General features: G+C 44.9%; 4 protein-coding genes and 1 pseudogene across 4 annotated transcripts; 2 read left to right on the top strand and 3 right to left on the bottom strand.

Annotated features, from left to right (window-relative positions):
* Nucleotides 1-12,033: 12,033 nt before the first annotated feature.
* On the top strand, nt 12,034-15,818 carry LOC136381053 (interferon lambda-1-like). Its single transcript, XM_066349390.1, has 5 exons — nt 12,034-12,082; nt 14,911-15,026; nt 15,306-15,449; nt 15,552-15,632; nt 15,720-15,818. The coding sequence occupies exons 1-5, from the start codon at nt 12,034-12,036 to the stop codon at nt 15,816-15,818; spliced, it is 489 nt and encodes a 162-aa protein (XP_066205487.1).
* Nucleotides 15,819-35,493: 19,675 nt separating this feature from the next.
* Nucleotides 35,494-36,988, top strand: LOC136380947 (syncollin-like). Its single transcript, XM_066349234.1, has 2 exons — nt 35,494-35,911; nt 36,823-36,988. Exons 1-2 carry the CDS (start codon nt 35,517-35,519, stop codon nt 36,830-36,832), a joined length of 405 nt encoding a protein of 134 aa, XP_066205331.1. The 5' UTR covers nt 35,494-35,516; the 3' UTR covers nt 36,833-36,988.
* Nucleotides 36,989-37,122: 134 nt separating this feature from the next.
* On the bottom strand, nt 37,123-40,632 carry LOC136380946 (F-box only protein 50-like). The gene is made up of 6 exons (XM_066349233.1): nt 40,237-40,632; nt 39,390-39,452; nt 39,252-39,303; nt 38,518-38,613; nt 37,798-37,936; nt 37,123-37,675 (listed from the first exon to the last, which is right to left on the bottom strand). Exons 1-6 carry the CDS (start codon nt 40,541-40,543, stop codon nt 37,535-37,537), a joined length of 798 nt encoding a protein of 265 aa, XP_066205330.1. The 5' UTR covers nt 40,544-40,632; the 3' UTR covers nt 37,123-37,534.
* Nucleotides 40,633-56,730: 16,098 nt separating this feature from the next.
* On the bottom strand, nt 56,731-58,186 carry LOC136381054 (interferon lambda-3-like; annotated as a pseudogene).
* Nucleotides 58,187-64,789: 6,603 nt separating this feature from the next.
* On the bottom strand, nt 64,790-65,677 carry LOC136381056 (interferon lambda-4-like). Its single transcript, XM_066349392.1, has 3 exons — nt 65,406-65,677; nt 65,063-65,232; nt 64,790-64,917 (listed from the first exon to the last, which is right to left on the bottom strand). Exons 1-3 carry the CDS (start codon nt 65,675-65,677, stop codon nt 64,790-64,792), a joined length of 570 nt encoding a protein of 189 aa, XP_066205489.1.
* Between the last annotated feature and the right edge of the window lie 5,096 nt (nt 65,678-70,773).

Raw genomic sequence — 70,773 nt, forward strand, 5'->3', positions numbered from 1 at the left:
ATGGTGAAGCCATGGGAACAGTCTACCTCCAAGCTCAGTTGAGCTGTTGGCAGAATTCCATTCCTTGCACCCCTAACACTGGTGTACCTGATTCTTGCTGGCAGTAAGGGTATATTCTTAGTTCTTGCCAGCCTCTCTCTGGTCCTTGCACATGGACCCCACATCTCAGAGCCAGCAGCAGTGTGTCCAATCCTTCTCTTGCCTGGAATCCCTTTGACTTCACTTTCTGCCACATTTCTGTCTCCTTCCAGCTGGAGGAAGTTCTTCGCTTTAGGGACTCATGTGTTTAGATTGGGCCTCTGGGATAACCCAGGACAATCTCTCTAGTTTAACACCTATTAATCTTTGTGACATGTGCAAAGTCCCTTTGCCATGTCGCATAAAGTATTCACAGGTTCTGGGGGTTGGGTTGGGCACTTTGGGGCTATTATTGTTCCCACCACAGTATGTGTATGATTGTGTATGTGCATGGTCGTTGTGAGGGTGTGTGAGTGAATCACTTATGCATTCTGTTATAGGTAAAACAACATGAAATGGCCCTGGCCAGTTGGCTCAGGGGTAGAGTGTTAGTCTGGTGTGAGGGAGTCCTGGGTTCGATTCCTGGCCAGGGCACACCAGAGAAGCGCCCACCTGCTTCTCCACCCTTCCCTCTCCTTTCTTTCTATCTCTCTCTTCCCCTTTTGCAGCCAAGGCTCCATTGGAGTGAAGTTGACCCGGGTACTGAACATGGTTCCATGGCCTCCACCTCAGACGCTAGAATGGCTCCAGTTGCAATGGAGCAACACCCCAGATGGGCAGACTATCGCCCCCTGGTGGGCATGCTGGGTGGATCCCGGTTGGGCATATGTGGGAGTCTGTCTTTCTGCCTCCTTGCTTCTCACTTCAGAAAAATAAAAATAAAACAGCAAAATGGTGGGATCTTGATAACATTATAAGGAGTGAAATAAGTAAATCAGAAAAAAACAAGAACTACATGATTCCATACATTGGTGGAACATAAAAATGAGACTAAGAGACATGGACAAGAGTGTGGTGGTTACCAGGGGTGGGGGGAGGGAGGACAGGGGGAGAGTTAGGGGGAGGGGGAGGGGCACAGAGAACTAGATAGAGGGTGGCGAAGGACAATCTGACTTTGGGCGAGGGGTATGCAACATAATTTAATGACAAAATAACCTAGACATGTTTTCTTTGAATATATGTACCCTGATTTATTAATGTCATCCCATTACCATTAATAAAAATTTATTTAAAAAAAAAAAAAAAAACCCACAAAATAAAATAACATGAAATGAATATGCCTTAGTAAAAGCATTTATTATTTTTATGATGAGAAATCTAGACAGTAGGGCCCATTTAAAATGTGTTGTTTAATGTGATCCACAGGCCATATGTAGCTGAGCACTAGAAATGTAGCTAATGCAAGCTTAGCTGTGCTCTAAATGTAAAACATACCCTAGAATTTGAAAAAAAATTTATTAAAAATTAATTTCTGATGATGTCTGCCAAGTTTTCCACTGTAAAATTACTATTTCCCTCTTTGTAATAAATATGTGGAGAGACTTTGAGACTGTGCCAATGCCTGTTACTTCCCAAACTTTAACCTACTTATTTACCATCCATTGATGGTGTTTCCTGACTCTTTTTCTTTTTTTGTGTGACAGAGACTGACAGACAGACAGACAGAGAGACAGATAGGGACAGACAGAAAGAAGGGAGAGAGATGAGAAGCATGAATTCTTTGTTGCGGCTCCTTAGCTGTTCATTGATTGTATTCTCACATGTGCCTTGACTAGGGAGCTACAGCAGATCAAGTGACCCCTTGCTCAGGCCAGTGACCTTGAGCTTAAGCCAGCAACCTTGGGCTTCAAGCCAGTGACCTTTGGGCTCAAGCCAGTGACCCTGTGTTGAACTGGTGACCTCACGCTCAAGCCAGATTAACCCACACTCAAGCTGGCAACCTCAGGGTTTCCAGCCTAGGTCCTCTGTGCCCCAGTCTAACACTTTATCCACTGTGTCACCACCAGGTCAGGCTGCCTGATGCCTAATATTATGTCACTTATCAAATACTTTCATTATTCTTTTTACATTTATTCATTGGCATTCTACTCTTAGGAAGACTTTGCTCCCTTCCTCATTTATGTATTTACCAATTGATTTATAACAGCATAGACTGCAGAATTCTTTTTTTCAGTGGATTATAATTCTTTGTTATAATTTTTGTTGATGCTCAAATTGCCCCAGATTAGGTCAGTGGGAATCCTTTCAAGAAGGCCCCTATGCCCTTCTGATGTGTCCCCATCATTCTTTGAGCACCTCCTTGCTTTTTGAATAAGTGGTTCCAGGCTCATTTGTGCTTTCCCTGCCTCAACTCTGTAACCAGCCATTTCTGCAAGAACTTCTGGTTCCTTTTAGTGGAGAACAGTATTAAGAAACCAAGATCTGGGTGCTAGGTGGGCTGATGGCTAGAGATATTGTTGTTTCTACACCCTCTTAACAAAGCTATAAAGCAGATGGATGTATGTATAGAATTTTTATTTACTGTAAAAAGTAAATATCATTAATAATTTTATGTTGAATATATATTAAAATAATATTTTTATATATTAGGTAAATAAAGTTTATGTCAAAATAGTTTCAGATATAGTTTTTAACTTGTTAAATGTGGCTACTAGAGGATTTAACTATATGTAACTCACATAATATTTGGATTTAAACAATACTGGTTTTGAGATCATGATGTCATAGTGGATCCAGGCTCTCTATGTCTGGATGATCTTCCAACCTCAGTGTGTTAGTACTGTCTCCCCTCATGATTATAATATGGCTGCCACAGCTCCAGCCATCATATAATCATATAATCATCCACAAAGCAGGAGTGGTAGAGACTCCAGTGTTAGCTGTCTCTATATTTATTCTCCTCTTCTTTCTAATCCTTAAATTGTAAGTGAATTCAAGAGTGCTCCACTAAAAACACCATTTCCCAACCATCCCTGCACCTATAGCACTAAGTTCTGCTCAATGCACATGAATGAAGGTGATCTGAGCTCAATGTACATGAATGAAGGTGATCTGAGTCTTACTTAGCTTTAAAGGACATGGCAACATCATTCTTGCTGAATGACCGCAGTAAGAGTAGCCAGCTCATTTTGTCTTCATTTTTCTAGGCTATTTTTAGTGGCTATAGAATCTTGTGTTGACAGTTTTCTTTTTCCTTTCAGTACATTGAGTATTCAAGGGTAATTTTTATATAGACTTAGGTCCTCTCTGTCTGAGGCTCCCTCTATGTTGGGCTTTCTGCTCTCAATTTCTAACTGCTCTGGCAGGCCCCAACCCTGGTGTCTAATACCTCGAGTAAATGACTGTTTTTGTGCCTGAATTCAAGCTGTCCATTGCCACATGAATGGAGGTCTGTCCCCAGAGGAAAAAACATGTAAACTTGGTCTTACACCATGTGTTTTGTTCTTGAAAAATTTGAATCCTCTCTAGTTTCTGCCTGCTTCTAATTGCTCTCCAGTGCCTCCAAATAGTGGGTTTGCAAAAATCATTTGCCTAGAGTTGGTAATTGTTATCCATGGAGAGGTTAGCCAGCACCCTCTCACCTGTCCCTGTCTGACCTTTCTCCCTTTCCTGTTCACCCTCAAGTGAGTGATTCTCACTAGAAGTCTCTCCTGGGCTTGTAGTCAGTGTCAGCTTGGACTTGATCGGTCTGAAGCCTTGAGTGGGCTGGATGTCAGTGATGGCTCACTCACATGGCTGGCTGTAGGCTGGGAGCCCAGCTGGGGCTGTTGATCTGAGCACCTACAGGTAGCTTCTCTCCTTGTTTCTTGGTCTCTTGGCAGAACACAGTGCGTGTAGTACAATCAGATCTTAATGGGATTTTTCTGTGCTCCCAATGGAAAGGACACTTCTTGGGAACTGGAGCCTCCAAATCTACATAGCCTCAACTTTTTCTGGTAGAAAGGACTGAATTCTGAGGTGGAGAAAGGTGGTGTCAGTGGGAGTGATGGTAAGTAATACCATTTTGGCGTTCATCCCTTGGTTCTCAGACTCATTTTTCCACCTATCAGGGACCCAACACCATATACTTGGTTGCCTTAAGGTGTATACTGCATGCTCAGTAATATATTCTGTCCTTGAAGAGTTTCAATCCCAAACTGTGGCCTAAGCTGCATTTTTTTAAAAAAAATATTTTATTTATTGACATTAGGGAGAGGAGAGAGAGAGACAGGGGTGGCATGGGAGCAGGAAGCATCAACTCATAGTTGCTTCTTGTATGTGCCTTGAGCGGGCAAGTCCAGGGTTTTGAACTGGTGACCCCAGCATTCCAGGTAGATGCCTTATCCACTGTACCACGACCACTCAGGCTTAAGCTGCATTTTAAAGAGGCCATCTCACTGTTCTATTGGGTCAGAGCTTCTGGTTTGGGGTTTTGTAATGGAACCAGTGGACTCCATGTTTGTATGCTTACTGCTGCACTTCCTTTGCTATGGAGTCACTTGATCCATGGTGCTGTTACACAGAATCCTTTGTTGGTGGATTAAAGTTTTGAAATCCCTCAGCAGTTCTAGCCAGTCTTGAGGTCAAAAGAGACGAAGCCATGGCTGGATTATCTGAGTCAAGATGAATCCCTGCCCCATCCAGAGTGGAAGGGATTCAGTGTAGGCAACTTGCCATCAAGCAGCATACTGGTCTCCTCAGGGAATGGTGTTTCTAGCTGCAGGCTTGACACTCAGCAGTGGCAATAGCCAGATTAGCTTTGGTGAATGGAAGCTTATGCTGTTGGCCCCACACAAGGCCTTCATCCAGCCACCTGGCTGCTCCATTCATGTGCTCATGGTTCCAGAGCTGAAGAGAGGCTGATGACAGAGGCTGGCTGATGTCAACTGGACAAGTCATTATTTCTCCTTGGTTGATTAGTGTCACTTTAGCAGTTGATGCTCTCTGGTGGCCACTAACATGCAAAAAAACCAAAACTTTATACTATGTGTCCACTCATATATGTCCATAATATACCTCTATCTAAAATGTCCTCATCTGTAATCATCTCATATTTTTCAGGTTAACTTCAGGCTGCTGATCAAGCATCAGGGCCATTTGCCACTGCTCATAAATTTGTATATTGTCACTTCTGGATACTTCTCTTTCCACAGAGTGTAGGATCAACTTTATTACCTGGAGCTCTGCCAATTGGGACAATTTCCTCTCACCACCACCTTTCGGGATCACCCCTGAATTGGGCTTTAGTGAAACAAAAGTCTGCTTTCTTCTTATACCCACATACTGAACCAACCCGTCCAGGAGCCAAGCTAACCTATTTCTTTCATCATCTGCCCTTGCCATGGGGACATAGGGATAGGCACTGATGTAACAGTGATGATGACATGAAAGTGTATGCTTTCTCTCCTGACCATGACGTCGAAGCATGCCAGACACTGCTTTATGAATGATGTATGTTTTGCTATAGATGCCCCGAGCTTGAACCTTCGTGGGCTGCATCATGATTTTCCTAGTGAGGATTGTGTCAACTCCACAGGGGTTATTGCCTTACTGCAGAAACCTCCAGTCCCATAGGGTCTGTGGGATCATCTGCTTCAAGTGACAGAGCTGCTCGCACCTCAGCCTGGACCTGCTGCAGAGTGCTTTTTAGTTCTGCGCTCCAGTCAAAGCTGACACCTTTCCATGTGTAGTTTGGAACATTATTCCCAAGTGTGGAATATGCTGTCTGCTGACTCCAAAGATGCCTAACAAGCCTTGTGCCTTTTTCTTCATGGTGTGAGCTTCATGAGTTGCAGTACGTTTCTTTTGGAGGGAGTGTCCTGACATGGCCCAGACTATTAAATCCCTAAAAACTTCACTCAAGAAGCAGGTGCCGGCCCTGGCCGGTTGGCTCAGTGGTAGAGCGTCGGCCTGGCATGTGGGAGTCCCGGATTCGATTCCCAGCCAGGGCACACAGGAGAAGCGCCCATCTGCTTCTCCACCCCTTCCCCTCTCCTTCCTCTTTGTCTCTCTCTTCCCCTCCCGCAGCCAAGGCTCCATTGGAGCTAAGTTGGCCTGGGTGCTGAGGATGGCTCCATGGCCTCTGCCTCAGGCTCTGGTTGCAACAGAGCAATGCCCCAGATGGGCAAAGCATCGCCCCCTGGTGGGCATGCCGGGTGGATCCCGGTCGGGTGCATGCGGGAGTCTGTCTGACTGCCTCCCTATTTCCAACTTCAGAAAAATACAAAAAAAAAAAAAAAGAAGAAGCAGGTGCCTAAGTCTTTGAAACATTTCTCTCCTACATTCTGAAGCATGTCTTTCAATGTACTTGTCACTTTTTCAATCTGATTAGCATATTGATATTGAAAAGTAGCCTAGTGTAAAAAGTCTAGATGTTTCAGGTCCTGTAGTTAATATTAATGACAGAGGGCAGACTGTTAACATATCCCAGGGCCGATTCTAAATGTGTCTCTTGGCCATCCTGGGTAAATATGAACTGCTTCTGGCTGTCCTTTCTGGTGAGAATGGGAAGATTGAATCCTTGAGATCAATGGCCACATACCATGCAGTGAGGCTGTGTGAATCCTTTCTGGCTCAGACACCATGTCCAGCCCAGCAGCTGCAATCTGGGCTACTCCTTGGTTAAGTCTGCACAACCACTGTCATCCACCATGATCCACATGGTGTTTGAAGGGGCTGAACAGGTGAACTAAATGAGGACATGACAGGGACCATCACTCCTACACTAATCTCTGCTATAGTCTCTGGGAGATAATGATTTTTTTAAATCATGATGGCTTGGATGGGAAGGTACCAGTTTAAGAGGCTTCTATTTGGCCTTTCCTCATTATGAAAGCTGTGTGAGCCAGACCTGAGTCAAGACTCCATTTATCATGTGTCTCCTGAACAGAAAGGCCAGGATGACCCTCTGGGTCTCCAGCATCAATATTAATCCAGGCCTTGTGTTCAAAAGGTGTATATTTTCACCTTTCACCAATGTGCTGTCCTTTACCCGAGGACATTGCCAACACGATGTCCCTGAACATGGGCTTCAGTCCATCGTTATATAGCATTTCTATACAGATATAATAGATAAAAAGTTTTTCTTTCATAGGACTGTCATAACAAAGTACCACCAACTGGGTGCTTTACAACAACAGAAGTTTATTGTCTCACAGTTTCAGGGGCCAGAAGTCCAAAATCAAGGTATCAGCAGGGCCATGCAGATTTCCTTCTGAAACCTGTAGGAAGACTCCTTCTTTGCCTTTTCTAACTCCTGGTGTTGGTCTGCAACCTCAGCTTCCTTGGACGCATCACTCCAGTCTCTGCATCAGTTGTCGTATGGCCAGCTTTCCTTGTGCATTTCTCCCTTTATGTGTCTTCTTCCTCTTTTATAAGCATGCCAGTCTATTGGATTAGGGCCACCCTAATGGCCTGACCTTAACCAGTTATATTTACTATGATCTTATTTCCAAATAAGGTCATGTTCTGAGTATTGGGGGTTAGGGCTTCACTGTATCTTTTTGGGGGGGACACAATCAATCTTTAATATATAAATAGCCTCAAGAGTATAGATAATAGGAAAATGTAGTAAAATAAATAGGAAGTGATTTATTACTTTTGTTTTAATATATCTTTAAATTGTGAGTTTCTATAACTTAATCTTTTTTTTTTCTTTTGTATTTTTCTGAAGCTAGAAACCGGGAGAGACAGTCAGACAGACTCCCGCATGCGCCCGACCGGGATCCACCTGGCACGCCCACCAGGGGCGATGCTCTGCCCACCAGGGGGCGATGCTCTGCCCCTCCAGGGCGTCACTCTGCCCGACCAGAGCCACTCTAGTGCCTGGGGCAGAGGCCAAGGAGCCATCCCCAGCGCCCGGGCCATCTTTGCTCCAATGGAGCCTTGGCTGCGGGAGGGGAAGAGAGAGACAGAGAGGAAGGAAGGGGGGGGGTGGAGAAGCAAATGGGCGCTTCTCCTATGTGCCCTGGCCGGGAATCGAACCCGGGTCCCCTGCACGCCAGGCCGACGCTCTACCACTGAGCCAACCAGCCAGGGCCTATAACTTAATTTTTAATGGCTTTGTTTTACAATCGACTTACAAAATCCTTGACAATTTAACAATTGGCTCTTGCACATTGGTACAAGCCAGCTACAGCACACCACAGGTCACGGGTCCCTCTGGGGAAAGACTGGGGAAATCACTGATGAACACACTTTCTGTGGTATTGAAGGGTCATTCTTCATAGGGACCTGGCCTTCTCCTGTAGTTTGGGATCTAAAAACTGACTCAGGTCTGAAAACAGAGAAGGAACCAAGATTTTTCATTAGGGCATGTGCCCTCAGGCTCTGGATCATTCATGTAGGAAACAATGTGATGTGAAGATAAGTAGGGAGAGATTTGGAGATAGAGTGACGCAGCCATAAGCCACAGAATGCCATCAGCCACCAGAGACTGGAGGAGACAAGGATCAGAAACTAGAAGTGTGGCCCTGCTGACACCTTGATTTCTGCTTTTTAAGCCATAAAGTTAGTATTAATTTGCTATAGCAGCCACAGGAAACTAACCCAGTTGTCTTGTAAACACTTGTCTCATTTGAAGTCTTTGCGTGATCTTCAAATGTCTCTGCATCTGTTCAGATCTCTCCAATGCAAGTCTCCTGGTCCCACATTGGCACAGGGGACTTGCAGAGCTGGGTATTCAACCTTTCCTGAAACCCCGTACTCTTGGAAGATCTCCTGAGTATGTTCTTTTACTTTATCTACTTCCAGTGTGGACTCTGGCCCTCAAATTCTGCTTTGAATTGGTGATTAATCACTTGGGCCTGTTACCTAACTGGTGGTGGCACAGTGGATAGAGTGTCAACCCAGGATGCTGAGGTCCCCACTTTGAAACTCCAAGGTTGTTGGTTAGAACGTGGACTTGTGGGTTTGAAGGTGGGGCAGCCGGCTTGAGCATAGGATTGTTGACCTGATCCCAAAGTCGCTGATTTGAGCACAGGGTCACTGGCTCAGCTTGAGCCTGCTGGGCAAGGCACATATGAGAAGCAATCAATGAACAACTAAAGTGAAGCAACTACAAGTTGATGCTTATTATCTCTTTCCTCTCCCCCTTACTTCTTGTTTCTCTCTGTCTAAAATAAACAAACAAACAAAGAAACCACCTGAGCCTATTATCTCTCTTCAATGAAACAGCAACAGCCATTTAATTCCATGGTTCTTGTTTATATATTATATTTCCCTTATGTTGCTTCAGCATCATGGGCACTGCAGTAGTCCAGGCCTCCTGTCTCACTCAGTCCATGCACCACAGTACAAATTTTAACCACCGCACCACTAAATATGGCAGTGTTTCACCTGTCACCAGGGATAGGATCCTCATTGCCAGCCAACAAGAAAATGATCCCATACCAAAAGCCCATTGCAGAGTCAGCTTGCTGGGACAACTTGTAATACAAATGGCCTTAGATTAGATTTGCCAGAAACACTATGAGACAGAATTGAAGGCAGAAGGTTTACTGGGAAGGGGTCTCAGGAGATGTTCTCGTAAGAGCATGACAAAGGTAGGATCGTGGGGGCAATATAGTTGCAACACAGATGTTAGCCTATCTATAATGAGCTCAGCAGTGGGGATGGCTCTTCAGAGGAACCCATGCTTTGAAATTTCTACGTTAGCCAACCATTGGCCAAGGGCAGTGCCCTGGGAGTGGGATGAATTTTGAGGCGAAGCAGTTCCCTGTTGACTACAGCACTTTCTCCGTGAGGGGTGGAGCCTGGAGCAATCAGCAGCCTGCATTCCCAGCAGCTGCAGCATGTGTGTGCGGGTCCTGGACAGGAGGTCTGAGTGGCACATCACCATGTCCACTATAGAGCTTAAGCTTCAGGGTCTTGCCTTTGTGAGGTCTGAGATGGAGCCTTATCAATGTCTTCACATGGTCCTACATTTTTGTAAAATAAGCAAAATAAATATTTTTTGCCAGACTAGTGGTGCTCCAGTGGATAGAGAGTTGACCCAGGATGCTGAGATCCCAGGTTCAAAACTCCGAGGTTGCCAGCTTGAGCACAAGCTCATCTGGCTTGAGTATAGTCTTGCCAGCTTGAGCGCGAGGTCACCAGGTTGAGCATGGGATCGTCCACATGACCCATGGTCACTGGTTTGAGCCCAAAGGTTGCTGGCTTGAAACCCAGGTTTGCTGGCTTGAACAAAAGGTCAATGGCTCAGCTTGAGCCCCCAGTCAAGGCACATATGAGAAACACTCAACGAACAACTAAAGTGCCGCAACTACAAGTTGATGGTTCTCATTTCTCTCTCCCTTCCTGTCTTTCTCTGCCCCACCTCTTGCTAAAAAATAAAAAAATTAAAATTTTTTTGGTGACAGAGACAGAGAGAGAGACAGATAGGGACAGACAGACAGGAAGGGAGAGAGATGAGAAGCATCAATTTTTCATGCAGCACCTTAGTTGTTCATTGACTGCTTTCTCATATGTGCCTTGATGGGGGGTGCTACAGCAGAGCAAATAACCCCTTGTTCAAGCCAGTGACCTTGGGCTCAAGCCAACGACCTTAGGGCTCAAGCTAGTGACCATGGGATCATGTCTATGATCCCATGCTCAAGCTAGTGACCCCATGCTCAAGCTGGTGAGCCCGCACTCAAGCCAAATGAGCCTGTGCTCAAGCCAGCGACCTCGGGGTCTCGAACCTGGGTCTTCTATATCCTAGTCTGACACTCTATCCACTGCGCCACTGCCTGATCAGGCAAAAAAAATTTTTTTATCCTGTTGCTTAAAATGAGCCCCTAAATTGTATAAGCTTCAAGGCCCACTAACTCTGGATCTGCCCCTAAAAGTGAGAACAACTCAAACCAGTCAACCTATGCTGAGTAGTGTTTACTACATCAAGGCTAAGCTGTTATATCAAAGAGACCTTCAAAATCAGTGGATTAACAAACACAGAAGTATAATTCTCTATCTCCTCACAGTCCTAAGGGAGGTCCACTTGGCAGGATAACTCTATTTAGACATCCAGGGACCCACTTTTTTGCTCCATAATCGCCTAGGGCAGGTGTTCTTAACTACTTTCATACATTGGACCACATGGCAACCTGGCAAATCTTTTCAGAATAAAAGAAAATATATAGGACTAAGCAATCCTATTTTTATTGTAAGACAGTTACCAAAATATGTTTTAAAACTGTGATATAGTAATTTATGTGCTTCTGCATTAATGTGTTAAAGAAAAAGTAACTCATGGCAGCTTTAATAGCTATTGTAACTTAAAGTAGAAATGAATCTAAATAATATTTTAAGATGCCTGCTAGAAAATAACCCAATATGAAAACATCTGTGACTTCTTTTGGTAACAAAGTCATAAGTTCTGCTAACACTATTGAGGTTTGTTGCCTGCATTTGTAGCAGACATGTGGTGGACTGAATAGTGGCCCCCCAAAGTTGTCCCTAATTCCTGGAACCTGTGGCCTTAAGTGGTAAAAGACTTTATAAATGTGACTAAGGGTCTTGAGATGGGAAGGTTATCCTGGGTTGTCCAGGTGGGTCCAATGTAATCACATGTGTCCTCCTAAGAGGGAGGCAGGACGGTCAGAGCTAGTGGTGGCAGGTGACACCAGAAAGCAAGAGATGGGAGATTGGAGCGATGTGAGGAAGGAAACACGAATCTCAGAATGCAGATGACTTCTAGGAGCTGAAAGGGAAGTGGATTTTCCTTTAAAATTTCCAAAAGAAACCAGCCCTGCCTACACCTTTATTTTAGACTTCTGAGCTCCAAAACTGTGGGAGTATGAATTGTGGAATGTTTTTGTTTTGTTCTTTTTGTTAGGTAATTTTTAATTTCTATTTATTTAAAAAAATGATTGATTGATTTTAGAGAGAGAGGAAGGGGAAAAGAGAGAGAGAGAGAGAGAGGAACATCGAACTGTTCCTGTATGTGCCCTGACCAGGGATCAAACTGGCAACCTCTGTGCTTCAGGATGACCCTATAACCAACTGAGCTATCCAGCCAGAGCTGATGTTTTCTTTATAGTTGTGAAAAAAACTCAGAAAATGTACCACCTTAATCATTTCAAAGTGTACAGTTTAGTAGACTTATACGGTAAGTATATTCTATTGTTGTGTACCCAGTCTCCAGAACATTTTCACCTTGTAACTGAAACTCAGTACCCCTTAAACAAAATTCCCCACTCCCCTCCCTCAGCCCCTGGCAACCACCATTCTACTTTCTGTCTCTATGAATTTCCTACTCTAAGTACCTCAGGTAAGTGGCATCAGACAGTTTTTATCTTTTTGTGAAAGACTTATTTCACTTAGCATAGTGTCCTGAGGTTCATTTATGTTGTAGCATGTGTCAGAATTTCCTTCCTTTTTTAAAGGTAAATAATAGTCGATTGTATGGATATACAGAATCATATCTTGTTTATCTAGTCATCAGATGATAGAAAATGTGTTGGTTTTTTTTACTCTTTTTTGCGACAGAGACAGAGAGAGGGACAGCCAGACAGGAAGGGAGAGAGATGAGAAGCATCAATTCTTCGTTGCAGCACTTTAGTTGTTCATTGATTGCTTTCTCATATGTGCCTTGACTGGGGGGCTACAGCAGATTGAGTGACCCCTTGCTCAAGCCAGTGACCTTGGGCTCAAACCAGATGAGTCTGTGCTCAAGCTGGCGATCTCAGGGTTTCAAACCTGGGTCCTCCGCGTCCCAGTGCGATGCTCTATCCACTGTGCCACTGCCTAGTCAGGCAAAAATTTGTGTTGTTTTAAGTCACTAAGTTTGTGGTAATTTGTTACAGCAGCCATAAGAATCTAATACAGAAAGGAAATGTTAAATTTCAGATAGAAGTTAATGAAAATAAAGACTTTTTCTGCTCTTCCAATTTCAAAGGCCTGCTCTGCATTTTTTATTTTTTATTTTTTTAGTGTGTATGTGTGTACACGCAAGTGAGAAAGAGAGAAAGAAGAAGGGAGGGAGGGAGAGACAGGAAGGGATAGAGACAAGAAGCATCAACTCGTAGTTATAGCACTTTTGTTGTTCATTGATTGTTTCTCATACATGTCTTGACCAGGGTGATCCAGCTGAGCCAGTGACCCTATGTTCAAGTCTGTGCTCAAGCTGGTGACTTTGTGCTCAAGCCGGATAAGCCTGCACTCTAGCCAGTGACCTCAGGGTTTCAAATTTGAGACCATAGTGTCCCAGGTCAACGCACTATTCACTGCGCCACCACCGGTCAGGGAACCTGCCACCAATTCTTATGTCAGGTTAGCACCCCTTCCCTAGATGCTGCCCTTGTCTGTGCTGTGCAGTCTGGCTCTCAGAGGTGTCCAGGTTCCAGCTCACTGAAAGGGGAAAGAGAACAGGACCACCTGCCCTGGGTTTGAAAGCCTGGATTTGGGTGAGGATGCAGTCACGTGGCCACACCCAATGTAGAGGGTGCAGGAAATGTCTTGCATTTGGTGGCCCAAACCAGCCTCTACCTCTAGTTCTGAGGAAAGAAGAACGAGAGGAGTTTAGTGGACACGGCAAAGTCAGCAATCAGGTCCTCTCAAGGGACTCTCCAAATGGGAGGAGTCAGGTGACAGAGAGCACAGCCAAGTTTTCTTAATAAACCCAATACCTGTGAGGCAGAAGGTGCCAGGTTAGGCCTGGGTGCCAGGCAAAGTTGTCTTCCCAAGGCATGCATCTGTTGTGTAAACTTGGCAAGTTTCTTGACCTCTCTCAGCAGCAGCTTTCTCATTTTTAAGGTGGGAGAAAGCACAGCATCTACTTGAGAGGTGTGGTGAAAATTCACCACTCTCGTGTGTGGAAGCCCCACAGACAGGGAGGTGCCGACGAGAGCGCCTCCTCCTTGTACTTACTTTCTACTGGCTGCTTCACTGCCTTGGGTGTGTTTCCCAAAATGTCTTCATGGTTCCCTCCCTCCTATAGGTCTTCAATCAAATGTCACCTTTTCCAACTGTGCACACCTGACTCCGTCTCCGGCTTAATTTTTCTCCAAGGCACTTCTTAATACCCAATATCATTTATATGTATATTTAGTTTATTATTTTGTTATTGTTTGACCCTCCCACCCCCAGTGCAAAGTCAGCTCCATGAAGGGCAGGGAGGTTTTTGTGTTTTGTTCCCTGTTGGATCCTCAGCGCCTAGAACAGTGCTGACCTATATTAGCACTCAATAAATACATTCTTGAATGAACAATTGACTGAACAAACAAATAAAAGGATGGATTGGTCCAATCAATTGGTTGAAGACCTCAGCTCTACCTGAAATTCTGAACAGACCCTTTCATTCACATCTCGTATTCATGGCAGGTGGGGAGGGGTAAGGAGATCTGCTCTTTTCTTTATTCTTTGCTGTCTCAGCCTGACAAACTTCCTCTTCCCACCACAGTCACCCTTCCCCTGGGTGGCCTCCCCTGCCCTAAGCAGCGCCCCTCTGGGAGCTCCTCACCACCCCTTCACATTTTGGCAACCCCCAGAAAGATCAGCTCTCCCCTGCCATGCCCCCATCTCACCTGGGCACCTATTCTCGTGGGGCGGGATCTGCCTAGCCCTAAGGATCGTCCCACTCAAGAAAGCACCTTCCCTCCTCAGTTTCCCCTTCCTAGACTCCCCTGGTTCTGCCCTGTTTCTGGCTTCCCAGCCTGGGTCTGCTGCTGGCTCTGTGCCAACCTTAGCACTGGACCACCTGTCTGTCCAGGCTAAATGTTGCAGTGTGGAGCTAGGACAAGAATTATATCCCAGACAGAGTCGAGGACAGAGCATCGGGGAGACTGAAGTCAGAGATCCAGACAAGACGGCGCGGAGCTCCCATGGATGGTGAAAGGGGCTCATAAGCCAGGAATAAAGCCAGGTAAGGGGCTTTACAAGGGTGGAGGACACCTCCCTGAGTCTCCTACCACCATCCAGCTGTGGTCTGACCTCCAGCCCTCCAGCTGTGGCTGACCTCTGCCCTTGCCCTCCAGGAAGAGTTGCTCTCACTGAAGAACTGGAGCTGCAGCTCCCGCCCATTCCCCAGGACCCGGGACCTGAGGCAGCTGCAGGTGAGTTGGGAGAGTCAGGTCCCGCCCTGACCTCACCTGGCTGCTTCTCTGGCTTCTTCGGTGGCCCCTTCACTTTCCCCTCTCACTCGTCCCTGTCTGTCTGTCCTCCCCCTCAGTCCCACTGGCCTCTTCCCCTCTCCTACCCACACTGGCTGCGCCCTCTCACCTGTTCCTTGACCTTTCACCTTCACCTGCTCCTTCCTCAGTCCTCCTCACCTGTCCTCCCCCCCCCATCTCTCTCACATGCAGCCCTTACCTGCCTCTGTCTCCCCTCCTCAGGTGTGGGAGCGCCCTGTGGCCTTGGAGGCTGAGCTGTCCCTGACACTGAAGGTCCTGGGGACCGTGGCTAACTTAACCCCGGGGGACATCTTGGACCAGCCCCTTCACACTCTGTGCCACATCCACGCCAAGCTTCAGGCCTGTGTGAGTACCCTGGGCTCCCAGGTCATGTTTGTGGTCTCTGACCACCATATTGTCCCCTTTGTCCCAGGTCCTGCCTCACACACCACCCTCCTCTGCCCACAGGTCCCAGCTCAGTCCACAGCAGGCTCCGGGCCGCAGGGCCACCTCCGCCACTGGCTGCACCGCCTCCATGAGGCCCAGAAGGTGAGTGACCAGGAGGAGAAACTAATGTTTAGTAGCAGCTGGGAGTTCAGACATGAGAACCACTGACCTGTTCCTCATTTCTCACAGGAGTCCTGTAGCTGTCTTAAAGCCTCTGTCACATTCAACCTCTTCTGCCTCCTCACCCATGACCTAAAATCTGTCACCAGTGGAGACCTGTGTCTCTAACCCCTGAGACCCACCTGCAACCTGTCCCAGCATATTAGATTTTATTTATACACAAATTATGTCCTCTAGATTATTACTTCCTAACCCCTATTTATTTATGAAGCTCTCCAAAGCTGTCTATTCTTGCACTTTCCATACAATGTGTGAAAATAAACAATCTGTCTGTGACATTGACCTTTTTCATATGTGATGATACAAATGGCTGCATGACCACATATTTGACTTTGGCTCTCTGAGTATGTGTGTATGAGTGTGGGAGGGGAAGAGAAGGAGTGAGAAGGCCACAGGGAGGGTGGAAGGGAGAGAGGGAGAGAATAAGAAGAAATGAATGAGGACTGAAAGGACCACTAAGGATGTCTCTAGCCACAAGTAATGGAAGATTTCATTGCAAATGACTTAAATATATATAACAAGTGAGAGTTACGCCAAGTAATAAGATAACAATAAGCCTCTACAGGAGGCTATGGCAGGGTCAGGTCAGTGGAACAATAGCTTTATCATGAACCTAAGCCTTGATTCAGTGGATATGTGTCAGATGTGTATTTGTGGTTCATTGACCTAAACCTCCCATGGCTCTATACCTACTCATTTTCAGGGTGGAGATCTGCTGGGAGGAATGTCACAAAGAGAGTTGTCACCAAAATGTCATTTAAGTTCCACTGTGGGCATTGTTCTACGCAGACAATTGTGTCATCTACAGTTTTATTTCTTCTTTTATAATCTATATGCCTTTTATTTCCTTTTCTTGCCTTATTGCACCGATTAGAACTGTGGACCTATGTTGAATAAGAATGGTGAGAGTGAATAGCTTTGTCTTTCTTCTGATCTTCAGAGAAAAGCATTAATTTTCATCATTTAGTGTAATGTTAATTGTAGGGTTTTTTGTTGATGATTTTTAAGAAAGCAATTTGAGGAACTTCTCCATTCTTATTTTTCTAAGCATTTTTTTCTTTCTTTCTTTTTTTAGTCATGAATGGGCAAATGCTTTTCCTGCATTGATTGTTATAATTGTGTGATTTTATTTTAGGCTGTTTGGGTGAATTGTATAATTAGTTTTCAAATATTAAATCAGCCTTGCACCCTTGGAATAAACCTCATTTAATCATGACGTATAATTCTTTTTTTTTTTTTTATATATATAATTTTATTTTTTTTAATGGGGTGACATCAATAAATCAGGATACATATATTCAAAGATAACAAGTCCAGGTTATCTTGTCGTTCAATTATGTTGCATACCCACCACCCAAAGTCAGATTGTCCTCTGTCACCTTCTATCTTGTTTTCTTTGTGCCCCTCCCCACCCCCTATCCCTCTCCCATTCCCCCCTCCCCCCCCCGTAACCACCACATTCTTATAAATGTCTCTTAGTTTCACTATTATGTCCCACCTACGTATGGAATAATACAGTTCCTGTTTTTTTCTGATTTACTTATTTCGCTTCGTATCATGTTATCAAGATCCCACCATTTTGCTGTAAATGTTCCGATGTCATCATTTCTTATGGCTGAGTAGTATTCCATAGTGTATATGTGCCACATCTTCTTTATCCAGTCATCTATTGATGGGCTTTTTGGTTGTTTCCATGTCCTGGCCACTGTGAACAATGCTGCAATAAACATGGGGCTGCATGTGTCTTTATGACGTATAATTCTTTTGATCTATTGCTGAATTCTATGTGTTAATATTTTGTTAAGGATATTTGTGTCTGTATTCATTGCTTATTTTTGTCTGAGATAATAAATTTACCTCAATTTTAAGCCAGTAGAGCTAGGGCTTCCTGTTACTTGCAGCCAAAAAAACACTCCTAATGACACACATGGAAATGAAGACAAGTTTCCCTTAAAATTGAAAAATTCAGCCCTGGCTGTTTTGCTCAGTGGATAAAGCATTGACCTGGCATACAGACATCCCTGGCTTGATCCCTGGTCAGGCACACATAAGAAGCCACTATCTGCTTCTTTCCCCCTCTCTCTGCCCCTTCTCTCCCTCTTCCTCTCTCGCAGCCAGTGGCTCAATTTGTTTGAGCGCCAGCCTGGGCACTGAAGATAGCTTGGCTAGTTTGAGCATCAGCCTCATGTGCTGAGGATAGCTCAGCTGATTCCAGCATCGGCCTCAGACTGGGTTGCCGGAGGGATCCCAGTTGGTACGCATGTAAGAGTCTCTATCTTCCCTCTTCTCGCTTAAAAAAGATTTTTGAAAAATTATGGCTGCATAGAGTTATTCTGTCTCCACCATCACCTGGGGCTGGGATTGGTTTGAAGCTGCAAGGTGTCCAAGTAGTCAGTATCCATAGAGGGGGATGGGAAGATGGATAATCCAGGCTGCATTTCAGGGAACCAGGCACGTCTGCCTACTTCCATCTCTGTGACATCACTATTTCTTCAAACTTCTATTTCTTGAAAGTTTTGCTACATGTTTTTCAAATCATTTCTGCTTCTTCATATCTATTTCTCCATCACATCTTCTCTGTCTCCAAAGAAATGACTTTGCCCTCTCCCTCACAGAAGCTGCCAGCTAGAAATTCCTCACCATTCACACTGCTCTCCTGCCTACCCCGCCCTGCCCTTGCTTCTCTGCCACCATGGATGAGCTGTCTCTCTTCCTAATATGGGCCAGTGCCTGGTCATGTCTCTCTTGGCATTCCTCCATAAATTACCTCTCCCTTAATCTCTGTTTTTCAAAACTTGCTTTCTACAAGTACTTGCCTGTCAGCAGTCTCCCCTTTTATAAAATCTTTCCCTCTCTCTCTCTCTCTCTTTAACAAGAGAGACAGAGGGAGAGAGACAGAGAGAGGGACAGATAGAGACAGGCAGGAAGGGAGAGAGATGAGAAGCATCAAATCTTTGTTGCAGCACCTTAGTTATTTATTGATTGCTTTCTCATATGTGCCTTGACCAGGGGGCTACAGCAGAACAACTGACCCCTTGATTAAGCCAGTGATGTTGGGCTCAAGCTGGCAAACATGGTGTCATGTCTATGATCCCACGCTCAAGCCAGCGACCCCATGCTCAAGTTGGTGAGCCTGTGCTCAAGCCCACAACCTTGGAGTTTTGAACCTGGGTCCTCTGCATCCCAGTCCGATGCTCTATTTGCTGTGTAACTGCCTGGTCAGGCATAAAATCTCTTTCTTAATCTCTCCTACTATTCCTTCACCTCACTTTTCCACTGGCTCTACTTCCTTACCCATTCTGGTCTCCATAACCCTGGCAGCTAGCTTCTGCTCCTAAAGCTCCAGTCAACATCAACAATCTCTTCGTAGCTAAATCTTGTGACAGCTTCTGCAGTTTTTACCCTAGAAGACTTCTCAACAGCATTGAACCCATTCCTCACCAGCTCCTCTTGTAACTGTCTTTCATGTTGATTTTGTGACATCACATTCTTCTTGTCTTTCTTCAACTTCTTGTTTCTTCTTCTCAATTACATTTTCCATTTTTTTCTTCTTCCCATCTCTTAAGTACTGGAACTTCTCAGGTTCTTATCCTGGACTCTTGTCTCTCTTTCCTCTTTACACTCTCTCTGGTCATCTCAGATATCCCTGTGGGTAACTTGGAGCTGGAGACCAGCCACCTTCTCACTGATTGCCCCTGTATCAGTCCACTTAGGCTGGATTTTACTATAGTAACAAATGACTCTTAATTTTCAGTGGTTTATAACAACAAAGGTTTATTGCTCAATCATGCAATGACCATCTTGGGTAAGCTGAGTCTCAGATTCTCATGAGTCCAAGATGAAGGTCCAGCCCTTGGATATTTCTAGTCTTAGAATAGAGCTAAAAGCACACAGTGGACCATGCACTGGTTCTTAGAGCCTCTGCTCAAGACTTATATGCACCACTTGACCTCTGCTCCCATTTCATTGGCCCAAACAAATAACATAGCCAAGCCTGAGGTCAAAAGAGCAAAAATTTGGATCCCTCACATTGGAAGGGATGACTATATTTAGAATAATAAGGTAGTTTAACACATCCTAAATTCATATCTTTAGCTCCAATTTTAAGGACAAGAACAAATTAATTTGATTATTGTCCATAGAAACCAGCTCAAATTCAGATCCAAACTGGACCACCTAATAAGCCAATAGCAACAAAGACTCAAGATTTCTTTGCCATCTTCTGAATAATGATCTGTACAAAGGGACTGGCTAGTGAAAACCCCTATCTCTAAAAATGAGCTAGTCTGCAGTGCTGTGAAGGTGGCAACAGTGGGCTGCTCTCCATGGTTCTGAATACCACTGTTTGATGGAGCGCGTTGGTTTCTTCCATTCCTGGGACTTTGGTGAATGACTGTTCATTTCAGCACTTGTAGATTGTTTTAAAAAATAAAATGTTGTCACATCACATATGGATATAATCACATATGTGTGTAAAACAAATAGAACTATTATTCTGCTGTCTATGAAATACAAATATGTTTATCAGGGATTCTTTTCTTTTGTTTAAATAATGGAAAATCCCAACTCTACTGGCTTAAACAATCAGGAATTTACAATCTCAAGAAGAAGCCAGAGGGAGAGATAAATAAAAGTTTGCTAATTTAGGAAGTCACATTAATGCTATCAATAACCCTGATTCTTCCCATCTCTCATCCTGGCCATCCTCAGCATTTCAGTCTCCTTCTCCAGTTAGATTTCCTCATGGTCATGGTGGCTACCAGAGTTCTAGACATTATCCTCTTTTTCACTGAGGAAACTCTTTCCTAGAGACCCTTAGCAAACTTGTCTTCATGCCCACACTAATATCTTATTGAGAATTAAAGCCTCTCTAGTGCTCCTCATCTCCCTTACTCTGCTCTTTCCCCTGTAGCACATATTACCTTCTACATACTATAAATTTGCTTATTATGTTGTTGTTTGTTACCTGTCTCTCAGGGGTCCCCAAACTTTTTACACAGGGGGCCAGTTCACTGTTCCTCAGACCATTGGAGGGCCACCACATACAGTGCTCCTCTCACTGACCACCAGTGAAAGAGGTGCCCCTTTTGGAAGTGCAGCAGGGGGCCGGATAAATGGCCTCAGGGGGCTGCATGTGTCCCGCGGGCCATAGTTTGGGGACGCCTGCTCTAAGCTCTACCAGGGCAGTGATTCTAGTCTGTTTCATTCACCTCTGTGTTTTTCAACACCCAAAATAGTGTCTAGTACATAGTATATGTTCAATCAATATTTTTTGAAAGAATGAATGACCATCACATTGACCAGCATGTGTCACCTGTCTCAGCCTAAAAGATTCATTGACAAGGGACATGAAACAACTATGATTAGGTGACCAAAGATGGTCCACTTCATGGAATCAGGTGAAGACCCACTTCCTCTATGGGCTCAGGCCACAGCAAAGAGGATAAATTGTTTAAAAATCAAAACTGGGATGTAAAAAGGGACAAATATAAGGTGACAGAAAATGATTTGACTTTGGGTGAGAATATACAACATAATCAACAGTTCAAGTGCTATAGAAATGTTCACCTGAAACCTATGTACTTGTATTGATCAATTTCACCTCATTAAAGTTAATTTTCTAAATAAAATTTAAAAAATCAAAACTAAAGTTAGTCTGACCTATGGTAGTACAGTGGATAAAGTGTTGACCTGGAATTCTGAGGTTGCCAGTTTGAAACCCTGGGCTTGCCAGGTCAAGGCACATATGAGAAGCAACTATGAATTGATTATTCCTATTCCTCTTCTCCTTCTTTCTCTCTTTCTCTCCTCTTTCTAAAATCAATAAATACAATCTTTTTTAAAACTGAAGTTCTTTCGGGCCTCCATAATCTATTATAGTCCTCCAATACCTTTTTCATATTGTCTCTTCTCACTTTGAATCTTCAACTCTGCTTTTCTCCTCCTCATTCTCACAGATGGCTTTGCTTCTTATACTGAAAACATAGAAGCAATATAAGAGAAACCCCATGTGCCCCCATTACCACATCTGCTTACCCACCAGCATCTGATCCTAGATATTCTGTTGTCCTCATTTTAAGTCCAATTTTTCTGTTTGGAGCCTGGGTTTAACCCCTTTCTCACTCACCAGCACCCTCCACAATTCACCCCTTTATCCTGCATCATAAGTTTGCCTCTGTGTATTCCTATAATTCCTATTAAAGAAATTTTAATTCATTCCCACATCCTTTCCAGCTTCTACCCCATTTCTCTGCCTCCCTGTGTTAGGGTTCTCCAGAGAAACGAAACCAACAGGAGATATATCTATATCTGTATATCTCTATATATTTACCTATCTATCCTCTATCTATATGAGAGAGAGAGAGAGAGAGAGAGAGAGAGAGAGAGAAATTATGAGGAATTGGCTTACACAATTATGCAGGCTAAGTCCCAAGACCTTCAATCAGCAAGCTGGAGACCAGGAGAGCCGATGTGTAGTTCTAGTCCAAGTTCAAAGGCCTAAGAACCTGGGGGAAATATGGTATAAGTTTCAGTCCAAAATCTGAGAACTCAAGACCCAAGAAGCCAATCTTTCAGTTCAAGTGGAAAGGCCATAAAAGACTGATGGCCCAGTTCAAAGACATCAGGTAGGTGGAGTTCCCCATTATTCAGCCTTATTCTTCTTTTAAGGTCTTCTAGGTAATGCTGAATCTGACCATTTTTCACTCTGCCACTGCCCCCACCCTGGTCCTGTTTACCATCTCCTGCCTAGACCATGGCAGCAGCCTCCTCCCAGGACTCCCGCACTCCTAGCCCCAACCCCCCAGTCTGTTCCCCACATACAACTGGAAGGACCCTGTGAACATCTGAGTCAGGTCAAGTCCCTCCCCTGTCAGGACCTATCCTGACACCATCACACTCAGAGTCAAGGACAACAGTTCTTATATAAGGCCCTACATGACCTCCCCCTGTGACCACTCTGACTCCATGTCTTCCCCTCTCGTCCTACCTCTCCACTCTAACCACACACTCCTTGCCATTTCTCAAATATTCCTTTGCACTTGCTGTTCTCTCTGCCTGTAATGCTCTGTCTCCAGAATCACTGTAGCGCCCTCCTTCCTCTCCTCAGATCTTCGCTCAAACGTTTCTTCTTGAACCCCACTACTCCTGGCTGCTCCATTCATAATTGCTCTTACCCTACTCCGTCCTCCTTGACTGCCTCACTTCCCTTTATAGCATATACTGCTATGTGGTATTTAATCATTTTATTTATTCTATTTTGTTTATTGCCTGTCTTTCCAATTGGAATGTAATCTCTAAAAGGGCAATTTTTTTTAGAGAATTATTTTTTAAATATTTTTAATTTATTTTTTAAAGAGTGAGAAGCAGCAACTTATAGGTGGTTCACTTTAGTTGTTCGTTGATTGCTTTTCCTATGTGCCTTGAGAGGGGGTGGAGCTCAAGTCAGTGACCTGGGATTCAAGTCAGGGAACTTTGGGCTCAAGGCAGAGACCTTGGGATCATGTAGATGATCCTGCATTCAAGCTCTTGGGCCCTTGTTCAAGCCAATGAACACACATTCAAGCCCATAACTTCGGGATTTCAAACCTGGGGCCTCAGTGTTCCAGGTCTATGATCTACCCACTGTGCCACTATAAGAGAGGGATATAAGGGAAATGTTTGCTTTTTAAAAAATCTATTATGTAAAGTTTGCATTTGTCGCTCCTTAACACACATACACAATGTTAAGTGGTAGAACATGGCACTTCTGGGACAAAGCTTTAAAGGCCAGTGCAGGTTTTGCTTGCTTTTTTCCGTGGCAAGGAACTGACAGTGGTCTGATTATTGGCTGCTTTGTACAACCTGAGTGAGAACAAGGACAAGCAAAGCCCCAGACTGACCTGTGATGCACATAGTATGAGAAAGAAATAAACCTTTGCAGGTTTATTGGTTACTGCAGCAAAACCTCTCTGGGCTATTTGTTACTGTGACAAAACACAGTTTGTTTTAACTGGCAGTTTCATTGTCACTGTCCCATTTGTATCTATGAAAAGTACTGTATTTCCCCATGTATAAGACGTACTTTTTAAAAAAATTTGACGTCCTCGGTTCCTGAGATTAGCATTAGAGAGGAGAGCACAGAAAGGCCACATGGAGGAAAGGAGAGGTAGCCAAGATGGAGGAATGCTGAAGAAGCCAATTTGTACAGAGTTTGTGCAGAGAGAAGGAGATGGGGAACAGAGGTGAATAACTCTGGTGAGCTAGAAACCTTTAATTCTAGGAAACTCGGATAAGTCAGTGGCTTTGGGAGCCCTGAATGAGTGGGTTTTGGAGCCCAGTGTGTGTTTTTACTTGTCCGCTGGGTACAAGCTAGAATTAAAGCTAATGGCCCACCAAAAAATAAAAAAAATAAAAAAATTGGGGTTCTAAAAACTGGATGCATCTTATACAGTGGTTGTGGATTTTTTTACTTGCATTTCCTGCTTTTTCATGCTTGTTTTTGTGCTCATTGTTGAAGACAGTGATTCGTCATCAGACACAGATGAGGACAAGCTAATGGATGAGAGTTTTGACAGTGATGAGGAGTTGTATGAATTTTATGATGAATAAAACTTGAGTTCAATAACTTTATGTAATACAATTTTTTCAAATTTTAGGCCCCAAAATTAAGGTGCATCTTATACATGGGAGCGTCATATACATGAGGAAATGCAGTAAACGAGAACACATGTTCTCTACCTTTAGCAGAGAATCCAGCACATAAGAGGGGTTCAAAAAGTGGTAGCTGTTCTTGGCATTATTTTTATTATTGCCATGGCCATTATTTTTAGTACTACTACTACTTTTTTTTTTTTAGCAAATACTGTATGATTCTACTTAAAATTTTTTTCCCATAGATTTAAGAGGGAGAAGAGAGGGGAAGGGAGAAAGAGAGAGAGAGAAAGAAACATCAACTTGTTCCAAGCCTGACGGGGGTCAAACCCACAATCTCGGAGGGCCAGGAGGACACTCTATCCCAGCGGTTCTCAACCTGTGGGTCGCCACCCCGGCGGGGGTTGATCGACCAAAACACAGGGGTCGCCTAAAGCCATCGGAAATACATATTTTATTTAAAAATGTATTGTATAATAAATATGTATTTTCCGATGGCTTTAGGCGACCCCTGTGTTTTGGTCGTTCGATCCCCGTCGGGGTCGCAACCCACAGGTTGAGAACCGCTGCTCTATCCACTGAGCAATCCGACTAGGGTCCACATGATTTTACTTATATGTGATACCTAAAGTAGTCAAAATTCACAGAGACAGTAAGTAAGAAGGGTGGTTATCAAGGGCTGGGGGAGGGGAGAATAGAGAGTTATTTAATTGATACAGAGTTTCCGTTTTGGGTGTTTTTTTTAATTAAAAAAATTCTTTTTTATCTTACTCTTTTAATCACCACCTAGCAAGGCATGCATTCAAATGTAGCAACATTTCTGGGTGATCTAGCCTATAAATAGCAGCAGAAGAAAGGACTTAACATGCACTATTAAGCCTCAATGAACTCTAGTGTACTTTGTCTATGTTTTCCCCCCATTTTATTTCAAGAAATGAGTTGTGCTTTAGAGCAGTGCTTTTCCCAGTTTAACATAATATGAATTATCCAGGGATCTTGTTAAACTTCTGATTTGAATTCAATAGTCCTGGGTGGCACCTGAGAGCTGCATTTTGTAAACAGCTCCAGGTGATGCAACCAATGCATGAACCACCTTGTGAGGAACAAGGCTTCACATCTAGTCCCTAAACTATGAAGGCAGTTTAAAGTTCCAACCAAACAGTCTTGTGATCACAGTAACTACTGTTACCACTATATCTGAGTGTATTGACAATTTAATCCATCCCTTGCCTCCTGGAAGTCCCCTCCCCCAAATTCCCATAATCATTTTTTATTGATACATAATTGACATATAACATTATATTAATTTCAGGTATTTAACATAATGATTAGATATTTGTATATATTGCAAAATATCACCAAATAAGTCTAGTTCTCATCCATCACCACACATAGTTACAAATTCCTTTTCTTGTGATGAAGGACTTTTAGGATCTACTTAGCAATTTTCAAATATGCAATACAGTGTTATTAGTTATAGTCATCATGTTGTACATTATAGCCCCATTACCTATTTATTTTATACTAGAAACTTGTATCTTTTGACCCCCGTCACCTGTTTTGCCCATCCCCGCCCTCTGACAGCCACTAATCTGTTCTCCATATTTATGAGCTTGATCTTTGTTTGTTTGTCTTTGTTTTTTAAATTCCACATATGTTTTTAAAATTCCACATACAGTATTTGCCTTTCTCTGCCTAACTTTTGTGTCACTCAGTATAAGGCCCTCAAGTTCCACTTATGTGGTTGCAAATAGCAAGATTTTATTCTTTTTTATGCATGAATAGTATTCCATTAAATGTGTGTGCCACATCTTCTTTATCCATTTATTCACTGATAAACATTTAGGTTGTTTCCATATCTTGGCTATTATAAATAATGCTGCAATAAACACACAGATTTTTTTTGAGTTATTGTTTTCTTTTTCTCTGGGTAAATACCCAGAAGTGGAATTGCTGGATCGTCATCACCTTGGTTCCTTGAAAGACTTTAGCCAATACCCAGTATCTCAGGGAAATCTCCTACCCCAGTTACAGCTCCTAGGGAAGGAACATGGGAGGTTTAAGAGCAAAGTCACTATATTCATTTCCTGTGGCTGCTGTCACAAATTACCACGATCATAGTGGTTTACAGTAACACAAATGTGTTCTCTCAGTTCTGGAGGTCAGAAGACCCAAAGGAGTCTTCAAGGGCTAAAAGCAAAGTATCAGCAAGATTGCTTCCTTAGGGAGGACCCAGGGACAATTCCGTGTCCTTGCCTTTTTCAGATTCTGGTGGCCTCCTGTACTCCTGGACTGTGGCCCCCTCCTCTGTCTTCAAAGAACATCACTCCAATCTTTGCTTCTGTCATCACATCTCCTTCTCCTCTGAAGTCAAATGTCCCTCTGCCTCCTCCTTATGAGGACATGTGTTTTCATTTAGGGTTCACTCAGATAATCCAGGACAAACTCCCCATCTCAAGACCTTTAACTCAAACATATCTGCAAAGTCCTTTTTACACAAGGACACATTCACAGATTCCAGGACTAGTTCATTACCAGCTTACTTCGCCCAACCTTCTTCCTACTGCCCCCAGATTGAAGAAAAGCAAGAGTTACTTTTTCTCCCCTGGATATCTGGATCCTGTCTGATTCTCTGTCATTCCTCTCATCTAAGCTTTGTGACAATACCTCAGTATTTGTTCTTCCTTCAGCAATAAGAAACCTGATTTTTTGCCAGGCATATGGATAACCTGAGTCAAGACCCAGCTTCTTATGGCATCATGTGACCACCTGTAGCTAAGTCCTGACATCATGATATAGAGCAGGGGTCCCCAAACTACGGCCCGCGGGCCGCATGCGGCCCCCTGAGGCCATTTATCCGGCCCCCGCCGCACTTCCGGAAGGGGCACCTCTTTCATTGGTGGTCAGTGAGAGGAGCATAGTTCCCATTGAAATACTGGTCAGTTTGTTGATTTAAATTTACTTGTTCTTTATTTTAAATATTGTATTTATTCCCGTTTTGTTTTTTTACTTTAAAATAAGATATGTGCAGTGTGCATAGGGATTTGTTCATAGTTTTTTTTATAGTCTGGCCCTCCAACGGTCTGAGGGACAGTGAACTGGCCCCCTGTGTAAAAAGTTTGGGGACCCTGATATGGAGAGTAGTGTCATGTGGCACTTCTGGGAAGGGCTCTTAAACGGCAAGGCATTTCCTTCTTCACCTCTCTCTCCCATTCCCCACCTGTTATCTGGGATATAGATGGGAAGGATGGAGCTCAAGCAATCGTCCTGGACCATGAAGAGGAGCCACATATTGATAGAGAAGTGACAATGTAGAAGGAGCTTGTGCCCTGACACTGGAGCCCCAGACATTGTGGGCAGTTACCTCTCTTCATATAAGAAAGACGAGTACTCCTCACTGACAGGAAACCTCAATACTGATTTGTGGCAAGCAAAACAATGTTCATGTCTTAATCCCCAGTCCCTATGAATATGCTACATTACATAGCAAGGGGAGTTAAGTTTGCAGAGATTTTTTAAAAATTTGCTAATCAGTGACATCAAATAATGAAATGAACCTGGGTTATCTGGGGAAGTCCAATCACCAAAATCCTTTGAAGTGGTAAAGGGACCGAAGAGATGGTCTGCGTCAGAGACAGACTTGAGGATGCTATGTTGCTGGCTGTGCAGAAGGAAGGGCCCACCAGCCACAGAATGCAAAGAGCCTTTAGAAGCTGAAAAATGCCAGGAAATTGATTCTCTCCTGGAGCCTCCAGAAGGAATGAGTCCCCACCTACACTTTGGTTGTAGCCCAGTAAGACCCATTTTGGACTTTTGACCTCCAGACTTCTCAGATAATAAATCTGTGTTGTTTTAAACCACTAAGTTTAAACACCTTATTGTAGGTGTTTGTTATAACAACAATAAGAAAACCAATGCATAACTGATCCAAGTTTCTTTCCCCAAAACTTTCTCTGTCTTAATCAGGTCCCTGATTAATAATAATAATAATAAAAACCAACACCAACATTAACAGTTAATGTATTGAACACTTTTCGTGTGCCTGACACAATCTCACTGTGCTATATTTATTATCTTATGTAAGCCACACAGCACCCCTGCAAAGGAAGCAGGAAGCCTGAAGACAAATTGCTGAAAAGTAGCAGCTGGAAAAGAAAAATTGCTGAAAAGTAGCAGCTAAACACCATCTCCAATGTTAGGACAAGAGAGCACAACAAACTCAAAGAAAGTAGAAGGGAAGAAAGGGTAAAAACCAAATGCACAATAAAAGCTAATTCTATGTGTAAGGTATTTTTCCCCACTGAGGAAGAAGGAAGGGACTGTAGCCACAAAGTGTGAAATAATAAAAGGCTTTATTGAGTACAGAGCACTTCCCGCCCAATGAGGTCCCCTGGTCCCAGGGACAGAGACGCCAGGGAAGTAGCAAGGGGTGACCCACGTGAGAGATATTTAAAGGGTCCCTAGGGTGGTCGAGCTAATATGACGTGGTGAAATCTCACTGGCTGATGGAGGTGTCGCTCTTTTCCAAAGGGTTCCTGGGAAGTTTCTTTTGGCGTGCCAGAGTGTGGGTGGTCCTAGCCAAAGTTCCCCAGCCTGAGTTCCCCACATGACCTTCCCCCATTATCCACCAATCTTATACTATGTATTACTATTAATGAAATAAGATCAAATTAAAGAAAAAGCAAATATACAATGGAGAGGACCTACAAAACTAAATATTGGTTATCATCAGTGACTGGAAAAGACTAATAAAATTGTTGCAATTATATCATTTATTTTTGTGACAGAGAGAGACAGAAAGAGGGACAGACAGGAAGGGAGAGAGTTGAGAAGCATCAATTCTTCGTTGTTCATCGATTGCTTTCTCATATGTGCCTTGACGGGCAGCTACAGCAGAGCGAGTGACCCCTTGCTCAAGCCAGCGACCATGGGTTCATCTCTATGACCCCACTCTCAAGCAGCAATGCTGCGCTCAAGTCGGATGAGCCCGCGCTCAAGCCAGTGACCTTGGGTTTTGAACCTGGGTCCTCTGCATCTAGTCCGGCGTCTGTCCACTGCGTCACCTCCTGGTCCGCCTGTTGTGATTATATCTTAAGACCAATACAGTATTGTTTTTAAAAAAAGAGAAAGTACCAATGATCAATATAAGCAATAAAAAAAGAAACAAGCGTCCCTTACAGTCCTCAAAAATAGGGCATATAACTAGCTTTTCCGTTATTATCTCTGCACAAGAGGGAATTGAAGTTCATGGAAACTGAGTAACATAAGAAGCAGGTGGGATTTGAACCCGGGATCCAGCATATCTGAGCCTGTTTGCTAATCGCTGTGTTATGGCGCCATCTCGCGAACACTTCCAGCCTCCCCTAAGCCGTTTCTACTACCCTTGAAACTCCGTCCTCTTCCGGGGCTTTGTTTAGGCCGGTTTTCACCGGCCACCCGCAGGGACACTTGAGCCAAACCTGTTCCAGCCCCTAGGAGTTTCAGACTCTGCTTCTTCACAGGCTTCCTTCTGAAATTTCATTTGCATTTTCCTTGCATCTCAACCACTCCTCTGCGTCCCCCTGGCCTTGCTCACCTCTCAATTCCTGCCACGCCCTCTTTGGGGCAGAACCCGGATTTGGAACTGGTTCTCCCGGGGTTGGGATTGGGATGTCAGTCGGTGGCGAGCAGTTTACTCAACAGCCCCCAGCAGCCTGGCGCCACCTGAGAGCTTGCAGGAAATGTAGAACCTGAATACTATGCCAGACCTGTTGAATCAGGACCTGTATTCTAACAGGTCCTCACCCTTCTCTCACCCCGAAGTGATTCGGGACACAGTGAGGGTTGAGTAGCTCTGGTTTAAAGGAGCATCATGGGACCCAGGAAAGTTTGGGAATAAGGCTCCTCCCCCGGGGCAGGTATATCTGAGAAAAGTCTTGGCCCTCTCCTGAAGCTCTCTGACCTGGGACCCCTACAGATGTCCAGACCTCTCTCTGTAGCTCATGGAATTTTTTTAAGTCAGAAAAATTATATGATACAAATTTCATTGGAGCAGAGCAAACTGAAGTATCAATGCAGAAAATTCTAGATATAATAAACAACCAGTGACATGAAAGTTTAGAAGACCAAAGCCCTAACCCAGTGGTTCTCAAACTCCAGTGTCCATCAGAATCACTAGGAAGGCATGTGAAAACTCAGATTGTTGAGTCTTCACTCCTAGAGTTTCAGACTGTTGGGCAGATAAAATGTATTATGGTCACTTTGTTAAAGATGACGCTGCCCACGTGGAGGCCGTTGCCCAGGTGATATTAATGTATGTTGGGGGCTAGCTGTGGGCAGGCAGAATCCTTGTAGCCTGGGGCTTGGTTTTGGGATTAAGCCTTTCCCACCGTTTTTGATGTGGGGTGGTACAATCCCATCATGACTCAGATATGTGACTTTGTATTAGAGACTTCCCTATTTTGTATATTGGATTAAAGGTTTTGATTTCTACACTATAAAATAGGGGCAGAACGGGAGCTTGCTCTCTTGGTTCCTGAGATTATCATTAGAGGAGAGAGCAGAGCAGAGAGCAGAAGGAGGCCACGTGGAGGAGGCCAGGAGAAGCAGCCAAGATGGCAGAGTGTTGAGTGAGAAGCCAGTTTGTGCAGAGTTTGTGCAGGGAGAAGGAAGGAGATGGGGAACAGAGGTGAATAAGGCTGGTGAGCTAGAAACCTTTGATTCTAGGAAACTCGGATAAGTCAGTAGCTTTGTGAGCACTGAATGTCAGTGGGTTTTGCAGCCCAGTGTGTGTTTTTACTTGCCCGCCGGGTGCAAGCTAGGATTAAAGATGATAGCCCATCAGTTTTTGGCTCTGTTGTTTCTTTACCGACTGTCCAAATCCAATGCTAACCTGCATGGGCCCGGCAGCTGTGATGGTGGCCCTGGCTACTGGCTTTACACAGACTTAGTGGGACGAGGGTGGGGCTGAGAATCTGCATTTCTAAGGAGCTCCCAGGGGATGCTGGTGCTGCTGGTTCAGGAACCACACTTTGAGGACACTGTTTCTAAACCACTCAGCTATGGCTGCTTTGGAGGGTCACATTAGCCCTTAAAAAATAATCCCATTAGGTGACATCACACAGAAGTGCTATTAATGAGTTCTGATGAACCAGCATAAACTTAAATACATACTGATCTGAATACTGTCCTGTTTTTATTCAACAGACAACATTTTCATTTAACTAGTGTGGCACCTCTAATGTTTATGTTCAGGTACTACCCTGATTGCGACTACTACTTTCTGGATTTGAACCCGGGATCCAGCATTTCTGGTACCAATTTTCTCTTCTAGAGGCAATTTCACAGGTATACCAAGCTCCTTTTTATATGATACAGTGAAAAATACCAAATCAAGACTGTACCATCTGAAAAGGGGAATTTTTCTTTTTATACAAGTCAAAATATATCAGTGGATAAAAAAGCAAAAACCAACCAAACAAAAAAAGACAAAAACAAAAACCATGCTACTCTTCCCACTGCGTTCCCAGAGTCCCAGGCAACACCTCTGCTGTAACTCTTCTTATATTGTGCTCAAATTATTGATTCACCGTCTGACTTTCTCAAGGGCTCATGGCTCCTCAAGGGCAGGCATTCTTCTATAGGAAGAAAAAAATGTGTAATAAAGAGTTATTTATTTTCTGCTACTTGTCCGGTTTGTGTTAATAAACAGTGAGGAAATTGTTTCTGGAAGATGATGTGGTGTATGTTGTCACGTAGGCATGTCATGAAAACATGTCGGTGTGTTTTCGAGTTTGAGATGTGTGGGGTGTAAGGTAGTGTTGTAAGGTGCCAAAAGCTACAGAATTAATATTAATATTTTAGGAAGTTTAAAGAACATTTTATTAGTTTGGGCTAGGCATGCAGAAAGATTTTGTAAGTGTGATTTCTATGCTTGTGTGATTAGCATAAGACCAAGATGGCATTGTGTTGTAAATGAAGAAAGAGGAAGGAGACTTGGATTCCCTGACCTTCCCCCCTACCTTTGGGAGAAGGGTCAATGGCTAGCCAGGAGTAGGGAGAAAAGAATTAAATCTTTTCTTAGGCTGATGGATCATTTGCAGGCATTTATTTCCATGGAAACCACCCCTTCCCTCCTGAAAGCATGTAATTAATGTATGTATCTCTAAACAAAAGGTATAAACTTATGCCATGATGTCGGGTTTTCTTCCCTCCCATGTATAATTAGGAGTATAAACAGCTCCTGAACTGTTTTTGGGGACTGCACAATTTGGGTCTGTGCCCTATGTCAGCCATATGCGGCCGGCATATTTAAAAAATTTCTTCCTTTAATAAAACTTTTCAAAAACTAATTTGGACTAAATACCTCTACAAACACCCACAGATTTATGGATTTAACTACCTTATAACAGTAGGATGTGTGGGGTACGGCTGGGGCTTGTTGGGGATGGTGAGTGGGTGACTGTTGGGGAGGCATGTCTGGGACTGTGTATCAAACGTGTCTACACTCAATGCATATAATCACCAGTGAGGTTCCGTGACCATCAGTGGCTGACCGTGTGAAGGAGTGTCCCTCCCTCTGCCCATGTGTGTGTCCCTGGACTAGGGGTGCTGTGACCTCTCTGGGTTCTCTTTAGTGCCGGCTGTGTGCTTTGGCCCAATGGGTTCTGTGTCCTTGTCCCTGGATCGGCCTCCCTATTCGGGTCTCCTTGCTACCACCCCATGTTGCCATCTGTGTCTGAAGCTCATGGCCCTCCTGGCAGGCGGAGCTCTGGGAGACTGCGTCCAAGCGTGCTACGCTTACCCTGTGTCCATCCCTGAGTCTGGGCCCTGGCAGAGCCCGGAGGGTGGGGGTTCTGTGTCCTTGAGGTCAAGGAGGTCCCCTGGGAAGTTAGCAGCTGGAGATTAGATTTCATGGGGTTGTGAAAGAAAAGGAGGGAGAAGGATCCAGGTCTCATTTGGGGCGGGACCAGAGCAAGGTCTGGGGCCTCAGAATCTTTATAAGAATAGTCACAATAGTTTCTATTTATTGAGTGCCTATCATGTGCTTGATGCTATACTTTGTGCTTTATATATTTATATGTTTGCTGTTGTCTTATTCAATTGTATATGTTAAGTACTTATATTACATTTATAAATAACAACTATGTACATTATTTTATTATATAATCTATAAAATACTTTATAATATAAAGTGAGTTTTATATTTTCATATTCTATTTCTATTATCCCATTGAAGATAGGAGGAAACTGGACTTCAGAGGAGTGAGTTTACTTGCCGAAGGTTGCACAACAGGCAAGGTCACTCAGTAAGATGACAGAGTGAAAATATGAACCCACTTTTGTGTTTCCAGCCTTGGGCTCTTGCTCAGCGCATTACCCTGGCAAAGTGGCAGATAGCCTCTGAGGGGCCAAGCAGGGAGTCGGGTGAGCTGTGTGACCATGGATAATAGCAAATCACTGCTGTGCTGTGTTGTGCTGGTTTACATTTATGGCGCCCTTACTGTGTGCCGGGCTCATGCTAAGGGCTCTCATAGTAGTAACGATGGCACCTGCTCCTATGGCACTTAGTGAGGGCCCTACCGTGAGTGCTGTTCGGTGGACTGACCCACTTACTCCTTACACCAGTGCTCTGAGGTGGGCCCCACCATTGTCTCCACCAGGACTGGAGGTGGAAGCATGTGTGAAGCTCACGGAGGAGCTGGGATTTGGGGCCAGTCTGTTCCTTTAACCCTGGAACTTTCTACTCTCATGCTTTTCAGAACAATCCGAGAGTGTAAGAAGAAATAATCTCCATTTTACAGATGAGGAAACTGAGGACCAGACTTGGACTCACCCATAGAACAAGAGACCTGAACTATTTTGTCTAAATAGTTTATGCACTCTTTTTTTTAATTCTTTGAGATGTTATTTATTGATTTTAGAGACAGGAAATGGTGGGTGGCAGGAGCTGGAAGCATCAACTCATAATAGTTGCTTGTCATTTGTGCCTTGACTGGGCAAACCCAGGGTTTCAAACTGGCTACCTCAGCATTCCAGTTTGACACTTTATCCACTGCACCACCACAGGTCAGGCAGGCTTACCCACTCTTGGCCCTGTTCTTGTCTGGCAGGAGACCAGGAATGCCCAAAAGCCGCTGAAGGGCCTTGGCCAGGCTTGCAGATGCCTGGGGCCCTGTCCCACCATGAGATCTCAGGATCCCTCCTCTTCCTGTCCTGCTCCTTAATATTTTCTTTGGTTTATGTCATTTCTGCTTGCTGATTGTTTAGCACTTGTTATATGTTACAAGAATTGTCTATTTCCTTCCAGATTAGGTTTTTATTTGGGTTTTATTTGTTTTTTGCTATACAAAAGTTTTAGAAGTTTATATATTGCAATAAATCCTATTTATTTGATAGATCAAGATTTCCAACCTCGTGGAATATCTTTGAGCTCCTAGGCAGTGCTGGTGGGTGGTCAGACCCTCCCCTCCGTCTCTCCCATCCTAGGCTCTTCCTTCTTGTGGTTGAGGGGAGGTGGTGTTTGATATCTTCTCGTCAATTTGTAAGTACTCTTCTCTTCTATAGCTATTTTCCCCAAGCCTTTGCACGTTGCCTTGCCATGCTTTTTAAGTGTCACACAAATAGGTCTATGTCTATTTCATAGGTTCTAGTTTCTGATCTTGGTTAGGAAGCTCTCCCACTCCTGAGGGGAGGGAGCTCCTCCCTATCTCTCCTCCTGTCCTCTTTCCCATCCAGGGCCTCCCCCTCCTTATCTCCAGCTTCTACTTTCCCAAGGTCTTGGGACCTGTCCAGCCTGAAAGCCCAGCCTTTCTTCTCTTTCCCTTCCCTCAGCTTCTCCTCATGTTGAAGGGGTGGGGGTTGTTCCATTCCTTGTCAATTTTTAAGAGCTCCTCCTACCTATGTACTCATTAACCCCGTTACCTTCTGTGTTGGAAGTGACTGGTCCTCAGTCTTGTTTATTGACTTCTTTTATAATGTCTTTTGCACATAAAATCTGAAGCTGTTACGTTCCATACAAATATGTTTATTTTGTATTTCTCAGTTTTGAGTTTGCAACCCGGGTTAAGAAGGTCTCCCCACTCCTGGGGAGGAGGCACCCTCCCCTTTCCTCCCCGAGTCCTAATCTCACAGCTTCTCCTTTCCCACGGGTCAGGAGCATAAAAGCACTGAAGTGTGTACCCCCTCAGTGTCACCATGTCCCCGCTCTGCCCACTGTTGCTGGCCCTGGCCCTGCTGGCTGTCCCTGGTGTCCAAGGTGCCTGCCCGACTGCTGCTGACCTCAAGAACCCTGATGGGACACGAACATGCGCCAAGGTCTACGACAAGAGTGACCCCTACTATGAAAACTGCTGTGGAGGTGCCGAGCTGTCCATAGAGCCAGGCACCGACCTGCCCTTTCTGCCTTCTGGCTGGACGAACATCATCTCCTCACTCGTGGTGGCCCCGCGCTGCGAACTTACGGTGTGGTCCCGCCATGGCAAGGCTGGCAAGTCTCACAAGTTCACAGCCGGCACATACCCCCGCCTTGAAGAGTACCGCAGGGGCGTCCTCGGCCACTGGTCCAACGCCATCTCGTCCATCTACTGCAGGTGCGCTCCTGCCCGCTCCCCACTCTCCCCAGTGCGCACATCCGTCCAGAGCTCTGAACCCAGCACCCAGGCCCCAGCCCTAGTCTTGACCTCGGCTTCAGTGCTAGTCTGGACACCTGGGCCCCTGACCCAAATTGGGAGTCCCTAGATCCAGTCCTGAAGGTCCTCCTTCTCACGGGCACCCCCTCCCTTAAGCCATGGCCCTTGGATCTCTCAGACTCAGTTCTGGGATTCCCAGACTCAGTGGCTGACAGAACCCTCCCTCCATGCTGGGAGCACCCCCTCCAACCTTCCTGAATCCCCCACCTGCCTACCCACCCATAGCTGCTCTGTCCAGGAAGGGCCACTAACTCAGGAGTCATCAGCCTAGCTTGGGGATGTAGAGCCACCAACCCCCTCATCTTGGATGCCCCAGACCCAAAGCAGGTCTCCCCTCCCCAAATCATCAGATCCCAGAGCCTCCTGGGTCTCCCAGACTCTAAATCTGACCCAGATCTCAAGACCCGAGGTCAATTCTAGGAACCCCTTACCTAGCCCTTACGCTCCCTACCCACCTAGACCCTCTAGGACAGCCCTCACCCCAGAAACCAGTCCAGGGCTCCTGGTAGGGTTCTGGGGCCCCAGACCCAATTTGGAGGCCCATAGCCCACCCTGCACTCACATGTCCAAACTCACAGACTCTGGGAACCTAAATCAGGCCATTGCACCTTCCAAAACCCCCTCACTTACCCCACTACCCCCAAGAGCTCCAAGAGGCCTGAGCCCCACACTCCCAGCCAGGACACCTAGCTCCTTAAACTGGAGGCCAGCCCAGCCCCCACCTCAGCTCAAGTTTCTAGAACCCCCACTCCAGAACCTCTGAGCCCCTGGCACTCCCTGGTGATCATTTTTTATTTTTTATTCTGTTGCAGGTGCTACTGATGCCCTAGAGATCCCTCATCTGCAGCTCCAGAGTGCTGAGCCCTCACTTGGTCTTGTCCTCGGGGTCTGCTGAAGACCCCAAGTCCCAAACAGAGAGCTCTCTGCCTGACACCGCAACCGCCCTGCTTTCCCTGCAATACAGTCTTTATGAAGTCCTGTCTGCCATCTGCTTGTGCTTGGGACCCGAGTCCACACAGGATGGGGGTGGGGTGGGGAGACAGCAGGGAGGTCATGCTGGGATCAGCCCATACACCTGTGACAATGCTGCGGACAGGGAAACACACGTAGATACTGACCTGGATTAGGGATTCACAAAGACTCAGAAAGAAGTGGCCCCAACCCTCATGGAGCCCGGGGCATTCAGGGGAATTACCAAAGAGTCAGCCACTCAAGGATGAGTGAAGATGTCAAATGAGAAGCCAAGGGCCAGGCAGAATCAAGGGGCCTAGGAAGTGGTAAGTGGTCAGGGAGAAGCTGAGGAGTCCTGAAGGTATTAAGGGATCAGGGTGGTCTGAGCATCAGGGAGGAACTAAGAGAACATGGCAGTGCTAAAGGGTCAATGAAGGGCTAAGGGTTAGGGACAGCTAAGGGCCAAGGAGGTGCTGAAGTCACAGAAGTGCTAAGGGGTCCGGGAGGTGCTAAGGGTGCGGGAGGTGTCAAGGGGGAAGAGACAGGGGCCAGAACAGGCCTGGAGCCAGCCAGTCACTCCCTGAACTGCACAGACACAGAGGAGTCGGTCACCCTTGTTCGCCGCAGCCCACCAGGCTCCGTCCGGTTCTTTGTCTTGTGCAGGAAATGCACAAAGCGCACACCAGGACCATACTGCCGGAATACATGGGACACCTGTGGCAGCACTGGGGTCAGAGAGAAGTCCTTAATACGGACCCATGAACCCTGTTCTCCTCTCCTCCCTCTGTGAGGTCTTAGGACATGTCAGAGGTGGCAGCAGCGGGAGGCAGTCTCACCTGGATCCATCGGCCAGGAGGGCCCCTCGCAGAGGTCCGGGGGGCCACATGGTGCTGCGCAATGACGGTGTGGCGGTCAGCTGCCAGCAGCCAGACATGCAGCTCATAGACACACACGTCCAGCCTGCTGTCCTCATACCTGGGGGTGGGGCCCAGGCCTTCAGCTGCCACTGCAGCTCCAACATCCCAACCCCAAGCTCTGGCCCCAGTCACCATTAAACACACACTCACCGGCACCCACTCTGTGCACCTGGGCTGGGTGGTGCTGGCAACACAGCAGTGGCCCAGACAGCCCCCCGCCCTGCCCTCACGGGAGTCACAGTCCAGTGGGGGAAGAGACCTTTCACAGGGCAGCACAGCGACAACCAGGAATGGTCAGGGCCGGGATGGGGGAGCTCTGGGACACTGGAGCATAATGTATCTGGCCCAGCTGGGGCTGGTCAGGGAAGGCTTCCTGGTGGAGCCATGTGGAGCTGAGCCCTGAAGGATAAGGAGGACTTTGTCTTGAGATAGACAAGCATCAAAGGAGGAAGGGACAGCCTCCGGACGGACACATTTCAAAAACTCAAAGTGTCAGAGAGATAGGGCCAGAGAGGTGGGCAGGGGTGGGTCCCGAGGGGCAGGGGGCCCGGTGGGGGGCTCAGAGCAAAGAGGAGGACGGGGCGAGGCTTGCGCTTTGCGGAGCCCCTGTGTGCAACCTGGCGGGGCAGAGGCACCTACCAGTCCATGACCGTGATGTCTGGCTGCTCATCATCAAGCAGCTGCTCCCACAGGCCCTCAGCCAGCAGGTCCACACACTGATGCTTCACCGTCCAGCTGGGAGACAGGGCACAGGGGAGGCGGGCTCTGGGACCTGCTGCATTCTTGGGCATTTCCCAGGTCAGCCTGATCCCAGGGAGCAGGACACTGATCACAGCATCCTCGTACTGAGGGTGCTCACGTATGGGCGCTGAGCACTCACTCAGCATCTTACAGTCTCAGTTCCCATCAACCCCTCGGAGGATGATGCTTTCTGAACCCTGGGTTGCAGATGGGGAAACTGAGGCTAAAAAGGGGACTCGACTTGCCCAAGGTCAAGCAGCAGAGAAGTGGCAGAGCCACAATCCCAACCTGGGCATCTGTGACTGAGCCCCGAGTTACACCATCACATCCGCCGTCCAGAAGCAGGGCTCAGTTTCACTCAGACAGAGGCCTGGGACTCTCTGCTTCCCGAGGAAAGAGGCTCAGAAGAGGAACAATAACAGCGGCCATTCATTGAACACTTACTGTGTGTAAGCCAGACTTGGCCAGAGCCTGTGCTCTGTGCTTTACGGGCATCCTCTCTGGTGACTAACTCTGTGTTTACAGAGCAAGAAACTGAGGCCCAGAGAGGCAAAGTCATTTTCTCCAGGTCCCACAGCAAGGAAGGCTGGAAGAGGGGCTCAAACGCAGACCACTGTGTCCTGGCCACTCACCTGCGGTTGTGCTGCAGCTTCTCAGTTCTAATGTACCAGCCATGGAAGTTGCCTGCCAGGTGGAGGAGCAAAACAGGTCAGAAGTGCCTGGTCGCCAGGACCACTCCCTGCCCTGGAGCCCAGCCACCAGGCACTCACCCAGAGTCTCCAGGGGCTGCTGCGTCGGACCTGTAGGGGGTGCTGGCTCATAAATGTTGATGCCTGAAAGGGGCAGGTGATAGAGCCTCAGGCCTGCTGAAGCTGTCCCTCTCCACACTCTGCCCACCCCTGCCCCCAGGGCTCCTCTGGAAGGGCAGGAAGCTTGCCCCACCCATCAGGCCAGACCAGCTTGGCAGGGATGAGTGAGTCAGGGCCCAGGGAGAGCCCTGAGAATGTCCCAGGGGAGAGGGACGATGCTCATTCTTGTGAGACAGAGGGACAGAGATGCACCAAGAAAAAGAGACTTAGAATATAGGAGGAGGGTCCTGGCCGGGGGGCTGAGTTGGTTAGAACGTTTTCCCAATTTGCCAAAGTTGCTTGTTGGATCCTTGGTCAGGACACACACAGACAAGAATCTACACAAATACATAAATAAGTGGAACAAATCGACGTTTTTCTCTCTTTTTCCTCCTCTTCCTCTCTCTCTAAAACATTCAATCAATCAATAAACATTTTTGGTTTTTTTGTTTGTTTATTTTTTAAGAATATAAGAGGAGGAAGGAAGGAAGAGAGCAAGAAAGGTGACCCAGGTTGACAAAAAGACTCGGAAAGACGGAGAAACACATGACACAGAAAGAGAGAGAGAGTCACAGCTGCAAGAGGGGGGCAGAGAGCCTCAAGGAGACAGAGAGAGGCACAAACGACAGAAAGAGAAACAGAGATAGAGAGACACATAAATAGAGGGCAAGAAGACGAGACAGACGGGAAGCAACTGGAGGGGAAGATAGAGCCGGTGGCAGCCGGCCGCTCCAGCTCCCGCCCGGCCGAGGCCGAGCCGCGTCCGCACCTTCGGGGTTGGGCGAGCGCAGCAGGTTGCGGTAGAGCGGCCGCCGCAGGAAGAGCAGCTTCCAGGTCAGTCCCGGCGGCAGCTCCAGGCTCCTCCTGCTCGGCGTGCCCCACTCCTCCAGCAGCAGCTGCCGCGCGTGGGCCTCGGACGGCTGCTCCTGCGAGGACAGCGCGGGGCTCTCCGGGGGCGCGGGCGACGGCGGGGAAGGCGGCGATGGAGGTGGAGGCGGCAGTGGCGGCTCCTGGGGGCACGCGGGCTCCTTGGCCCCCATCCCGCCAGTGCGGAGCTCGTGTCGCCCCTCCTCCATCGGTCAGGTCTGGGCGACTGTTTTGGCTCCTCCGCAGGACTTGGGTTGACTAGGGAAGGAGGGGGGCAGATAAGCAAGCTCAAAAGGTGCGGCAGAACTTCACTGCCACAGGAAGAGCAGCTTCCAGCGGTGTGTGGGTGGGGTGTGCTGCTTGTGCGCATGTGTTGAGAGAGTTGACCACTCTTCTGCATGTTGACAGTTCTCCTGGGCAAGGAGGGAGTAATGATGCTGTAGTAGAAGATTCAGGCCCACTGAGAATGACACCCATTGAAACCCTGTCCCTCATTACTGCAGTTAGGCAAAGCCTCCAGAAGGGTCAGGATTTGGCATTCTTCTGAGTAGCGGCAACATTGGACCCCAGCAGACACATTTGAGCAAGGGCTCACTTGCTCAAGCAGCATTATGCACACTCAGAATATTGAGTATTATGTGGAGGGAAGTAGCTGTGATGGCTGTAGCCAAATTGTTTCTCTCAGTGATGATAACAGCAATACCTTCATCATGTGCTCTGCTGCAGTGTGACACTACCACTCCACCATCAAAGGTAAGTTTATTTTTTATTTATTTATTTATTTATTTTTAATAATTTTATTTTTTTAATGGGGTGACATCAATAAATCAGGATACATATATTCAAAGATAACAAGTCCAGGTTATCTTGTCGTTCAATTATGTTGCATACCCACCACCCAAAGTCAGATTGTCCTCTGTCACCTTCTATCTTGTTTTCTTTGTGCCCCTCCCCACCCCCTATCCCTCTCCCATTCCCCCCTCCCCCCCCGTAACCACCACACTCTTATCAATGTCTCTTAGTTTCACTATTATGTCCCACCTACGTATGGAATAATACAGTTCCTGTTTTTTTCTGATTTACTTATTTCGCTTCGTATCATGTTATCAAGATCCCACCATTTTGCTGTAAATGTTCCGATGTCATCATTGCTTATGGCTGAGTAGTATTCCATAGTGTATATGTGCCACATCTTCTTTATCCAGTCATCTATTGATGGGCTTTTTGGTTGTTTCCATGCCCTGGCCACTGTGAACAATGCTGCAATAAACATGGGGCTGCATGTGTCTTTACGTATCAATGTTTCTGAGTTTTGGGGATATATACCCAGTAGAGGGATTGCTGGGTCATAAGGTAGTTCTATTTTCAGTTTTTTTAGGAACCACCATACTTTCTTCCATAATGGTTGTACTACTTTACATTCCCACCAACAGTGTATGAGGGTTCCTTTTTCTCCACAGCCTCTCCAACATTTGCTATTAAAGGTAAGTTTATTGTCACTGTCCCTTTGAATCTGGGCGGGACCAAGACTACTTGGACCAATAGAATACAGTGTTATTTCTGAGTTTACCCCTTAACTAGCTTTCAGATTTCACTTCCTGTCCTTTAAACACTGCTCTGAGGGCAGCCAGCCCCATGTAAGAAATTTAACTACTCAAGGACTGCAGTGCTGTAAAAAGTCCAAGTTACATGGAGAAACCACTTATAGGTGCTCAGGTCAACACCCCCACCAGGGCTGCCTGCCGACAGCCAGCCATGTGAGTGAGCCATCACTGACTTCTAGCCTGCTCAAGCCTTCAGATTAATCAAGTCCCAGCTGACACTGACTGCAAGCCCAGGAGAGACCCCTAGAGTGACTCACTCACCTGAGGTTGAACTGGAAAGGGTGAAAGGTCAGACAAGGACAGGTGAGAGGGTGCTGGCTAACCTCTCCATGTATAACAATTACCAACTCTGGGCAAACAATTTTTGCAAACCCAACTATTTGAAGGCACTGGAGAGCAATTAGAAACAGGCAGAAACTGGAGGGGATTCAACCATTTCAAGAACAGAACACATGGTTTAAGACTACGTTTAGCCTGACCAGGCAGTGGTTCAGTGGATAGCATGTCTGACTGGGACACAGACAACCCAGGTTCAAAACCCAGAGGTCGCTGGCTTGAGCACGGGCTTATCTGGCTTGAGTGCGGGCTCATCTGGCTTGAGTTCAGGCTCACCAGCTTGAGTGCGGGGTTGTTGGCTTGAGCAAGGGGTCACTTGCTCTGCTGTAGCCCCTCAGTCAAGGCACATATAAGAACTCAATCTGTTGTTATTGTTCAGGGTCTCATGAAGAGGAGCCGAAAAGAATGAGGCAACAACAATACAAGTGGAGGACTCCAATCTCTCCTGGATTGAGGTGCCTTGGAGAGATCAGCTATCCAATGTATTAAGCAGAAACATGACATCATGCATAAGAAACTAACAAGCAAAATACAGTGTACAATTTTATTATTTAGTTTTGCAAAACTGATTAGATTTCTCTTGCCCTTTCTGAGACATAACACTACACCATCTGCTGCTGTCTGATTCCTGACCTGCAGAAAGCTCCAGCCGGGCCAAGCACCCATGTCCTTAGGTCTTCCTTGAACGCAACTGCTTTCAGTCATGTATGCTTAGTCTCAACCTTCACTTTCTCAGGATGGGAACAGAAAGTCACTCGGTGCTTTGGCTTTCCTCCAACAGCAATCAATGAACAGCTAAGGAACCACAACGAAGAATTGATGCTTCTCATCTTTCTCCCCTTTCCTGTCTGCTGTCTGTGCCTATCTCTCTCTCTCTCTCTCTCTCTCTCTCTCTCTCTCTGTGTCACACACACACACACACATACAAAGTTTTTATGGTTTTTCCTCTGGGGACAGACCTCCATCCATGTGGCAAGGGGCAGCTTGAATTCAGGCACAGAAACAGTCATTGACTTGAGGTCTCAAACGCCATGGTTGGGGCCTGCCAGAGCAGTTGGAAATTGAGAGCAGAAGCCCAACATAGAGGGAACCTCAGACAGAGAGGACCTAAGTCTATATAAAAATTACACTTGAATACTCAATGTACTGAAAGAAAAAAGAAAACTGTCAACACTAGATTCCATAGCCACTAAAAATAGCCTAGAAAAATGAAGGCAAAGTAAACTGGCTACTCTTACTGCTGTCATTCAGCAAAAATGATGTTGCCATGTCCTTTAAAGTTATGACTCGTAAGGGGCTCAGATCACTTTCATTCATGTGCACTGACCAGAACTTAGTGCCATAGGTGCAAGGATGGTTGGGAAATGGTGTTTTTAGTAGAACACTCTTGAATTCACTTACAATTCAGTGATTAAGAAGAGAAGGAGAATAAATATAGAGACAGCTAACACTGGAGTCTCTACTACTCCTGCCTTGTGGACAATTATATGATTATATGATGGCTGGAGCTGTGGCAGCCATATTATAATCATGAGGGGAGACCGTACTAACACACTGAGGTTGGAAGATCATCCAGACATAGAGAGCCTGGATCCACTATGACATCATGATCTCAAAACCAGTATTGTTTAAATTCAAATATTATGTGAGTTACATATGTGATTTTAAACCTTCTAGCAGCCACATTTAACAAGTTAAAGCTATATCTGAAACTTTTTTGACATAAACTTTATTTGACCTAATATATAAAAATATTATTTTAGTGTATATTCAACAAAAATTATTAATGATGTTTTACTTTTTACAGTAAATAAAAATACTATACATCCATCCATCTGTTTTCTAAGTTTGTCTGTTAAGAAGATATAGAAGCAACAATATCCCTAGCAATCAGCCCACCTAGCACCCAGATCTTGGTTTCTTAATACTGTTCTCCACTAAAAGGAACCAGAGGTTCTCGCAGAAATGGCTGGTTACAGAGTTGAGGCAGGGAAAGCACAAATGAGCCTGGAACCACTTATTCAAAAAGCAAGGAGGTGCTCAAAGAATGATGGGGACACATCAGAAGGGCATAGGACATAGGAGCCTTTTTTTTTTTTTTTTTGTATTTTTCTGAAGTGAGAAGTGGGGAGACAGACAGACAGACTCCCACATGTGCCCAACCAGGATCCACCCAGCATGCTCACTAGGGAGTGCTGCTCTGCCCATCTGAGGTATTGCTCCATTGCAACCAGAGCCATTGTAGTGCCTGAGGTGAAGGCCATGGATCCATCCTCAACGCCCAGGGCCAACTTTGCTCCAATGGAGCCTTGGCTGCAGGAAGGGAAGAGAGAGACAGAGAGAGAGGAGAGGGGGGAAGGGTGGAGAAGCAGATGGTTGCTTCTCCTGTGTGCCCTGGCCGGGAATTGAACCTGGGACTTCCACATGCCAGGCGGACACTCTACCACTGAGCCAAGTGGCTAGGGCAGCTTAGGAGCCTTCTTGAAAGGGTTCTCATTAGCTTAATCTGGGACAATTTGAGCATTAACAGAAATTATAACAAAGAATTATAATCCACTGAATAAAATAAGAATTCTGCAGTCCATGCTGTTATAAATCAATTGGTAAATACATAAATGAGAAAGGGAAACAAAGTCTTCCTAAGAGTAGAATGCCATGGTTGACGCCTCCTGGATTTATGCTTAGCACCTTTTCAGGTGGTGTCAGTGTGTGTAGCCAGGCCCCTGGGAACTCCAGGCCACAGACAGTGGTCATTGTTATTGTGTGGTTGCTTGTGGTCATACTGCACTGACTCAGTCTTTTCTGTCATCAGCTAGTCCAGTTCATCTGCATCCTCTAGCAGCTACTCTCTCTTCTTCACCAGAATCATCAAATGAGATGAAAAGAAATACTATGAAGTCTTGGCCAGTTTGCTCAGTAGATAGAGCATCCACCCATCATGCGGACATCCCAGGTTCGAGCCCCAGTCAGGGCACACATGAGACACAACCATCTGCTTCTCTTCCCCTCTTACTCTTCCTTTTCTTTCTCTTACCCTCTTGCAACCAGTGGCTTGATTGGTTCGAGCTTTAGGTGCTGAAGATAGCTCGGCTGATTCAAGCATCAGCCCCAGACAGGGTTGCCAGGTGGATCCTGGTCAGGGCACATGCTGGAGTCTATCTCGGTATCTCCCTTCCTCTCACTTAAAAGAGAGAGAGAGAGAGAAATACTTCATGAAAAGAGAACCAAATTATATATGTTATATTACTTTTAGAAATGAGCAGAGAGGTTGGTTTATAGAAGACAGCCTCAGCATCTTGAATGCATGCCTGCTGCCTTTCTCTGTCTACTGCTAGCCTGAGTTCCAGAATCTTTTTGGATGTAGCATCATGGTGTGAGCAAAGTCATGGGTTCTGCTCTAGAGTAGAAAGAGACAGTTAGCCTTGGCCGGTTGGCTCAGCGGTAGAGCGTCGGCCTGGCATGCGGGGGACCCAGGTTCGATTCCCGGCCAGGGCACATAGGAGAAGCGCCCATTTGCTTCTCCACCCCCGCCCCCTCCTTCCTCTCTGTCTCTCTCTTCCCCTCCCGCAGCCAAGGCTCCATTGGAGCAAAGATGGCCCCAGGCGCTGGGGATGGCTCCTTGGCCTCTGGTCGCGGCAGAGCGATGCCCCGGAGGGGCAGAGCATCGCCCCCTGGTGGGCAGAGCGTTGCCCCTGCTGGGCGTGCCAGGTGGATCCCAGTGGGGCGCATGCGGGAGTCTGTCTGACTGTCTCTCCCCGTTTCCAGCTTCAGAAAAATACAAAAAAAAAAAAAAAAAAAAAGAAAGAGACAGTTGGCACCAGAGGACAAGTACTAGTGACCAACTGTGTAAAGCTCTGAAGCAAGAAGAATAAGACAGCATTTCCTGGAAATATTTTGGCCCTTGGAAATAACTATGAACAAGAACAGGTCTGGCCTGAGTGAAAGATCTGCTGAAGTCTCTAATCCCAGTGGTCAGGGGTTGAAAACCAGGCTTTGTTCTCTCTTCTCCTCAACTGCTATCATTGGGAATTTGTAGCCCACATGGATTGGATTCAGCCAACAACCACATGAGAGAGCTTGAGAGCAGATTTACCCTCAATTGAGCCTTAAGACCTTTCAGTCATGGCAAGGGCTGGATAGCACCCTGAGAGGCACAGTCAGAGGATCCACGCTCAGATTCCCAGCCTGCAGAAACCATGACATATGTTGTTTGTTTAAACACTAAGAATTATAACGCTTTGCCATAAAGATTGTTAACTAACACAAAGAATATATCGGAGCAAACTGAAAGCAAAGGACTGTTATCACTCGAATCTGAGAGACGAGGGTGTGGAGGAAGGCTACCGCAGGGACGTTCAATTCAAGCCGCGAGAAAGTGCGCCGGTGGTAAGTCATCCCGCACTCGGAAACCGCCGCCGGCCGCCGCCGCCGCGCCGTGCGAGCAGTGGGTCGGTTGCAGAGCCAGCGGCAAACAGCCGCTGGCGCGCTCCCGGTCTGATTGCAGACCGAGCATTGCAGACCGAGCACCGCTAACGTTCCCAGCGGCCCGCGCACGGGGAGCGGGAGAGGCCCCAGGGCGGTATTTCCCTACTTGGGAGATTCTCTCCGCGGGCGGGGGCACCTCACCCAGCCATTCAAGCTAACAATCAAGCGTTGGGGAAGGGGCGCGCGCAGGCAGCCTGAAATACCTTCGGGAGCACAGCTGCGACCCAATTACTAAAATTAACTTAACCCGTGAAATCTGCGCACCCTCGGTTCTAATTGATAAGATCTCTCTCAGTTCACCGACCCAAGACAAGAGGAGTGATATTTTTTGGTGCCTCTCGCTAAAGGGGCGGGGGCAACTTCTGATTGATAGAGCCTCCATATTCAGGGATAAACGCTAACAAGAAGGACTTGGCAGATAATAAGATCTATACCACACTAGTCGCAAGCAGAGACTAGTGCCTCTTTTTACCGGCCAAAACAGGCTACAAAGTGTGGAAAGCCTGGGTTGAGAGGTCCAACGGAATGCTAGGCGCTGAACAATCACCTTGACAACAATTGACTCCCACCCCCGCCTGATTACACTGGAGGCCCTGACTGTCAGAGCCCTTCCCAGAGCCTTGCACTGAGTGGGGATAGAGTGGGGATTTCCCAGCTCTTTGAGCCTCTTACTCCCCAGGCAGAAGCAGTGGCAGCCTTGGGGCTGGATCGCCAGGCTGCTGGTTCGGGAGGGGGGGACTGGGAGAGAGAATCCACGAAGGCGAACTCTCTCGTCGTTAGACCCTGCAGACGCCGGCAGGCCTTGACTACCAACAAGACTAAAGCCAATTGTGTGACATTGCCATAGAACCCCATCAACTGCAAGTCCCTGCCTGGGTGTGGCGCAGGGGCAGGGCCTGGGGTGCAGAGTCGCCGACCGGGAAGAGGGAGAGAGGAGAAGGAGGAAGAGGTTGACATCTCAAAATCAGGAAAAATCCACAGACTTTGCAGCTTGTTCCACTGTTTGTTGGTTTGTTTTTTTTTTTTTTTGTAGTTGTTGTTGTTTGTTCCTTCTATCTTATTGCCTTTATTTCCTCCACCTCAGCCCTTCTATTCTCTGCCCATCTTATGCTTCCCTTTTCTTGAACTACACTACCCATAAGTGTTACATTTTATTTCTCTCCTTCATCCTCACCCTCCTTTGGGGTTATACTCCAGGACACTTAATTCTCACTCTCTCCTCTTTTGTTTTTTTTTGCCTTATTTTGTTTTTTTTCTCTTCCTTTTTTTATTTCTTCCTTCGTTTTTCACTCTTTCTTATTTTTTTCCTTTCTATTCGTTTTTTCTTTTCTCGTTTTACTTTCCTCCCATTTAATCCTCAATCACGAACAAATTAGTTAACTTGGACTCAAGGTTTTTTTTGGCTTTGTTTTTCTTTTTCGGTTTTGTTTTTGTTTTTTTCTGGTTGGTTTGTTTTTGTGGCATTTTGGGTCCTCCCAACCCAAGGTCTCCATTGTATTTGGTCTTTGCTCCACTTAATACAACGTATTTTTACTTATTATTTTTATTTTTTCTTCTTGATTATTCCTTTTTTTTTTGTCCTTTTTTCTGGTTCCCTCTTGTCCCTCTCATTATATCTCTTGGTTGACCGTCACCCACAGGCAGATCAACTTATGCTTGTCTAAGATTTTCTTCCCTTTTTTTTTTTTTAATTAATTTATTTATTTATTTTTGCCCCCTTAAACTCTTCACCGCAAACCAGGCCCTCCATTATAGGCACGATATTTCCCTGAGGAGGGGAGAGGAGGGAAGGAGAACAAAGAAAAAAAAAGGGGGAAATAATAAATTATTACTGCTTTTTTTTTTTGTGGGGTGTTTTACCCTTTGTTTTTTTGTTTTTCTTTTTTTTTTTGTTTTTTTTTTTTTGTTTTTCTTTTTGTTTTTGTTTTTTACTTTTTACTCTTTATTAATTCTAATTAGTGCTATCAACAAGACCACCCGCAGATGCCAATAAGAAAGAGGAAATCAAATATTATGGATACAAAAGAAAGAGAGGTAACACAAATAGATGTGGAAAAATCTATGGAGAAAAGACTTAACATATTGGAAGCCTTGGAGCTAAATGACAGAGAATTTAAAATAGAAATCTTAAAAATACTCAGAGATATACAAGAAAACATGGAAAGGCAATATAGGGAGATCAGAAAACAACTCAATGAACACAAAGAATATATTACCAAGGAAATTGAAACTATAAAAAACAAATCAAACAGAAATGAAAAACTCAATTCACGAGCTGAAAAACGAGGTAACAAGCTTAGCTAGCAGAACAACCCAGATTGAAGATAGGATTAGTGAAATAGAAGACAAACAACTTGAGGCACAACAGAGAGAAGAAGAAGAGACCTCAAAAATAATAAAAAACGAGAAAGCCCATCAGGAATTATCTGACTCCATCAGAAAGAATAACATAAGAATAATAGGTATATCAGAGGGAGAAGAGAAAGAAAATGGAATGGAGAATATACTCAAACAAATAATAGACGAGAACTTCCCAAGCCTGTGGAAAGAACTAAAGCCTCAAATTCAAGAAGCAAACAGAACACCAAGTTTTCTTAACCCCAACAAACCCACTCCAAGGCACATCATAATAAAGATGACACAAACCAATGACAAAGAAAAAATTCTCAAGGCAGCCAGGGAAAAGAAGAGTACAACATATAAAGGAAGGCCTATTAGATTATCATCAGATTTCTCAGCAGAAAATCTACAAGCTAGAAGAGAGTGGACCCCAATATTTAAGGCCCTGAAAGAGAGGAACTTTCAGCCAAGAATACTATACCCATCAAAGCTATCCTTCAAGTATGAAGGAGATATAAAAACATTCACAAATACAGAAAAGATGAGAGAATTTATCACGAGAAAGCCCCCACTCCAGGAAATACTAAAGGGGGTTTTCCAACCAGATTCAAAGAACAAAAGAAAACAACACCACAAGTAACAGCTCCACCAAGAACACAATAAAACCAAACTTAAACTGTGACAACAAAGGAAAAAAAAGGGGGGGAGAGAATGGAGATTAACAGTAGCAAAGGACGATGAAGTGCAGAAATACTTATAAGATAGGGTACTACAATGAATATGGTAGGTACCCTTTTCATTACTTAATGGTAACCACCCTTGAAAAAACCACCACAAAAACACATGACTTAAAAAAAGGTAGCAACAGAGGAAAGAAGTATGGAACACAAACAAACAGAAACAAATGATAGAAAAACAAAAGAGAAGAATCAAACTAGATACAAAACTAACAGAAAGCAATTTATAAAATGGTAGTAGGGAACCCACAAGTGTCAATAATTACACTAAATGTAAATGGATTAAACTTACCAATAAAAAGACACAGAGTAGCAGAATGGATTAAAAAAGAAAATCCAACTATATGCTGCCTACAAGAAACACATCTAAGCAACAAGGATAAAAACAAATTCAAAGTGAAAGGCTGGAAAACAATACTCCAAGCAAACAACACCCAAAAAAAAGCAGGTGTAGCAATACTCATATCTGATAATGCTGACTACAAGACAGAAAAAGTACTCAGAGACAAAAATGGTCACTTCATAATGATTAAGGGGACACTGAATCAAGAAGACATAACAATCCTTAATATATATGCACCAAACCAAGGAGCACCAAAATATATAAGACAGCTACTTATTGACCTTAAAACAAAACTAACAAAAATACAATCATACTTGGAGACCTCAATACTCCGCTGACGGCTCTAGATCGGTCATCCAAACAGAGAATCAATAAAGATATAGTGGCCTTGAACGAAATACTAGAACACCTGGATATGATAGACATCTACAGGACACTTCATCCCAAAGCGACAGAGTATACATTTTTCTCTAGTGTACATGGAACATTCTCAAGAATTGACCATATGTTGGGCCACAAAGACAATATCAGCAAATTTAGAAAAATTGAAATTGTACCAAGCATATTTTCTGATCATAAAGCCTTGAAACTAGAATTCAACTGCAAAAAAGAGGGGGAAAAACCCACAAAAATGTGGAAACTAAACAACATACTTCTAAAAAAATGAATGGGTCAAAGAAGAAATAAGCGCAGAGATCAAAAGATACATACAGACAAATGAAAATGAAAATACGACATATCAGAATCTCTGGGATGCAGCAAAAGCAGTAATAAGAGGAAAGTTCATATCACTTCAGGCCTATATGAACAAACAAGAGAGAGCCGAAGTAAACCACTTAACTTCACACCTTAAGGAACTAGAAAAAGAAGAACAAAGACAACCCAAAACCAGCCGAAGAAAGGAGATAATAAAAATCAGAGCAGAAATAAATGAAATAGAGAACAGAAAAACTATAGAAAAAATCAATAAAACAAGGAGCTGGTTCTTTGAAAAGGTCAACAAAATTGACAAACCCTTGGCAAGACTCACCAAGGAAAAAAGGCACAGGACTCAAATAAATAAAATCCAAAATGAAAGAGGAGAGATCACCACAGACATCATAGATATACAAAGAATTATTGTAGAATACTATGAAAAATTATATGCCACCAAATACAACAATCTAGAAGAAATGGATAATTCCTAGAACAATACAACCTTCCTAGACTGAGTCATGAAGAAGCAGAAAGCCTAAACAGACCAATCAGCAGGGAGGAAATAGAAAAAAACTATTAAAAACCTCCCCAAAAATAAAAGTCCAGGCCCAGACGGTTATACTAGTGAATTCTATCAAACATTCAAAGAACACTTGGTTCCTATTCTACTCAAAGTCTTCCAAAAAATTGAAGAAGAAGCAATACTTCCAAACACATTTTATGAGGCCAACATAACCCTCATACCAAAACCTGGCAAGGATGGCACAAAGAAAGAAAACTACAGACCAATATCTCTAATGAATACAGATGCTAAAATTCTAAACAAAATACTGGCAAACCGAATACAACAACATATTAAAAAATAATACATCATGATCAAGTGGGATTCATCCCAGAATCTCAAGGATGGTTCAACATACATATAACGGTTAACGTAATACACCATATCAACAAAACAAAGAACAAAAACCACATGATCTTATCAATAGATGCAGAAAAGGCTTTTGATAAAATACAACACAATTTTTATGTTTAAGACTCTCAACAAAATGGGTATAGAAGGAAAATATCTCAACATGATAAAGGCCATATATGATAAACCATCAGCTAACATCATATTAAATGGCACTAAACTGAAGGCTTTCCCCCTTAAATCAGGAACAAGACAGGGTTTGTCCACTCTCTTCCACTCTTATTTAACGTGGTGCTAGAAGTTCTGGCCAGAGCAATCAGACAAGACAAAGAAATAAAAGGCATCCATATTGGAAAAGAAGAAGTAAAGGTATCACTTTTTGCTGATGATATGATCCTATACATCGAAAACCCGAAGGACTCCACAAAAAGATTATTAGAAACAATAAACCAATACAGTAAGGTCGCAGGATACAAAATTAACATACAGAAGTCCATAGCTTCTCTATGCCAACAATGAAATATTAGAAAACGAACTCAAAAAAATAATCCCCTTCACGATTGCAACCAAAAAAAATAAAATACCTAGGAATAAACATAACAAAGAATGTAAAGGACCCTATATAATGAAAATTAACAAAGCATTGTTAAGGGAAATCGAAAAAAGATACAATGAGATGAGAAAAATATTCCTTGTTCTTGGATAGGAAGAATAAATATAATCAAAATGGCCATATACCCAAAGCAATATACAAATTTAATGCAGAATTCACCATCAAAATTCCCTATGAGATTTTTAAAGAAATGGAACAAAAAATCATCAGATTTATATGGAACTATAAAAAACCCCGAAATAGCCAAAACAATCCTAAGGAAAAGAAATGAAGCTGGGGGCATTACAATACCTGACTTTAAACTATATTATAGGGCCACAAAAATCAAAACAGCATGGTATTGGCAGAAAAATAGACACTCAGACCAATGGAACAGAATAGAAAGCCCAGGAAATAAAACCACATATATATGGTCAAATAATCTTTGATAAAAGGGCCAACAACACACAATGGAGAAAAGAAAGCCTCTTCAACAAATGGTGTTGGGGAAAACTGGAAAGCCACATGCAAAAGAATGAAAACTCGACTACAGCCTGTCCCCGTGTACTAAAATTTAATTCAAAATGGGATCAAAGACCTAAATATAAGACCTGAAACAATAAAGTACATAGAAGGAAGACATAGGTACTAAACTCATGGACCTAGGTATTTAAAGAAACATTTTATGAACTTGACTCCAATGGCAAGAGAAGTGAAGGCAAAGATAAATGAATGGGACTACATCAAGAATCAAAAGTTTTTGCTCAGCAAGAGAAACTGATATAAAAATAAACAGACAGCCAACTAAATGGGAATGATATTTTCAAACAACAGCTCAGATAAGGGCCTAATTTCCAAAATTTACAAAGAACTCATAAAACTCAACAACAAACAAACAAACAATCCAATAAAAAAAATGGGAAGAAGACATGAATAGACACTTCTCCCAGGAAGAGATACAAATGGCCAACAGATATATGAAAAAATGCTCAGCTTCATTAGTTATTAGGGAAATGCAAATCAAAACTACAATGAGATACCACCTCACACCTGTTAGATTAGCTATGATCAACAAGACGGGTAATAGCAAATGTTGGAGAGGCTGTGTGAGAAAAAGGAACCCTCATTCACTGTTGGTGGACTGTAAGGTAGTAACAACCATTATGGAGGAAAGTATGGTTGGTTCCTCAAAAAACCTGCAAATAGAACTACCTTATGACCCAGCAATTCCCTCTACTGGGTATATACCCCCAAAACTCAGAAACATTGATACGTGAAGACACATGTAGCCCCATGTTCATTGCAGCACTGTTCACAGTGGCCAAGACATGGAAACAACCAAAAAGCCCCTTCAATAGAAGGACTGGATAAAGAAGATGTGGCACATATACACTATGGAATACTACTCAGCCAAAGAAAACGATGACATCAGACATTTACAGCAAAATGGTGGGATCTTGATAACATTATAAAGGAGTTGAAATAAGTAACTCAGAAAAAAACAAGAACTACATGGATTCCAGTACATTTGGAGGGAACATAAAAGTGAGACGAAGAGACAGGACAAAGAGTGTGGTGGTTAACAGTCGCTGTGAGGTGGGGGACTAGACAACCGGGTAGGCACACGAGGGGAGTGTTAGGGGGGAGGGGGATGGGCAACAAGAGAACTAGATTAGAGGGTGGCGAAGATGGAGGAAAAAAGAGTAGAATGCCAATGAAAAAATGTAAAAAAAAAAGATAAAATTATTTGATAGTGATATAATATTAACAAGTCAGACAAATACCATCAATGGATGCTAAAATGAATGGATGAAAGTTTGGGAAGTATCAAATATTAGCAGTGTCAAAGTCTCTCCATATATTAATTACAAAGATAAAATAGTAATATTACAGTAGAGAAATCTGACAGGCACCATCTGAAAAAGATTTTTAAATAAAAATATTTAAATTCTAGGGTATGTTTTATACTTAGAGCACAGCTGCTACATTTCAAGTGCCCAGCTACATGTGGCCTGTGAACCATATTAAACAACTCAGATTTTTCTTCTTTTTTCTTCATTATTTTTATTTATTTATTTTGCGAGAGAGACAAAGAGAGGACAGACAGGAAGGGAGAGAGATGAGAAGCATCACTCATAGTTGCAGCACTTTAGTTCTTCATTGATTGCTTTCTCATATGTGCTTTGACCTGGAGGATCCAGCTGAGCCAGTGACCCCTTGCTCAAGCCAGCGACCTTGAGTTCAAGCCAGCAGGATTCAAGCCAGCGACCTTTGGGCTTAAGCCAGCGACTATGGAGTCATGTGTATGATCCCACGCTCAAGGCCAGACCCCATGCTGAAACTGGTGAGCCTGCGCTCAAGCCGGCAACCTACAGGTTTCAAACATGGGTCCTCAGCATCCCAGGTCAATGCTCTATCCACTGAGCCACTGCCTGGTTAGGCTAAACAAAACAGCTTTCAATAGACCCTGCTGTCTAGGTTACTCATCATGAAAATGATAAATGTTGTTACTAAGGCATGTTCATTTCATGTTATTTTACCTATAACAGAATGCATAAGTGATCCACTCACACACCCTCACAGCAACCACGCACATACACAATCACACACATACTGTGGTGGGATCAATAATGGCCCCAAAGTGCCCAATCCAATCCCCGGAACCTGTGAATACTTTATGTGACATGGCAAAGGGACTTTGCCTATGTAACAAAGATTAACAGATGTTAAACTAGAGAGATTGTCCTGGGTTATCCCCGGGGCCCAATCTAAACACATGAGTCCCTAAAGCAGAGAACTTCCTCCAGTTGGAAGGAGACAGAAATGTGGCAGAAGGAGAAGTCAAAAGGATTCCAGGCAAGAGAAGGATTGGACACACTGCTGCTGGCTCTGAGATGTGGGGTCCATGTGCAAGGACCAGAGAGAGGCTGGCAAGAACTAAGAATATACCCTCACTGCCAGCAGGAAACAGGAACACCAGTGTTAGGGGTGCAAGGAATGGAATTCTGCCAACAGATCAACTGAGCTTGAAGGTAGACTGTTCCCATGGCTTCACCATAAGAATCCCACCAGCCACACGTGGATTTCAGCCCTGTGAGGCCCATAGCAGAGAAAGTGGCTGAACCCATCTGAAGCTCTGACATATAAAACAGTGAGATAACAAACCTGCATTGTTTTAAGATTCTAAGTTTTTCCCTGGCCGATGAGCTCAGTGGATAGAGCCTCAGCCCGGCCTGCGGACATCCTAGGTTTGATCGCCAGTCAGGGCACACATGAGAAGTAACCATCTGCTTCTCTTCCCCTCCCACTTTCTTTTCTCTCTCTTTTTCCCTCTCGCAGCTAGTGGCTCAACTGGTTCGAGCATTGGGTGCTGAGGATAGCTCAGTTGATTTGAGCATCAATCCCAGATGGGGTTGCCAGGTGGATCCTGGTTAGGGAGTATGCGGAAGTCTTTCTCTCCATCTCTCCACCTCTCACTTAAAAAAAAAAAAGTTAACCTTGAAATACTTTGTTATGGCCCTGGCCAGTTGGCTCAGCGGTAGAGCGTTGGCCTGGTGTGCGGGGGATCCGGATTCGATTCCCGGCCAGGGCACATAGGAGAAGCGCCCATTTGCTTCTCCACCCCCGGCCCCTCATTCCTCTCTGTCTCTCTCTTCCCCTCCCGCAGCCAAGGCTCCATTGGAGCAAAGATGGCCCGGGCGCTGGGGATGGCTCCTTGGCTTCTGCCCCAGGCGCTAGAGTGGCTCTGGTCGCGGCAGAGCGACGCCCCGGAGGGGCAGAGCATCGCCCCCTGGTGGGCAGAGCGTCGCCCCTGGTGGGCGAGCCGGTGGATCCCGGTCGGGCGCATGCGAGAGTCTGTCTGACTGTCTCTCCCCGTTTCCAGCTTCAGAAAAAAAAAAAAAAAGAAAGAAATACTTTGTTATGACAGCAAAAGAAAACTAATCCACACAAACATACTCACAGTCCCAGAGCAGAAAAAGCATCATTATTTTATAACTTTTATTTTAGAAAAAAATTTTTTTTTTAGATTTTATTCATTTTTAGAAAGAGAGGAGAAAGAAAGAGTAAGAGAAGGGGGGAGCAGAAAGCATCATCTCCTATAAGTGCCTTGACCAGGCAAGCCCAGGGTTTTGAACTGGTGACCTCAGTATTCCAGATCAACACTTTATCCAATGCACCACAAGTCAGGCATATTATAATTTATTTAAACAATTTATACAAAAAGTAGAAAATATTTTACTGGCTCTTAGTTTTAAATTTCACAAAGATAAATATATTAATAAGGGTTGGGTGGCAATAAATTAAGAAAAGTGGAAGATGCATAAATAAAATCTAAGATGATGAGACAGGTTATTGGTGGGTCTCAGGATCTCCACTGGTGGCACATTTCAGGTCATGAGTGAGGAGGCGGAAGGGGTTGAATGTGACAGAAGCTTTGAGGCAGTCAGGGGATTCCTGTGGAGAGGAAGGGACAGGTCAGTCAGTGGCTGTCCATCATCAGGGCTCCCAGTTGTCTCATGACACAGGTCACACACCTTTTTCTGGGCCTCGTGGAGGCGGTGCAGCCAGTGGCGGAGGTGGCCCTGTAGCCTGTGTCCTGCTGTGGACTGAGCTGGGACCTGTGGGCAGAGGAGGGCGGTCTGTGAGGCAGGACCTGGGACGTAGGGGACAATATGGTGGTCAGAGACCACAGACATGACCTGGGAGCCCAGGGCACTCACACAGGCCTGAAGCTTGGCATGGATGTGGCGCAGAGTGTGAAGGGGCTGGTCCAGGATGTCCCCGGGGTTAAGTTAGCCACAGTCCCCAGGACCTTCAGTGTCAGGGACAGCTCAGCCTCCAAGGCCACAGGGCGCTCCCACACCTGAGGAGGGGAGACAGAGGCAGGTAAGGGCTGCATGTGAAAGAGAACAGGCGAGGAGGACTGAGGAAGGAGCAGGTGAAGGTGAAAGGTCAGGGAACAGGTAAGAGGGTGCAGCCAGTGTGGGCAGGTGAGGGGAAGAGGCCAGCGGGACTGAGGGGGAGGACAGACAGACAGGGACGAGTGAGAGGGGAAAGTGAAGGGGCCACCGAAGGAGCCAGAGGAGCAGCCAGGTGAGGTCAGGGCGGGGCCTGACTCTCCCAACTCACCTGCAGCTGCCTCAGGTCCCGGGTCCTGGGGAATGGGCGGGAGCTGCAGCTCCAGTTCTTCAGTGAGAGCGACTCTTCCTGGAGAGCAAGGGTAGAGGTCAGCCCACAGCTGGAGGGCTGGAGGTCAGACCACAGCTGGATGGGAGGATGGCTAGCAACAGGAGGAGGGGCGTGAACTTCCAAAAGGATGGCAGAGGAGCACCATGCAGAACAACACGAGTCAGCCCAATGCAACAAGAGCAGGAGAGAGCCCACTGTGTGAGGCTGGAGGTTAGCCCAGTGGAGGGAGGGTACAGGTCCATCTTCAGCCAGATGTCACCTGGTAATCCACTGAGGGAGGCGTGGAGGTCAGCCCACAGCAGGTGGGGCAGTGGGAGACTCACCAAGGCATCCTTGGCCCTCTTGAAAACCTTCATCTCTTGTGGGGACAGCAACTTGAACTGGGCCATGTGGCAGTTCCTTTGCACCCGGGAGGGGCATAGGGACAGAAACTGCTCCTGTTCTGGTCAGCACCATGGTCATCAGCACCAGCACCAGTGTGCAACCCACAGTCAAGTCTGTGTTACAGAAGGATAGACAGATGAAGGGATAGGGACAGGGAGTGTCAGGGTCTGAGGGTGGAGGCTGTGGGGAGGTGAGGGTCATGGACGTGATGTGAAGGCTCACCCAGCTTCATCGTCGTCTCTGGTCTCTGGTCTCTGTCAGCAGATGGGGACCCAAATATTTGCTCACAGGCTGTCACCTGGGTCTCTCACTCAGCCTTGTTTGGTGTCTCTGACCTCAGTCTACTCTTCTGGGCCTCAGCCTGCTGCTCTGTCAGTGTCTCTGAACTTCCAGCTCTGTATGTGGTATAATTCCTGCCTGAGCTTATGGTGCAGTTTTTAGCCTGGACACACAGGCAATCCAGGCTGATGTAGGAAAAGTGAAAACATGCCTTCTGCCAGGGGATGCCCCAGGCTGGGGAAGCCCGTGTGGGGCGGGGCCTTAGCCAGGTGAGCAGCTGGAGTGAAAGAGAAACTGGCACAGATTCACCTACAGGAGATGAGTTCCTAAAGAAATTTCAGGATAAGGCAGCCTCAACCCCATAAAGAGGGGTCATGGTGTCCTGATGGGGAGAGGACCGAGAGACGTGCCTTTCTGCAGGATACCCCAGTGCAGGAATAAGAAGAGAACTGCCACAAAGAACCTAGACCTTCCAAGAGAAAAGCTATTCAGGGCAGGTGTAAAGATGAAAGGAGAAGATGCCAGGGGCGGTAGAGAGTCAGAAGGGCAAAGCAGCTGAAAATTAAGAGTAAAGACCATTTCCCTAATAGCTAGTGAAGATAAGCATCTTTTCATATATCTATTGGCCATTTGTATTTCTTTTTGGGAGAAGTCTGTTCATATCTTCTTCCCATTTTTTTTTTTTTTTCCTGAAGCTGGAAACAGGGAGAGACAGTCAGACAGACTCCCGCATGCGCCCCAACGGGATCCACCCGGCACGTCCACCATGGGGCGACGCTCTGCCCACCAGGGGGCGATGCTATGCCCATCCTGGGCGTCGTCATGTTGCGACCAGAGCCACTCTAGCGCCTGGGGCAGAGGCCACAGAGCCATCCCCAGCACCCGGGCCATCTTTGCTCCAATGGAGCCTTGGCTGCGAGAGGGGAAGAGAGAGACAGAGAGGAAGGCGCGGCGGAGGGGTGGAGAAGCAAATGGGCGCTTCTCCTATGTGCCCTGGCCGGGAATCGAACCCGGGTCCTCCGCACGCTAGGCCGACGCTCTACCGCTGAGCCAACCGGCCAGGGCAACTCTTCTTCCCATTTTTTATTGGATTGTTTACTTGTTTGTTATTGAGTTTTGTGAGTTCTTTGTATATTTTGGATATTAGGTACTTATCTGAGCTGTTGTTTGAAAATACCATCTCCCATTTAGCTGTCTGTCTGTTTGTTTGTTGTCAGTTTCTCTTGCTGTGCAAAAGCTTCTAAGTCTGATGCAGTCCCATTCATTTATCTTTGCCTTCACTTCCCTTGCCTTTGAAGTCAAATTCATAAAATGTTCTTTATGGCCAAAGTCCATGAGTTTAGTACCTATCTTATCTTCTATGTAATTTATTGTTTCAGATCTTATATTTAGGTCTTTGGTCCATTTTGAATTAATTTTGGTACAAGGAGACAAACTGTAGTTGAGTTTCATTCATTTGCACATGGCTGTCCAGTTTTCCCAGCACCATTTATTGAAGAGGCTTTCTTTTCTCCGTTGTATGTTTTTGGCTCCTTTATCAAAGATTATTTGACCATATATATGTGGTTTTATTTATGAACTCTCTATTCTGTTCCATTGGTCTGAGTGTCTATTAAAGAAATGCAAATCAAAACTATAATGAGATACCACCTTATACCTGTTAGATTAACTTGTATCAATAAGACAGGTAATAGGAAGTATTGGAGAGGCTGTGGAGAAAAAGGAACCCTCATTCACTGCTGGTGGGAACGTAAAGTAGTACAACCACTATGGAAGAAAGTATGGTGGTTCCTCAAAAAATTGAGACTAAAACTACCATATGACCCAGCAATCCCTCTACTGGGTATATACCCCAAAACTCAGAAACATTGCTGCGTAAAGACACATGCAGCCTTATGTTCATCGCAGCATTGTTCACAGTGGCCAAGATATGGAAACAACCACAGAGCCCTTCAATAGAAGAATGGATAAAGAAGATGTGGTATACAAAGTAGTGTACAATGGAATACTACTCAACCATAAGAAATTATGACATAGGATCATTCATGACAACATGGATGGACCTTGATAACATTATACTGAGTGAAATAAATAAATCAGAAAAAACTAAGAACTGTATGATTCCATACATTGGTGAGACACAATTGAGACTCATGGACATAGATAAGAGTGCAGTGGTTACCAGAAGGAGGAGAAGGAAGGAGAGGGAGGGGTGGGGGAAGGGGAGGGGCATAAAGAAACCAAATAAAAGGTGATGGAGAACAATTTGAGTTTGGGTGATGGATATACAACATAATCAAATGTCAAAATGATCTGGAGATGTTTTCTCTAATTCTATATACTCTAGTGATCAATGTCACCCAGTTAAAATTAATTATCTAAATAAAATTATAAAATTTTAAAAAAAGAGAGAGATTGAAGACCAGCTCACCTGACCTGTCCTGGCACAGTGGATCAAGTGACAACCTGGAAAACTGAGGTTGCCAATTTGAAACTACGGTCTTGCCTACTCAAGGCACATACAAGAAGCAACTACTATGAGTTGATGCTTCCTAACCCACCACCCCTTCTTTCTCTTCTCTCTTTAAAATCAATAAATAAAATCTTTGAAAAAAATAGAGAGAGAGAGAAAGAGACAGAAGGGAGACCAGCTCTTCCCTCCCTTCCCCAGAGGTACTGAGAGAGAAAGGAGGGGAGGAGGGGAGTCTGACTAACATCTTTCATTGTCCAGGCACAAAGGGACCCAGGAATAGGAGGCTCTACAAGGAAGTTGGGGTGTGGCCAAGGTCTTCAGGGGAACCAGCTCCGTTTGTGTTAAATGCCTTCACTCATTCATGAAGTATTAGTCAGCCCTACTTTGTGTCAGGCACTGCTCAAGGTGCCAGGAATAGGGCATTGAAAAAAAAAGAAAGAAAACCTTATGAAACAACCCTTTCCGGAGCTTTTTACTAGAAAGGAGTAAAGGAAAGTAGGGGAAGGGGGTTAAGCACATGGTGTACATTATACCAGGTGACAGAAAATGAAAAAACATCTTAAGCGAGGTGAAGGCAGAGTATAGGTAGGGGTTTCACTGAATGAGTTGGCCTGAAAAATCACATATGAGCAAAGACTCAAAGGAAGTGAGGGAGAGAGCTATGTGAAGATCTGAGGGGGAGCAGTCAGTGCAAAAGAAAGATAAAGACACCCGCATGTGTCGAGCACTTTATATCTCACTCACATGGAGGCTTTGCCACAGTGTAGTATTGAACCCATGTAAACATCAAGGGCGTTCAATACTTTGACTACATTTTAAACATGGAGTGACATGGGCAGGATAGGGATAGAAGCTTAAGGTTGTGACTTATTATAAAAATAAAGTATCTTAGCCCTGGTGGGTTAGCTCTGTTGCTTAGAGGAAAGCAACCAATGACTGCACAACTAAGCCGAACAACAAATAAATGCATCTCTCCCTCTTTCTCCCCCCACCTCTTTCTGTCTCTCTAAAATCAATCAATAAATTTTAAAAAATAAAGTACTTTTAAATAATAACTAACTAAATAAGTAGGAAGTAAAATGCAGGGACTCAGAGAGGTTAAGAGACCTGCACATGGGCATGCAGCAATTAAGTGGTGAGGAAGGAATTTAGCCAGTTTTGTCTAACACCCAGACAGTAACCACTGCACTGTGCCACTTCTGTGGTGGTAGATCTTCTGGATGTGAAAACAATGAATTTCTAGGAAAGAAGGTGCCAACTGCTTTTCGACACTTGACTCCCACCCAACCCCTTTTTTTCCTTATTCATAATTCCAGGGAGAGATTGGAGGGAAATCTCGGATGGAAAAATTGAGCTCTGATACACAAAAACGTTTCAAAACCAAGAACAGAAACTTACCCAAATCAACTTCTAGTGCATGGGTCAGTTTCTGTCAATTGCACAGGCCTTAACCCAGGGGAGGAGACATTGCATCAACAGTGATTCTGAACATGAACACAGGATCTCAAAATTCCTAAACTTCATACTTGTTTTTCTTAGAAAAGAAGTTCAGTGAGGTGTAAAGAGCATGGGCTATGGAGCTAAAGGGTCTGAGATTCACACCTGGCTCTGACCCTCACTAGCTGTGTGGCCTTGACAAAGAGGCATGCAGTTAGCAACAAAGGTCACCAGCCCACAGACATGGCCTAATAAAAATGTGTAAATGTTTGTATACTTATGTGTATGTGTGGTTATTTAATAAAGATCATTAATTAAGACCATCCTATGACCTCAGCTGGAATTTTTATAAATGCTATTGCAATATACATTATTCATTTGGAAGGGAGAGATAATAATGTCATTGTATACATGAGGTCAGTGAAGCTCAGGGAGAAGTTATTTGCCCAGTTACACCATAATTAAGTGGCAGGGTCAGAATTCAAACTCAAGTCACCTGATTTCCCTGGCTCAGCATTTTTAATTGAAAAGTGTCCTTCAAAATGTTCACGGGGGAACAACCAATGTAAATTGGCAAGAATATTTAATAATGTTTATAAATTAACACCAGAAGACAGAATAGCGAATTACAAAGGTTTTCACAAATACATAGGACACATAGGTAACAGAATGCAAAGTTCACTGCCAAATCCCTTAGGGGTAAGGCCTCTCCAGTGGGAAGATCCAAGAGACACAGATTCATAGAATCTCAAAGGGGACACTGAAGAGCTCAAATCAGGTGTGGGACCTGCCATGGGATTCGAGGTTCGGGGCTTCTGGTACCAGAGAAGTAGAAAGTGGGCCATGTTATGTAGGGTCAGTGACCTATGTCCACACAAAACTCAAGTCTCTTTTTGCCAGACAGGGCCCCTAGATGAACTTAGGGCAGTGGTTCTCAAACTTTTTGAAGTCGGGGCACATTTAAAATCCTACAAATAGTTGTAGGCACACTATATACAAATTTCTGAGAAATATGTTATAATAGTTAAGTCAAATATTAAAGAAAAAAATATAAAGTCTAAGCATGCTTTTATGGTAATTAAACAAAATAAATACGGCAAAATTAAATTTATTCTGACATTAAAAACATTTTTTGAGTTATGCTTTTAGAATTCATAAAAAAGAGGGGTTAAAAATAAAAAAAGACAAAAAAGTTATCTTTTTATATATATAGATACACTCTTAGTAAGATTTAGTAAATTCAGCAGGTCCTGGCACAAATGTGTTAAGTTTTTTGATTCTCGTGTTTATGAGAAACATGAGCCTGATGTGTCCTAGAGATTTCTTCAATGTTTGGGCATATATTTGAAAGACAAACTCTCATGTCCTTGTCAATACATTGAAGAATTCCTCTCTTTTTACTCTTAATTGTGTTGAGACTAGAAAATCATAAATCATATAAATAAGATGTTGAAAATTGTAGTAAAATGTACAAAGCTGTTTTTAGATATTGCCACATATTCTTCTTTTATAGAAATCCAAAAAGGTTCAAGAGATAATTCCTTACGTTTAATCATCAATCCACGATCAGTGGATATAGCTGCCAGTTCTTCTTCTTCTGTTTATGTTAAACCAAAATCACTGGAAGCTTCCATGAATGAGTTTCTAATCTAATCGTATTGTTAAGTGTTAAGTGATAGAAAATGCTGTATATTAAATTCTGTCCATAAGCCTTCAAGATCTATTTTATTTACACTTAACTTTTGCTCACTTCCAGAATCATATTCTTCAATATCATGCTTCTTTTTGATAAATCTATCCATTTTATTTGGGTGTATTTATCTAAAAATAATATAATGTGTTAATAATAAATATAATAATGATGTGTTAACAAAAAGAGTGGTATTTCCATAATGAAATGGTATAACAGAGTAACTACATTTATTTTTATATCTGGGCACATGCTGCGAACCAACGCAGCTAGTAATTCTAGTTCCCAAGTGGTAACAGTGAGGAATTAAGAAAATATGTGGAATTAAGAAAATACAGGATAGGGAGGGCCCTGTAACTGTTGCTGGCAAGAACAAAGCACGCCCCAAAACCGCATCTTGCTTTATTTATAGGGCAAAGTGAGGCCTTTAGCAAATCTTAACTTTATGCCAAACAAAGGATAGAAGAAACTTGCCTCCAGTCTTTCCAGGGAACAGGGGGATAGTGTAAACAATCCAGCACCACAGCTTAACAGCCTTTTGCAACCTAATCAGGCAAATGAGGTGGGGGATTGGGCAGACTGTCAGCTTACAGCCAATTCCCCACACCTCTGTCCCCCAAAAATCTAAACTCCAAAAACCCTGTTGGTTTTTTGGCCCCCAACAGGCACATATTTCTCTGGAATACAATGGGGCGCACACTTTGAGAACCACTGTAGGGCAATGCATTCCCTAGAAACGTCCCTGCTTCCAGGAGACACGTTCTGGTTTCTGGAAAAATACCTGCGCCTCCGGCACCCAGCACAGGCCCTCAAGGTCCGTCCAGCGGCGGCAGAGGCCCCTGAGCGTCAGCACCCACTGGCTGCAGCCCCGCCTCGACGGAAGGGCAACACAGAGCTGCACGCGCAGCCACACGCCTGCAGAACCACGGATCCCCGAGGAAAGCTCGCTCAAGGCATCAGACACAGGGCCCCGGGTGCGCCACCAGCCTCAGGTCCCACGTGAGCAGACGCAGGAGGTTGAAGATAACACCTGCTTCGTGGCACCCAGACGAGTGCTGGTACCCGGGAAGGAGACGGAGCAGGGCTGAGACAGGAATTTCCTCACGAGGAACCCCTCTCCATCCGTCAGCTAAAGATCGGTGACTCCCTGCCTGGCTCCACCTCCCCTCTCCCCCCTGTCCCCGTCCCCGTCCCATGGTGTCTACCCACTCACCGCCCGCTCCACTCACAGGTCTTCGTGTTTGGGGACGCCTCCTGCGTGGCCGGAGGGACTTCCTCCAGGAGCCTGGACACACCAGCTGGAGCTGGAGGGGGGTCAGGAGGTAAATGATAAAGGCGAAGGATCGAGTCTCCCACCAATTCTGGCCGCCAGTCTTCCAGTCGAGACCAAAGCTTGGATCTGGGGACGCCGAGAGGACATGAATTCTTTCTAGACGGTTTTGGGGCTCAGTGTGACAGATCACGAATTCGATGGCCTAGCTGAGCCCGTGAACGCTGACAAGCATTAGCCGAATCTGCCTCGGAGGATGGACGCCCTTTGGTGACCGCCGTGAAGGCAGTTTCTGTGCTTACGATGTGATGTTGGTGACCAGGGACGTCTCGTGGTCAGAATTCTGGACCCTGAGATGCGGGTGCACCTGCTGCAAGCTGGGATGCCAGGGCCCTTCGCGACAGAGAGCAGCGTCCCCGACCCTGGCAGGCCCGGAGTCCCCGGGACTGGACGTCTGGGCATCACTCACGTAGTGGTCCCTCAGCGCCTTGACCGCCGCCAGCGCCCTGGGGTCCAGCGAGCGGTAGTGCGAGAGGAGGCAGCGCCTGGGTTCAGCCCCGCCGGGGTCCGCCATCGCGCTCACCGTCACCAAGACCCACAGACCCACCGCAACCGTGATTGTGCCACTTGGCCTCGTCTCTGCTCCTGCAGGAAGCGAGGGACGCCATGGAGGCCGAGGAAAATGCCTCGAGTTCAGTCCCTGCCTCTGGTTAGATTGGCAGAAGGACCGATCTCAGCACTGGCTCTGAGCACCCGCAGCGGGAGAGACGTGGTGGGCCCTGACATCGGCTTACCCTCAGCCCCTCTCCCCTCGCTTCTCGGCGGCAACGGGCCATCCGTGCCTCGTGCTGGAGCGGGGCCTGCCTTCCACTGTCCCTGTGAGGTGTCCAGACTGGTGTCCACCTTTGACAGCGGTGGTTGCACCCTCCATGGCGGCTTTTATGTGCCCGGCTGAGAAGTGGTGAGCCTCCAGGCTTCCCGCTCAGGTTGTTTTCCAAACATCAGAGCTGGCCGCTGGCCTAGGGGCAAGGACTTTACCCGCCTGCCCCAGGGTGCTGGCCATGGTTCTGCCCCAACTTTCTGTCACCAGTTCTGGTCTCTGATCCTCTGTATCCTCTTTTTTCATCATGCTCCTTGTTCTTTCCTCTGTTCTAATACACTAACAAACTCTTTAGTGCTTACTGTGTAGCGGGCACTGTTCTAAGTAATTGATACATACATCTCATGTAATTCTCAAAGAAGGACACTATGAGGATGTCCTATGCTTAATTCTATTTTATAGATAGGAAAACTAGGGCATGATAAGGTAAAGGAATTTTCCAAAATTCTGTTAGTGTCAGAGGGAGAATTTGAACCTACACACTATCTGGGTTCAAAGCTTGTTCTCTCTACTGTGTTTGTCCCAAAATACCTGATTCATATGTCAGTCTTCATTTCATTTCATTTCATTTCATTTCATTTCTCATCTTCCCTAAGTATATGCCTCCTGTTTTGTATTGTCCCTTGTATGTCTTTCTGTCTCTGCCTTTGTCTAGCTCTGGGGTCTCTCTCTCTCTCTCTCTCTCTCTCTGTCTTAATCAACCTCCTGTTTTAGTTTGGTTTTTTAAAAAATCTATTTTCTTTTCTAATAAAATTAGCAAAGTAGGTTCATGATTAAAGCTTTAAAAATACAGAAATACATAAAGGAGGAAAAAAATTTCGCCCACATCTCTCCCTTCACTCATATCTGGAACAATATTTCCAATGTGTAGAAATTTTACATATATTTATTTATGTCAAATAACACATGCATTATAAAGATTCAGTTTGTACAAAAACATATAACTGGAAGAACTAAAGTAAGTCTTTAATACTACTTCCTGGAGGATTCTTTTTAACAATTAGTAGCTATTACTCCTCTTTTTTTTTTTCCTTCTTATGGGCAATTTTTCTCAAAATAGAACCAGAATTTGGTAGCCTTCTTTTTATGTCAAGGAAACAGACAAGCTGTGGTGGCCCTGGAGGAGGAAGCCTGGGGAATAATTACTCTGACCTCTCAGAGAATAAAGAGTCTCCTTTTCCTCTCCCCCCTACTACTAGGCTCCCAATTGGCTGCACCTAGTGGAGGCCAAGCACCAGCCACCTGAGCAGGGTGGACGAGTGGGAAGAGGTGGGGCAGTGGAAGATATCCCACATATACTGCTATGAATGCCCTAATTTTTCATGACCATTTAATAACCAATCTCCCCTAGGTGAGCATTGAAGCTACATTTAGTATTTTGTTAAAAGCATTGTTGTTAAGGTGAGGAAAGAGGGAGGGAACAATTTTTTCATAATCTTAAGAGTGTCTTTCATAAAGAGTTAGAGCTTCGAATCCAAGAAGCAAACCAAACACTGAGTTATCTCAACCCAAACAGACCTACTCCAAGGCACATTGTAATGAAATTATCACAAATCTATGACAAAGAAAGAATCCTCGGAGATGACGTCAGAGTAATGGCGGGGTAGGAAGCGATACCGATAAATCTCCCCCAAAACTCAACAAGATCTTCAACCAGAAACAGAAAAACCTATACTTGGAGCTTCCAGATGCTTTGCAATACACCCAAAGGTATGATTGAGTGAAAAATTGGCTAAATATATAACCAAACCCCGAAGGAAATAGGGAGTAAGAAATGCTCCGCCTTCCTCACTAACCTAAACAGGGCGGCTTTCTCTGGTAACTGTGAATATAGAAACTGAGGCGGGCAAAGGGGGTGAATACATCCAGGCCGCGAAACAAACGGCCGAACCAGGCTGTGGCACGGAGATCCAAGCCGAGGAAAATCTGATCCTGTGGCAACCCGGGCAATACAAGCTAACACTCGCGCCAAACCCAAACAAAGAAAGACAAGCGGCGCGGACATTTTACCCGGTCTCCTGGCTGGTGCGCAGTTAGTGGGCGAGAGATTTCTTCCTAGGCCCCGGGAGTCAGTGCCCGTGTTGCCTCACGGAGAGGCAGGGTCAGAGGCCTTTCTGTGGGCCGAGGGCAGAGTCTCTGGGCAGCCCCAGCGCCCTGGGAAAGCCACGCACGGGAGGGAGTGAGAACTAATTCCAATGGTGGAGATTTTCCTTGCCGGAGAGTGTTTCACTCAGAGGGAAAGCGGCCGGCCTCATATCCTGGTTTGCGCGCGCAGATAAGGAGTGAGCGATTCCTCCGATTCCTCCGAGTGCCTCGGCAGTGCGCGCCCGTGTTATCGCACAGAGGAGCAGAGTCAGGGGCCTTTGTGTGGGCCAAAGCGGAATCTCGGGCCGCCCCAGCGCCTTGCAAAAGCCGCGCACGGGGACGGAGCGAGACTCAATTCCAACGCTGCAACTTTTCCCTGCGGTTGGGGGTTTCACTCAGAGCGTGAGACTGCTGGCCGGATATCCTGGTCTGCGCGCGCAGCCAGTGAGTGAGAGTTTCCTCCAAGCACCCCGGAAGTGGGCACCCGCTTGTGTTACCGGACAGAGTGGCAGAGCCAGAGGTCTTTGAATGGCCGGAAAGCCCGCCTGATTATGCTAGCAGCTCTGACTGACTGAGCCTTACCCAGAGCCCTGTGCTGAGTGGAAATAGAGTGGGGAGTTGCCAGCTCTTTGAGCCTCTTACTATCCAGGCAGAGGCAGCAGCAACCCATAGCTGGATTATCAGGCTACTAATTGAGGAAGGAAAGACTAGGAGAAAGGCTCTAGGAACACGGACTCTCTCACTGTCGGAGCCTATAAATGCTAATAGCCTAGACTGCCAACGAGACTAAAGCACAATACATGACATTGCCATAGAGACTTATCAACTGCAAACCTCCACCTGAGCGTGGCAAAGGGGCAAAACCCGGGGTACAGAGACATCGACCAGGAAGAGGGAGAGAAAAGAAAAAGCAAGAAGATAACCTCTCAAAATCAAGAATAATCTGCAGACTTTATAACCTATCCCATTTTATTATATTTGTTCGTTTGTTTCTCTTATCTTCATTCTTGATACTTTTTTTTTTCCTCCTCCAATTTGGCCGATTAACTCTCTACCGGTCTTACTCTCTCCTCTCCTTGAACTACACTACCCATAAGTGTTACATCTCCCATTATCTTTTCTCTTCTCTTCCTTTCTCTCTATGAGGGTTGCACTCCAAAACCCTTAACTCTCTCTCTCTCTCTCCTTTCTTTTTTCTTCTTTTAGTGGTTTCCTCTTTTTTTTTCTCTCTCTCTCTTTCTTTTCTCCCTCTATATTAGTTTCTTCCTTTCTCCTTTACATCTCCTCTCACTCAAACCTCAATAACAAACAAATTATCTTATCTGGGACTCAAACTTATGTTTGTGGCATTCTGGGGGGTTTTTACTTCACCTTTTTAACTTACTAGCAGTGCTCCCATCCCTGGCTCTCCATATTATCTAGTTCTTGTTCCACTAAATACAATAGTAATTTTTTAATTTGTCCCCCCATTTTTCCGTTTTCCTCTTAATCCTCTCATCATAACTCTTAGACAACCAACACCTAAAAGCAAATCATTTTATTCTTGACCCAAATTTTTTCCTTATTTGCTTTTTGTGGGTCCATACGCTCTTTTTTTTTTTTCTTTCTTCTTTTTTCTTTTTTTTTTTTTTTGTTTGCCCCTTTATTACTTTTCCCCAATTCAGGCCCTCCATCACAGGCATTGTTTGTTATAATTCACAGTCCACCACAAGATTTTATCAAGAAAGAGGGAAGAGGAGAGGAGAGGAAAAAAGGAGGGGGGGAATAATTTCCTTTTTTTTTTTTTTTTTTAATTTTTATTTTATTTTTCTTTATTTCATTATTAATTTTTTTAAAAAAAAAACAACTTTTTTCGATTTTTTTTTATTATTTTTTTAAACTTTTTATTCTTTATTAAATCTCATTAATACTATCAACAAAACCACCCTCAGATGCCATTAAGGAAGAGAAAATCGAATATCATGGATACAAAAGAAAGAGAGGTAACACAGCTAGATGAGGAAAAATCTATGGAGAAAAAATTTAATATATTGGAAACCTTGGAACTAAATGACAGAGAATTCAAGATAGAAATCCTAAAAATCCTCCGAGATATACAAGAAAACACAGAAAGGCAATTTAGGGAGCTCAGAAAACAACTCAATGAACACAAAGAATATATGTCCAAGGAAATTGAAACTATAAAAACAAATCAAACAGAGATGAAAAACTCAATTCACGAGCTGAAAAACGAAGTAACAAGCTTAGCTAATAGAACAGGTCAGATAGAAGAGAGGATTAGTGAAATAGAAGACAAGCAACTTGAGGCACAACAGAGAGAAGAAGAAAGAGACTCAAAAATTAAAAAAAATGAGATAGCCCTACAAGAATTATCTGACTCCATCAAAAAGAATAACATAAGAATAATAGGTATATCAGAGGGAGAAGAGAGAGAAAATGGAATGGAGAACATACTCAAACAAATAATAGATGAGAACTTCCCAAGCCTGTGGAAAGAACTAAAGCCTCAAGTTCAAGAAGCAAACAGAACTCCAAGTTTTCTTAACCCCAACAAACCTACTCCAAGGCATATCATAATGAAATTGACAAAAACCAACAGCAAAGAAAAAATTCTCAAGGCAGCCAGGGAAAAGAAGAATACAACATATAAAGGAAGGCCCATTAGATTATCATCAGATTTCTCAGCAGAAACTCTACAAGCTAGA

The sequence above is a fragment of the Saccopteryx leptura genome, chromosome 9, assembly GCF_036850995.1.
Source record: "Saccopteryx leptura isolate mSacLep1 chromosome 9, mSacLep1_pri_phased_curated, whole genome shotgun sequence".
NCBI classification, from domain to species: Eukaryota; Metazoa; Chordata; class Mammalia; order Chiroptera; family Emballonuridae; genus Saccopteryx; species Saccopteryx leptura.

Excerpts from the sequence above, each read along its gene's own strand:
- LOC136380947 (XM_066349234.1), top strand. The coding sequence starts at position 35,517 with ATGTCCCCGCTCTGCCCACTGTTGCTGGCCCTGGCCCTGCTGGCTGTC.
- LOC136381056 (XM_066349392.1), bottom strand. The coding sequence starts at position 65,677 with ATGGCGGACCCCGGCGGGGCTGAACCCAGGCGCTGCCTCCTCTCGCAC. Across the intron at positions 65,233-65,405 it reads CTGGTCACCAACATCACATC|ATCCAAGCTTTGGTCTCGAC; the intron begins GTAAGCACAGAA and ends CGGCGTCCCCAG. Across the intron at positions 64,918-65,062 it reads GTCCCCAAACACGAAGACCT|CCCTGCTCCGTCTCCTTCCC; the intron begins GTGAGTGGAGCG and ends TTCCTGTCTCAG.
- LOC136380946 (XM_066349233.1), bottom strand. The coding sequence starts at position 40,543 with ATGGAGGAGGGGCGACACGAGCTCCGCACTGGCGGGATGGGGGCCAAG. Across the intron at positions 39,304-39,389 it reads GCAGCCCCTGGAGACTCTGG|GCAACTTCCATGGCTGGTAC; the intron begins GTGAGTGCCTGG and ends TCCACCTGGCAG. Across the intron at positions 37,676-37,797 it reads CTCCTGGCCGATGGATCCAG|GTGTCCCATGTATTCCGGCA; the intron begins GTGAGACTGCCT and ends GTGCTGCCACAG.
- LOC136381053 (XM_066349390.1), top strand. The coding sequence starts at position 12,034 with ATGTACCACCTTAATCATTTCAAAGTGTACAGTTTAGTAGACTTATAC. Across the intron at positions 15,450-15,551 it reads ACGCCAAGCTTCAGGCCTGT|GTCCCAGCTCAGTCCACAGC; the intron begins GTGAGTACCCTG and ends CTCTGCCCACAG. Across the intron at positions 15,633-15,719 it reads GCCTCCATGAGGCCCAGAAG|GAGTCCTGTAGCTGTCTTAA; the intron begins GTGAGTGACCAG and ends CATTTCTCACAG.